This window comes from Enoplosus armatus, chromosome 5 (genome assembly GCF_043641665.1).
Source record: "Enoplosus armatus isolate fEnoArm2 chromosome 5, fEnoArm2.hap1, whole genome shotgun sequence".
Classification (NCBI taxonomy): Eukaryota; Metazoa; Chordata; class Actinopteri; order Centrarchiformes; family Enoplosidae; genus Enoplosus; species Enoplosus armatus.
In genome coordinates, this window is record NC_092184.1 from 24381124 (window position 1) to 24453212 (window position 72089).

General features: G+C 46.1%; 1 protein-coding gene across 5 annotated transcripts; it reads right to left on the minus strand.

Annotated features, from left to right (window-relative positions):
* Window positions 1-5844: 5844 nt before the first annotated feature.
* On the minus strand, window positions 5845-53268 carry epha4l (eph receptor A4, like). 5 transcript variants are annotated; one of them, XM_070905407.1, is made up of 17 exons: window positions 53157-53268; window positions 51436-51503; window positions 48558-49221; window positions 31039-31194; window positions 24732-25067; window positions 18952-19076; window positions 18666-18825; window positions 17397-17508; window positions 15248-15306; window positions 14626-14739; window positions 13808-14002; window positions 10334-10395; window positions 9476-9685; window positions 9245-9394; window positions 8645-8841; window positions 6966-7124; window positions 5845-5959 (listed from the first exon to the last, which is right to left on the minus strand). In XM_070905407.1, exons 1-17 carry the CDS (start codon window positions 53251-53253, stop codon window positions 5845-5847), a joined length of 2979 nt encoding a protein of 992 aa, XP_070761508.1. In that variant the 5' UTR covers window positions 53254-53268. The 5 variants fall into 5 exon arrangements, with proteins under 5 accessions (XP_070761508.1, XP_070761507.1, XP_070761506.1 ...); XM_070905406.1 differs by having other exon boundaries at window positions 13817-14002; window positions 53157-53253; XM_070905405.1 differs by having other exon boundaries at window positions 9245-9412; window positions 13817-14002; window positions 53157-53253.
* Window positions 53269-72089: the final 18821 nt, after the last annotated feature.

The window sequence follows — 72089 nt, forward strand, 5'->3', positions numbered from 1 at the left end:
TGTGATTGGCTTAGAGGACGGGCCAGGAGGGGTTTTATCTTTGGAATCAGGAAATTGAATTATGAAACAAAGTGACCCGATGAAAAGGGTCGCAGTGACAGTATGGAGCTGCCGGGGTTAAGCCAGTTTGAAGGGCTGGCACTTCACCTAAAGGTTTCTTAATTAGATTGGTCGACAAAAGCATTGGAGCTTCTAGCAGTCTGTGTGTGTGTGTCTGTGTGTGTGTGTGTGTGTGTGTAAAAGAGGATATGAAGTGGTGGGATTGTTGTCTCTTGACCTGGTCTTCATTTTAGCCCCTTTGTGCTGCTGTAAGTGTGAGAGGGTTCACTGAATCGAGGCTTGATTGAGATATCAAAGTTAGTTCATTCCTTTGAATAACGTGCACAAAGCGTCAATATTGGATCATTCTGCAAAAAACTTCAATGCCAATCTTTTTCAAATTCACGCTCTCTAGTGGTACATGGCAACTATGGAAGGGTTAAGACTATGGAAAGATTAAACTATGGTTGAGTTCTAGTACTGGCAGGGGGGCAGACTGGGAGGTCATTTCATTGAAGATCTGAAGCTGAATCAGTCGTAGATAAACTCAGCAATTATCCAAATACTGGATGGTCTTTTTTTCCACCATCTGTGCTGTATTTCTACCCGTGAAAAGGACCATGGAGTGGAATACCTGGGAGACCATTTTCTTGGGCCAGCTCCCTTCTCTTTCGGTAATTTGGTACAGCCATTCATGGTCCCCAGATGATAGATGATGATCCCCTGACCTTTCTTTTAGCACCAGTTCTTGCTGTGAACTTTGATCCAGATATTCACGGTCCCTTGAGGATAAATTATGATGACTTTGGTGATCCAGACAAGATTCTTGTTTTGTTACATGCTTAAAACTACCCGCGTATACAAGCATGCTTTATTATTATACAAGCATTATTATTTTACTTTTTGAACATTCAAATAACACGCCAAGCTGTCAAAAATCAAAAAAGACAAACGTTTGGAGCAAATATATCAAACAGAGCCTCGCTAATCTTCTTTCGTCCTCGCCTCTACGCTTGCCAACAATCTGTGAAGGAGGCACACTCTCCCTCCGAGGCCGATAAACATCTCTCACTGCAAACTTCAGAGCTTTAATGCATGCATGCCTTGTGCTGGTGATTTCTCAGGAAATGTGTAAAACGCCATTTGGCTCCACATTCTGAGCCTGAGCTCCGTTTCTAAAACTGTCCCCCCCCCCCCTCTCCTGGGCCCTTATCAAAGACTCAGGACAATCAGCGGTTTATCGCTGCTGGAAATGAGTGCAGGAAGCAGATGTTGTTCTGATTAAACACACACACACACACCCACACATGCATCAAGCGAGTGGTGCGCGCCGCTGCTTCAAGGCCTGACGGCAGTTGAGGGCCAAGTCTTGGAGTCCAGCGTCATGATATCTGCTGAGCATGTGCTGCAGAGGGGACAAACTGCCAACAGGCCGGCCACTTTTTTAATTTTGAGTGCGTGTTCCAGGGAGCGACAGTGAAAAATAGAAAGCAAAACCCGAGGCCAAGGAACCGCTTGATGTGCTACCTTGGCCTCTTCCTTCTGTTACGTAACCCCTCCATTATATGCAATCATATAATGCAGTAATCAATGCATGATAATTAAGTAATCAGCTCTCCTTGACAGACATAATAACTGATGCAAACACTCCAGTGTATGTGTGTGTGTGTGTGAATGAGAGACAGGCAGAGCGTCATATGGTTTCTACTTTATTAAGAATGCACTTTGGCACCCCTTTATTTTCTTCACTTTAGGCTATTATTTTACAAACTAGATATAAAAGGACATAAATAAATGACATAAGTTACATGTACCTAGAGCTCCTTGACAAAAACAAAATGTAACAAAACAAAACAACAAAAAAAAACAAGACCAAAGACAAAAAAATCAAAACATGATCATGTGAAAACAAAAAGTACAAAAGAAGACTGAGAGAATGTTAGATCTACATGGCTAGATCATATGGCATCGGAAGGCATACAATGACAAACATTAACTCTTGTGTTTTGTTAATTTTTTTCTCTTTTTTTCAAATCGTCCAACATTTAAGTAAAGGAAAAAAGTATTTTACAGTACATTCTGGTTTCCTTCTCCTTCCCAACATGTCTTGCATATTTCCAAACAGGTCCTTTTTCCCCCCGATAGATAAAACCCAAAAGAACAACGCATTGCCAAACAAAAAAAGGAAAGAGCAGTAGAACTGTATTAAGGACGGAGGTGTTTTTGTATTATATGAAGCGTCACTTACGAGTCCAGAAACATTCACATAAGTATAGTTTAAAGAGAGAAAGGAACAAAAAGAATATAGTCCATTGGGTTAAACCTGTAGCTGTATGATGTGCTCTGGAAAAAAATAAACTTAACCAACAGTTTTCCCTTCTTTCCTCACTTCACCCATCCTTTGTCGTGTACAGGCGCTCGGCCGTTCAGAGCCGCTCCCGTTCCCGACACGTCCTCCTTGTCTCGAGCTCCGGTGTGTTTCTGTGCACGGGGGGGGGGCTTCTGGTCGCACTTGTCCATTTGCAAGCCGCCGCTACTGCCGAAGCAGAGATGAGTTGCACTCCAGAAAGCAGTTTTAATAGAAGCTGTTGGCACGACGGGGGCGACACACCTCACACCGCTTTTTAGACACGTAAGCAAAAAAGTTTTTCTTTTTTTTATGTCAAAAAGAAAAACAATACATCTCTGTTATCTCCTCTTCCTCCACAGTGGCATGAAAACAGACACAATTACTGATAGTACTTCAAACACGTTGTCACTCTCTCACACACTCACACACACACACACACACACACACACACACACTCGTGCACACACGTCATCACATCCGCACGCTCAAATCAAACGCTTGTTACTTTACATGCAAACAGAACAAAACGATAAAAAAACAAAAACAAAAAAAAGAAAAATCACAAAATCAAATGAAACTTTCAAATCAAAAGTACATTATCCGCCGGAGCAGGGCTTCTCGATTATATTACATTCTTCTTATTGTCTCTTTTTTTATGCTGTTAAATCATTCATAGTAATTCCAGTACGTTGCCGGGCGGCCACGAGCACGGGGGTGGCTGGTCTGTCAGGTTGGACGTCCCGGACGCTGGGGGATGGATTTGTCATCAGAGGAGAGGGAAAAGCAGGGGGAGGAAGACCAAGAGGAAGAGGAGGAAGAATTCTGGTCGTGGCGAGCGAGGCCGGGATCCTGCTTATGATGGACGGCAGCAGCTGGGGAGAAAGGAAAAGGAGGGGGGGGTGGTGGAGGAAAAGAGAGGCTGCATCAGTCATGGTGGTTTTGAATATAAACAATTTCTGCTTGGCATCCAGTCCGGCCAACACTGCTGCTCTCCAGCTCCGGCCGACGGAACATTCGACTCATCTGCTGAACTACATCGGATGCCAAAGCCAGAGCATCCAGAGACTGCGAGCGGCCGCTCTACGGGGGTGGGGGGGGTGGATTTCGTGGCAACGACGTATTAACTTGTGTGCACCACATGCTGCTGCGTGTACATAATGTATGAAACATGCCCTTGACTTACTGGCACACACCAACAGACATTTAAGTCGCTGCTGTATTAGATGTATGGACTCAACAGCCAACTGAAATAAATCCTTTAGAAAGTAAAGTCCTCGACATTCCTCCAGTAAGAATACTGATTAATTGTCGCACATTAACTTTTACATGACGTCTTGTACAGGAGTAAATGTGTTTATACTTAAAATTGTTTTTGTATGCTCTATACACATTAATATAAACGTTAGAAACACCTCTCAGTATGATGAAACACAGTTCACCAGTAGAGCCACTGATGACTAACAAATGAATCAATCGACAGATAATTCATCCGCAACTATTTTGATAATCGATTAATCGTGTCGGGCAAAAATTTTATTAGACATTTTATAGACAAAAGTATGAATCGAGAAAATCATTAATAAGGCAGGCTAATGTTCACGTCAAACTCAACAGCATCACAAACTGCAGCCTCCAAAACGGCCATGAAATTAAATTTGAACCTCTAAAGAACAAAATATGAACATTATATTTCCTGCAGGGCTGCACGAGTTGTAGCTAGTTTTATAGAATGAAATAAATGAAATAATTCAATGCTGCCACAGAACTTAAAACTAATTATGTCAGTGGGTGAGACCAGTCTTGAACTTGCTGAGTAAGCTGAATCCATGCGTTACTGTGGGCTTCATTGTGTTCGTTTGTGTGCATAAATTATGACCTTCTCCCCAGAAATAAGCAGGACGAGAGAAGGATATCCAGCATCTGAGACATGAAACAAAGCGGGAGCGGGACTTCTGTCCGAGACTTTCCTGGTACCATGACAACATGGTTCCCTGGAAAGTGTTCCCGAGCTGTGGAGGGCTCTGTTTGGCTGACTTGGAGACAACGGCTGATTAATTTTTCTCATTAACATGCAAGTGGCATCGGGCCCGCAGTCTGATCACAGACCAGTGGCTATTGATCTGCTCTGGATGCCTGAGGTGGCGCGACCGGCTTGTTAATTAACACAGTTTCTGGAGCTGAGGGGCCAGTGATGAGGGGGGGGGGGGGGCACTCTGTAGCTAGACATAGTTGTTATTAGAAGCATACTGCAATAATAAAGGGAGGTGTAATCCAACATCTTTCTCTGTTTTATTTAATGGGGCTTTTTTGTACTGAGTCAAGTGTCGATCCTCACCTTGATGAAGGTTCGAGTGATCCTCTGTATTTTCCTGGCGATGATGATGCTGATGATTCTGACTCATTCTGCATCCATATCGCCTCTGTTGCATCCTTTTGTCCGAATAAATCCCGCCAACAAATTCCTTCAGTCTTGCGTCCAATTTATTAAGCCAATTCGACTGGTCCGCGCAGCTGTCCATCAAAAGTGGTGAGGAAGAGTCGGTGGGTCCCGCAGTAGTGGGGGTGGGGGGGTGGGGGGGGGCTGGGGCTCTGATTCAGATGGGGAGATGAATGGAAGAATCCAAATTGTGTGTTTATCTGAGGTGTCGGAGGGCATTTTTGGGAAGACAGGGGAGCGGGAAGGCTCCTCTGGAAGATCAAAGACATTCTCAGCAACGTCCTGAGGGCAACACAATACAGCGTTCTGGGAGAAAAACAAGGCCAGAACAGAGCAAAACACACAGAAAGCTCCTCAAAATAAGCCCTCCCTGCACTGCCCCTCGGAGTCCAACCCTCACCCTCTCAGAGATCCACTGTTTACATGTGACGGTCAGGATCCTCCATTTTGAGATAGCAAACAGATCCAGCTGAGAGAGAACAATGGTGGCCGGGGCAGCCTGCGAGTCCCACAGAAACAATTCAATGTACAATAAACACAGTCACAGGAAATCAAAAAAATCTGCTCCGCGGATTATTCCAGAAAGAAAGTTCCAGAAACAACACTCTGCCCAAGAGGAGGGAGAAAGGTACGATTCCCCCCTCCCTCGCTTTTCCTTCCAGACCATTAAAGGCACTCCAGATTGGCCTCTCGGAAGCACTTTTCCAGCCGTCCCTCCATCTATCCATAAATGCTGCAGACAGAAGCGTCCCATTCTCCAAAACAACAAAAAAAAGGGCAAGGTAAAGGTCTGATTTTTAAAAAAAGTGCCATTTTCACCACTTTTTTTTCTTCTTCATCAACATCTTCTTTTCTTTTAGATCCAATTTAAAGTGCATGGATGAGGTAAACTATTTCTTCATAGTTTATTTGTCTCTTTTTTTTTTTTTAATATTTAATCTTTTTTGTTATTTATTTATTTTTTTCATAAGAAACGAAGTCGCCTTGCTTCCTTTTCCTTTCTCTTTGTTTAAATCTCTCAGACGGGAACCATTCTGCCTTGCATCTGTTGCATTTGGGACAGCATTCCCTGGACGCTGGTCAGGATCTTGTTCTGGTGCGCTGCCGAGGAGATGCCTATGCGAGCCATGTCCCTGAAACGGATGGGGGAAAAGAGGCCTTTTAGGACCGGGGACAACAATAACAAACACACGTAGGCCTGATCCACATGATGGAGCCACATGATGATATTCACAGACTTTCAGTGGAAACTGAGTTTAACTGCTGAATAAGGAATTCCACTTGTCAACACAGCAATCCTAATCCTGTAATCTTAATTGGTAAAGAAAAATAAAATATTACAGACAACTGACAGAGACTGAGAAACATTTAACACACTTTGCAAAAGATGTCACAGGTCGATTCTGCTCTAATCATAAAGGAATAGTTTGACACTTGATACCACGCTCATATCTGCACAATAAATATGAAGCTAGAGCTAACAGGCTCATAGCTTAGCTTGGCTAAAGATCTGAAGCAGGGAGAAGCAGCTAGCTACATATATAACACTGAACTTAAACCACTACTTGTCATTTTTACATTTCTGTTGAATTAGAGGTGTTCCTAGGCAGATTATTTACAGTTGTATGGAGCCAGGCTAGCTGTTTCCCCCCGTTTCCAGTCTTTATGCTAAGCTAAGCTAACCGGCTGCTGAATATAGCTTCATATTAGCGTACAGACATGAGAGAGTCGTATAAACTAATTTTTCTATTTATTTCAAAACAAATGATCAAAGTCTTCAAAAAAAAAAGTCTTGTTTAAAGGTTTAATTTCTTACTAATTTCTTAATATTTTCAAATAATTAAGTGAGTAAAATGTTCTTGTAATTCCTCCTTCACTGCTAGAATAACTTTCTTTTGAGACGTATTCTTCATCTTTATTCTTCTTCAAACAACTTTTAATTTTCTGGAAATATATACAGTCATTTTCTCAAAAGTAACTACTTCTTTTTTCTTTTTTTTTTACTGAAACTTCTGAAAGTTTGAAGTGAGTCTACAGTGAAGAAAATGTCTCACGTTCGCAGGTTTCACTCGCTATAAGAAAAGTGTCATTGCTGTGTTGACCGCCTCCACCTTCCTCTCTCGTGTTCTCTGTACTCACTCCTGTGTCATGTGGACCACAGCCTCTGGAGTGGTGTAGCCGGCGGCCGTGAAGTTGTCGTTGTATCTCTCCATGCCGATGGCCTGCAGCCAGTCCTCCACCGTGCCCACGGCCGAGGACGCCTCGGGGCTCCCCGGCTCCAGCAGGGTGGTGTTGGGCCTGGCGGGTGGAGGAGACAAAAAGTGGAGAATTAATTTCAGTGAGTGTTTGACGCTCCTGTACTTCAGTCCAGCACATCGCAGCCATGACGTGTGCAACTGTCTGTGCAAATAGACAATAAAAGTTACATTCTGTTTAACTGCTTTTGACTTGGAAGGTAATGATCCACTTTCTTTCACAGTGTGGAACGCCACTGACTCATGACCACGGCATTATGGGAATTGAAGTTTCCCTGATTCCTGACTATGATGCCATGCTGTAGTATCAGAAGGGCATGACACATACACAGACAGCTACCCACAAGCTGTGAAAAGCACCACGCTACATTCCTCTCTAGCTCAAACACGGTTCCCTCCTGGGTGTGACCGACACAGTTAGTTAATCCTTATTTTACAGAGAACACACAACCCGGGCACACCTCGGTGGATTTTACCGCGCTGTGGAGTTCCTCCTCACATTCAGATATTCATCTGCAGAATTTCCTCCCTCTTTTATCACTGCTTACTTTCCCTTCCTTTCTGTTGAGAGTTGCAGCAGCGCCGTCGGCCATGAAACATTTACATGGGGCCGGCGAGTCTGAGCCGCTCCGGTGACTCTCTCACTCTCTCTCTCTTTATCTCTCTCTCTTTTTTTAAAAAGAGGATGTCGAGTTGAACGGTGAGAACAGGAAGTCAGCCTCTTTAATAAGTCATCTTTACTCCGTAGGTGGAAAGGACTACGCACAGGGATCCTTTTTCACACACACGTAACTGTAAAAGCTGCATTTACAGGATTCAGTTCTGCTAATTACTCCACGAGGACTCTACTCTTCCTCTTACTGTGTCCCATTAGGTAAGTGTGTGTTTGTGTGTGTGTGTGTGTGCATGCGCTCACACACTCGTTAAACTCAAACAGACTCCCACTGGCCTGCGTCGAGTCTGTAAACACACGTAGGTCATTCTTAACACGTTTAGCCGCTCGAGAGTAATGGTGTCGGAGCTGTGGGGTCATGTTTGTTTTGAGCTCGGTGTTACATCGTAATTCGCCCCCGCCCCCCCCCCCCCCCCCCCCCTCCCTGTTAGAGCGGCTACATTCCTAAATGTACAGCGCCATTAAAGCTAGTTTGCAGAGAAATCCATTATGGAGGGTGTTTGTGCTGAAACGAGCCACACGTTGCTGGTAGATAATGTTTAATGGTGAATGTAAACACCAGCGAGAGAGTGTGTGTGTGTGTGTGTGTGTGTGTGTGTGTGTGTGTGTGTGAGAGGCAGGATATTGTGTAAGTAGGCTGCATATATTTGCAGGTTTCCACTGTGATGTGGAAGTCTGAAAGAGTTTTTCCAGGGACTATTTCTTCAGTCAAAAAAGTAATGAAAACTGTGTTCTGTGGATCATCCAGAGTAACTAGGGAGGGGGGCTAGAACTCGGCACTGGGACGGGACAAATGGAAAACTTTCTGCATGGCTAGACGGTAAGAGGTAAGTGAGAAAATATATAACATCATTTCTGTGTCTGTGTGTATTCTGCCCTCCTGCCCCTACCTGACGGTGGTCTCTCCCCCAGTCCTCTTCAGAGTGTTGGGGTTGCGGATCAGCTTGTCCAGCATGTTGACGATCTGTCCAAACTTTGGCCGGTCGGCCCTCTCTCTCTGCCAGCAGTCCAGCATGAGCTGGTGGAGCGCCACGGGGCAGTCCATGGGCGGGGGCAGCCGATAGCCCTCATCAATGGCCTTGATCACCTGGAGAATAGATCAAAGCTGCTGTGAGTCACTTTGTGTCTGAGTTTGTTTGTCAGATATAAAAACTGTAGGCAGTTTGATGACAGCTATGTCATTTTCCCGCTTTAATTTTATACCCATAGCTTCATTTTTAATCACCTTACTTTAGGCGCCTACGCAAGACATTTGGTTACGCATAAATTAAATTCTTTATCATCATTAGTGGCACTAGAAATGTGAATTCAATGTGTTTTATCACCCCTGCAGGTAATTTGATTATATAACCAAGTTAAGATGATGAAGTATCTTTTAAAAATGTTTGGCAGGACACATGCAGCTGGGAATCATTGTTTGGGCTCTAATATTCCACCTTAATTCAAGCTGTGTATTATTTATGATTGTCTGCTTATAAATAAACACTTACGTCTTGGTTACTCATGTCCCAGTATGGTCGCTCGCCGTATGACATCACCTCCCACATGACGATGCCGTAGCTCCACACGTCGCTGGCCGAGGTGAACTTCCTGTAAGCGATGGCCTCCGGGGCCGTCCAGCGGATGGGGATCTTCCCTCCCTGTAATTGAAAGATGGGCTGATAAACGAAAGCTGACAAAGCCGACAGGGAAGGTGACACGCAGACAGACCACTGACTCACCCTGGTGGTGTACGCGGCCTCGGGGTCGTCCTCCAGCACCCGGGACATGCCGAAGTCGGACACCTTGCACACCAGGTTGCTGTTGACCAGGATGTTGCGAGCCGCCAGGTCGCGGTGGACGTAGCTCATGTCTGACAGGTACTTCATGCCAGATGCAATCCCGCGCAGGATGCCGACCAGCTGGATCACCGTGAAGCGACCGTCGTTCTTCTGCAGAAAAAAAGGGGGAAAATCACATCATCTTACTGGCAATTCTTTGGAATGTGTTTAACATTTAACTGCAAATATTTCACCTCACTATCACACATGATAATGTAGCTGTGAGAAAGTACAGGGACAACGTATATACTTCAATTGTTTTGTTTCACACATGTTTATTATTGCCAATAATTATAACTCCTCTTGTATAAACAGTTAACATAGCTGTATGAATACACACATATATATAAATACATATAAATCCGAATAACATAACATTGATATACAAACGTCCTTATATCTGCTCACAGCTGCCACTGTGCAACAAGTTGTTATTAATGCAACATCATTTCTGCCAACACAACTTTTAAAGTACTGCGTGTTCTTTGCTACCTCTGATACGTGTATTCACTGGATCATCTAAAACCCTCTAAAAGTGCAGTGAACCCTGGAAACACAGAGGTGAAACCTTGTCGGGAAAACAGTAAGTCGATCAAGGGGAGGATAAAGATTAGGGCGGCTGTTTATGAGAGAACGCTTGTAATTTTCGGGGGTGGGGGGGGGTGACATTACAGAGATAAGATGGGATCAGCACGCTGCAGTCGTGTTGCACACTCACACACATGCACACATGTGTGCAGACAGAAACGCATGACTGACCCTCAGGAATGCATCCAGCGATCCGTTTTCCATGTACTCTGTGATAATCATCACTGGCTTACCTAGAGAGAGAGAGAGAGAGAGAAAGGCAGACGATTATAGAGGTAAACGATGCACATCACAGCCCGACACAGCGGGGGGGTTCTCGAGGGGAATGTGTGTATGTGTGTGTGTGTGTTGGGCCATCCATCTCTGTCCCGTAGTGATTTAATTAGCTCAGTGTTACGGTTGCCCTGACGTCCCCCTTGTTTCCCTGCACATGCAACGGCATCTCCACTGAAACAAAACACCACTTCACACACACACACACCATCTTGTGTTTATGCAAATATGAACTGACGTTGGAAGCATTATCCAAAGTCTCATCGCAGTCACCCACCCAGAATCCCTCGGACTCGCTATTTGTGTCACTCACTGTCCCTTTGCCCTCTTTCTCCTCTGGCAACTCTCGACGCATCTGTCACTCTCCTGCTAGCTCCTCTCTGCTGCTCTCTTTCTTTCTTTCCTCCCTCTCTCGCTCTCTTTTTCCCCGACCGATCCCTGCCACTCCTCTCTGGCCTTTTTCACCCCATCCCTCTGTCTTCCTCTCGCCGTCTCTGTTGGGGGAGCGTCTGTGTCTTTATCTGAGCTGGGGCAGGCGGTGGGGAGGGTGGACGTTCCCTGGTGGGTCTCTGTCTGTCTTTGTCCCCTCAGGATGAGGGGGGATAGCGGGCATGAGCGGAGGAGGAGAGAGAAAGAGGGAGAGGGAAAAAGGAAAAGAAGGGAGGGTGGCTTGTTTTTGTCCCAAAATGGCAGCAAGCTGGTGCCTAACCAGCCATGGCAACAACACATGCTGAAAAGTGCTGCCACAAATTCCTCTTAGACCTGCGCCGTTCTTTGCGTTCCATTTCAAGTGGCACAGTTAAGGTGGACTTAAAAGCTTATTGCGTTGAAGAGAAGTGCTGACTTAAACCTCACGCCTCGAGGGGAGGTTGCATGAAAACTCTCGTGCACTCCAGCAGAATGCCTAAAGCAGCGGAGAGCCGGCCGAGCGGTTGGCAGCTGAGGTCTCGAAGGTGAAGTTCCTCCGCTCCGCAGCAGGCCTCTCGCCGTGCCAAGAGGCCGTCAGTCACCGCCTTACCCGCCGCGTGATTGGCACTCCATTAATTACGGGGCGCTCTAGCGATGCCCCAAAAAGAGGAAGTGGAGTTAAAGTTGGGGGAGAGCGGGGGCCCTCTTTGTCAGCCATCTTTGTTCCCTTTGTTGCGCGCCTCTGCCCCGGGGCCGCCGGTGATTGACAGCTCCCCAATCAAGTCTGAGGAGCGTCTGACCTGCGACCTTAAACTCTCGCCTTCCCAGCCCCGCCCTCTTCCTCCCTTCCCATTTGCATGCTAATTCCTTGTTTACTGAATACGCCCTGCCGCCTTTGGCAATGAACTCTGGGCAAGGGCCCCGCCAGTGGGCCGATTATCACCTGCCAACAAAATAGGGGCAGTGGAGAAACGCAACAGCGGGACAACATTGGGGGAACATTGGGGGAACGTTGGGCAAACGCTCTGTGTTTGCAGCGAACAAAGATCTGGCTTTTAAAAGCAGATCTTTTTTTTTTTTAATTAGCACGCTCTTACTTTATGTAAATCAGCTGTTAAACATATCACGTCTGATTTCGAGCTCTAATGGAGGCTAGATTTTAATTACACGCTAGTGTGATAAAAACATTAAGTATATACAGGCTTCAAGATGGTGGACTACAGCCAGCAGTCCTCAGTGAGAGATTTTTGCACATTTATGTATTTTAGTGCCTATTTGGAGTTCCTCCATAATTAATAAGGCTTAATTGGCTCTGTTGGACATGCCAGCAAACTGAGGCCAGATTGAGAATTCCTTTTAACTTGATTGTAATGGAGAGGGGGGTGCAATTCAAATAATGGATTTTTAATAGATTCCACTGACACACTCAAGTGTGAAGGACTAATTTGCCCAAAACCTTGTGTCAAGCTCTCAAAAGTAAAAGTGGAAGGAGGTGGAGTCGGAGTTATCGGATGATCTTCTCGCTTTGGCTCGCCATCCTTTCATGTCGGCTCCTGTCACTGCTGCGTAGCTCATCGGCTTCTCCTCCATCTCTCTCCCTCCGTCTCCCTCCGTCTCTTTCTTTTTCAGCCTCCGGTTCAGTAGTTCCTCCACCCCTCTGCTTTCTCTCTCTCTCTCTCTGCAGTTCCCGCTGTTGTTCTCTGTCTTTCCTCTAATCCATCAGCTCCTAACCGCCTTCCTGTCTCTTTCTCCCCGCGTCTCTATTTGCACCTTCCCTGTCTGCCACTCGTCTCCGATTTCCTTTCCTTCCTCGTGTCCATCTGTCCGCCTTTTCTCTGTCTTTCTCACTCCGTCTCTGCGAGGTCTGAGAGGTCATTCCCCGCGGTGAGAGGTGTGATAGGTGATAAGCAATTCTGCCAGTGCTGCTGTTCACTTTCAGCTCCGGCCGGGCTAACTGTGAGTGTGTGTGTGTGTGTACAGTGTGTACAGGAGTGAGAGAGACAGTGTTATCTCGCACAGATAGGGCCAGACGGTTGTGTCACGACACATTAAGGCACTTCATCCATCTAACCCGAGCCGAGGCCGGCCATCAGCTATGGTAACGGTCGCGCACACATGCGCGCAATCAAAGGTGCACAAACGCCTACATGTGCTGACAAGACATTCGCACAAGCACACACACACACACACACACACACACACACACCTCTAGTCTAACAAATAGCATCGGGGGAAGGTGTAAAAGGTAGGGAGAAACAGAGAGGCGGGGAGAGTGCCAAGGGCAGAGGGAGGGAGATTTGGCCGGTATTTTGTGGCCATGCAGCAGCAGATAGAGGAGGGATAGGGTATCACTCCCTAACCCCAAACACATTTACAGCTGACACCATGATTAATGAGCCTGGTGCCACGCTACAGGGCCTGTTCCTAGACCCATTAGACCCCCTCCCAATTGCCCAGCTACCTCTAACTCCACCTCCCCCTCCCCTCCAATGCTGGACCCCTTCCATCTGGACAAAGCCCACCTGGGGATACCCCGGATGGGACGTCTGTGCAACGCACATATGCACAAACACGTATATGTGCGAATACAGGTAGAACACATGCGACATGAGTGGTCGTAGATGTTTAGACACTGTGGGTGTTTAAAACACACACAAACACACACCTTTGGCTAGTAAAGTGGTTTGTCCCTGCACTCCACCTTCCCCAAAGTCACCCAAAACCGCAGACGTAGTTTGTAATGATTTATTGTTAAGTATTTTTAAGGGAGAAAGGGGACAGCAGAAATGAATGTCCTTTCTGTGTTACTATAATGTAATAGTCAATGTGTGTGTAAATGGGTTTGTGTGTGTGTGTGAGTTGGGTATCATTGCAATTTCATTTGCAATTTTAAATAGTTTAACAGAATCATGCACCAAATGGAAAGATTCTCATCCTACACCTTTCTGTACGTAAAAAGTAAACACGACGTACATTTGGTGACCACGCCCTCCAGGTGGATGATGTTCGGGTGGTCGAACTGGCCCATGATGCTGGCCTCGGACAGGAAGTCCCTCCTCTGCTTGTCCGTGTAGCCGGCCTTCAGCGTCTTGATGGCCACGCAGATCTCTCTCTTGCCCGGCATCTTCAGGCGGCCGCTGCAGACCTCGCCGAACTCCCCTGAAAACACACGAGCCGGGTCTCAAAATGTGGAACGGTGATACACAAGCACTCTGATACAACAGTGCACGACTATAAATCACATCAAGAGGGGAGTAGGTGATGGTGTGTGTTTGTGTGTGTGTGCAGGTTAGAAGGGGTCCACTTTAAACATTGATCAGGGTCTCTAATCCCTCGCTCCCCTCCTCCCCTCAGCCACTGGAGCAGAGAGAGAGGGGAAATGGATATTGATTCTTTCTCTTTATTATTTTGTCATTGGATGACTTTTCTCTGGCCACAGGAATAGCACGGACAACATATTTAGCCTCCACTGGGGTTTTTTTCCCCACTCGTTGACCGCTCTAGAGGCAGTCAAACGTTATTGTCTGAAAAAACAATGTCTTTTATTCTGAAGGACTGCTTACACAGACACAAACATGAGTCACTGAGAAAGATATGCTGGCAGTAGAGTAATTGCATGAAATGAATACCAAATATACTATTATCCCATTAGGTGGATGCTTTTATCCAAAGTATGTTTGTTACTGCAAAGGCTCCCCATAACACTGTATTCATAATAATTGATGATAAAAAAAGAAAAAATGGCTGAAAGAACTGAGTCAAATCAAAACACAGCTCCTCACCAATGCCAATAACTTTCTCAATCTTGATGCAGGAAGCGTCGATCTCTTTGGCAAACTCGCGGACGGCTTGGTTTGGGTCCTCGTAGGTAAAGGGGTCAACGTATATCCTCACTCCTGAGGACAGAAGTTTGGAAAGAAAGGAAGGAAGGAAGGAAGGAAGGAAGGAAGGAAGGAAGCAAAAGGAAGAAAGAAGGGAGCGAAAAGTGAAGGTTAATTCATTCCAGCAGCTACACTCCATCTGTTCTTTATTTCCATCATGCTGCAGGCGACACCGCCTTCCTCTGTGGAACCTCTCCTCCTCCTCCTCCTTTCTTCCTCCCATGCCTCGCTTTACACTCTAACCCCATTGCTTTTCATGTCACTATGGCTGACTCCAACGAAGACGGAGCTCATTAACTTGAAATGTTTGTGGGACGCAAATAACAATGCTGATGACTTGATAATGAGGTGTTTGGAGCATGTTAGGATGCGTGTACATTAACTTCAAAATAGTTTTTTTTTTTCCACCCAATTTCACAGGCTTCATTTGCAGTTTAGAGTGCATGCACATGAGCACACCTGTCAGCTAAACGTTTTACAATTATAGTGTGAGTGTGTAGGTGGCGCGTTAACTATGAGTTACCTTGATGTAAGTGCTTCTCTTCGTCCGAGTCCTGCTTGGCCTTGCTGTACTTACTCCTTCTGGGGGCAAAAACAGCAGGACGGTCAGTCACAGGGACAGCAGCACGCGTTGAATTTCAAGTTTCAAAGGTCAGCGCGAAGCATCTGCATCTCACGGACGCAATGATGAAAGTGTCAACTCAGGAAAAGCTAATTAAAACCAAGACTCCAAACTCACTTATACATCAATTAACTTATGTGAAGTGGCGACACAATCACTGATTACTGATGAGACATTGATATTCTTGTTTGATATTAATTATTTATTAAAGGGAGCTCATTAGAAGGACAGAAGCTGCTTTCGAATGCTGACCTAATGTGATGATCAGTTACCGTCTGTGGCACTTCTTCTTTCTTAGTTGGGGGGGTAAAAAGCTTTAAAAGAATGGTTCAACATTTTGGGAAATACTCTCAGGTCTGTCCATTAAACATCAAGCTACAGCCAGGGGAGGGTTAGCTTAGCTTAGCATAGCATAAGGACTGGAAACAGCTAGACTAGCTCTGTCAAAGGATTTTAAAAATCCTCCTACCAGCACCTCTAAAGATCACTAATTAACATGTTGTATCTCAGCTGCACAAAAACTGAAATGTAAAAAGCGTATTTGTGTTTTTCCCAACATGTTGAACTATTATATATGTATTATTTAAATTAGCTCCTTGTTAACCAGCTCCAACATTTGCATGTTAACGCATCAGTATTAACAATCCAAAGATATAATATAAAATAGCATAGAGAACTTTTGCTTTCAAGTATATTTTGCTAATAATAATTCTGTACTTTCATTGAACCAAATTACTTTTACGTGTATTTTTACATTGTGGTTTTACTACTTACTACAAACGCACCCTTCAGCACTGAAGGTTTCTGAAGGGCACTGAGCATACAGCAGCAAATCAATCCCAGAGAAGATGCACTTAAATCCCTCTGAATCCCTCAGGCAGCCTGACACCTGTGCTTATATTGATGTGTTGGGTCAGTGGTGGAAATGACCAGATGTGCGAGACATTGTCCTCCTCTACGGTTGTGTAATGATGGTAAACGGCTACGTGATTACAGTCCCTCCCCACAATCACAGGATGGCCGCAGCAGCACAATGACAGTGGCCGTCACATGCATATAAAAAAGGCAGCGGCAACCACCTGCTTGGCCGGGGAGAGAGGCAATCACATGGAAAAGAGAGGACACACACACACACACACACACACAAGAGCTCCCTTCACTCCCCATCAGTCTCAACACCAGTACACACATGCAAACAATGATTTGGTTTCCATATAAAGAGGCGCACACACACACACACACACACATAAAGGGATCAACGAATGCCCATAAAAGGTACACACACATGCAGGAATCAACACACAAACCATTAACACCCCCCCCCACCAGCCACCACACACAGGAAAACAATACTATTTTTCACGTAAGGATGTGCACACACACACACACACACACACACACACACACACACGTAAGGGGAGTGTGGTTAACACCCTGAGGTGAGGCAGCCCCATCTGCATGTAATCCCATCTGTGTGACGGTGCTTTGTCCTGCTCGCTGGTTAACACCCTGAGATTGGGTCACTGCAAATCCACCTGATGCCTCTCTGTCTCGCTCTCTCTCTCTGTATTCTATCTCCTACTTTTCATTGCCCGCTTATCTCATTGTCCACCCGCCTATCCCCCTCCCTCTTTCCCTCTTTTTTTTTTTTTTTCTCATCCTCTTCACGGCGGTCAGCAAGGCGCAGCGGGTAGAAATAGCTAGCGGCCCGGGCTTACAGCCGCTAGCAGAGAGATAGAGGGGTGGAGGGACGGGAGGAGCGGGGATGGATGCAGAGGACAGGGAGCGAGGGGTCGCTGATTGCATCTCTTCAGCTGTCGGAGCTGTCAATCACGTCTCCGGTGTGGCGAGTCATCACTCATCCGACGTGAGCGAGTTTGCACTAGCTGTCTGGCTCAGTGTGTGTGTGTGTGTGTGTGTGTGTGTGTGTTTTCGGGTGACATCCATCTCCTGACAGCTACTTTTCCCGGCGCTAAGCAAGACATCCCTCGTCTGGGAGGAAAGAGGGAGAGACAGAAAGCAGAAGGGACAGAAGAGGGATGAAGCTCACCTTCGGCTGATGACGAAAGCGCTGATGAGGATGATGAGGAGGACCACGCTGCCCACCACCGACACCAGTAACACTGTGGAGTTGGCCCCGTCACCTATAATGGGAGCTGGGACTGAGGAAAAAGGGAGGACAGATGGGGGGGAAGGAAAATGAGAGGGAGGAAGGTTGGACAGAGAGACAAAGAGCAAAGTCAATATCGTCGCGCTCGATCGAGTCGCCGCACATGAAAGAGCCAGTGTGCATTCTGTGTTTGTCAGAGTCACTGCCCCCCCCCCCTCCCACTTCCTCCCCGTGTCTCTCTTCCTATACCGTGGAGACAATGGAGGCTCATTAGGATGTGTGCTTGACCGTGTCATTATCATGCGCTGCTGTCTCTATCTGCATTACAAAGGGGGACACCTGCGTTTACAGTGCATCTCTGCAGCCCTCCATGTCATCATCTCCCATAGACAGTTGATATCATACGGCGTAAGTATATGATATTTACTGGAGGAAATTCGATATGTTAAGAAAAGGTTAAGAGTTAAGCATAGGTATCTGATCTGATCTGATTCTGACATGTAATTATTAAACTGGCCTCCAGTGTCTCCTTCTATCCCCCCTTGAGTTGCTTTAAGGTTGTTAACATCATGTTATTCCCTGCTGGCTGACAGTATTTTGTGTTTTTTTATCAGAAATAATGTGTTTTTTTGCGGCTGCAACGCTGCATCAAATTGAAATATCTGTAAACTGCACTAGAATTTAAAATAAAGTTCTGTGGGTTTTAAGAATATTCGGCTGCAGTGCACGAGTCAGTCTGTCAGTGGGGTTTCAGAGGCTAATTTAAAACTTTGTCCGCCCACGTAGGGGGCTGTTACTATCATGTTGGACTTATGTTAGAGTTTTAGAGTCTGGTGGACACACAGAATATTTAATTTTTAGCTTTAAAATGATAACATTTAAGGCTACTTACGAGAAGCAAAAAGTAGCTATCAGCAGCTTCCAAGTTGTGTCATTCTTCAAAAACCCATTTAGGTTGAACCCTCGCTGGCACATCCACTGAGACTCATTGCAACTTGAATAATGGAATACTCAAGTTGCCAGTCAGGTGCTGGAGCACAGTATCATATATCTTTTATAGACGACAGCTATTTTGATTAACGACTCTACAATGAGAGAGACAAACTCGTAAAAGATGCTATCAGTGCAGGATTGTGCATCGAGCCTCTCCAGCTCTGCACTGACGCACTGATGTCATCGAGGCAGCAGAAGTGGAGTGGCTGAACTCACCGGAGTTGGTCATGAACTCAAACGGCCCGCTGAATTCCCCGTAGCCGGCCGCTGTGCGAGCGCGCACGTGGAAGACGTAGGAAGTGAGGGGGGTGAGACCCTTGATGTCAGTGTTCCTTGACGAGGTTTTTATGATCCTGTAGCTTCTTTCGTTTTGGTCCTGATGACAGAAAAAGAAACAAAGAGAAAACAGTCACACATGGTTTTCTTGCAGTCTGTTGAAACGTGTTGCTATTTTGCAGAACTTGTCTTCAGCAGAAACTACATCTCCCGCGGGACCCCTCACCTTCTCATAGTACTTGACCTCATACTCCAGGATGACCCCGTTGGCTCTATCCGGTGGCTGCCAGGCTAGCGAGATGGTGTGTCTTGTGATATCCTTCGCCTGGATGGAAGTCACGGGCGAGGGAGCTAGTGAGATGATCAAAGAAAGAACAGTTTTAGCCCACTTTCTCCTCTGTTGTGTTGCTCTCCTAAAGCCCCCTCTCTTTGCGCCTGCTGAGAAAGTCAAACATTAACCAGGCCACAAGGAAATCACTTCCATTTGTCTTTAAACTTGGCTTCCATTCAACATCAGCAACACAGCTGAATTGCCAAAGCTAGAGTGTATGGCAATACTCTATTTCTCAACTAATGGTTGGCATCAATAAAAGTGATCCAATTTCCCCTCGGCTGACGCTAGTGTCTCGGCCACTATTCCTACGAGCTGGCAAAATAATGTCTAATGTAATTTTCTGCAGATACCCAGGTCACCCTGGGAAACCTTCGCTGCCACAAAGTCCGCCCTGGAAAGCTGGAAATGAGCTCAACGCCTTTGCTTTTTTTTTTTTTTTTTGTCTTCAAGAGAGCAAATCAATTGGTTTTCATTAAAGCTCCAGTGAGCGATCTTATCTCAAGCCCTTTCTGCTGCAGCTGATAATGAGGCCATATTTCAAGCAGCCGTGCTATCTGCGTTCAGACGCCTTTAACATGTGAAGGTTAAAGCACAGATAATGGCTTACACTCGTCCCCTCCCTCCAGTGTGTCGCCGCTGCACAAATCAAACCTCTATCTTCAGGGAGTGTGACAACACTAAAATTGGGTCATACACACTCTTGACGCCACAAAGAGAAATCCATAGACGTAGGAGAGATAGTGTTGTAAACAGAGAAACACTCCCGTACAGATTGAGTCTTGAGCAGACGAGAAGATATATGGTGGGACAGGTGGAGTTATAGACCAGAAAATAAGAGGTTACATGGATGAACACACAACTCAGGCACAAAAAGACCTAGGACACACACACACACACACATCTGCAGCACTTTGGGGGTTCCAGCTTTGGCAAAGTTCCCATAGCAGCTTAAACCCCCTCAAACATTCAGACTAGAACAAAGCACCACACAAAAAAACATTTCCACTGATGCCCAGGTAGCGTTTCATTGTGGCGTCTGACTCTTTGACCTCTGGTCCTCAGTGATACTGTAACCTTACTCGTTCCAGACCATCTGCCTTTTAAAAAATTACAGTGGGATGATTAATGAGGGGTCCGCGGTCCGCCGATTATGATTGGATTATCTATGACATTATATACATTCTCATCACTTTGACCAGGGACTCCAGGGAGCCTAGCCTTCAAGCTAATGCTAACAAAACCCTGCTTTTAGCTGGGGATTGAGTTCAAACGGGCCTGGAATTCAAGCACCAGCCACGGATTGAGTTTCAGCGGGGTAGGGGGAGGGGGCGCGGGGTTTGTGACTGGTGGGGGCTGAGATGGAGATGGAGAGGGATGGGATTGCAGACATCTCTTGGTAAATAGATTAACCCAAGGTTGTGTAATCCTGTTGGCCTAATGTGTTGCGTCTCCGTTAAACAATTAGATGGCGGCCATTTGTATCCCTCCGATCAATCTTACCCGGCAGCGAAAGCCAATTTGAAGGCCCTCCTGGGGCTGACCGAGGACGCTCCAGCTCAGAAAGAAAACCCCTGAGGGGTCACAGGCCTTCATTCCCCCAAGGTAACCCACACATCCATCTTTCCTCCAAAGATGACAGATATGGCAATTTAATCGTGTTGGCCTCCTCTTGTTGCGTTTTTATTTTTCCCTCGACTAATGTGAGGATAAAGATGAGTGATTTTCTGAGTGGTCCCTTCTGAGGTTCCATACGCGAGACGGCAAGGTTAAAAACAGCCCAGACACGAAATAGATGATCCACCAAGGCCAAGTTTTATGACTTGTTAAAGATAAATTAGTCAGAGGAATACCCAAAAGTCAAACTGATACTCAGACAAATCTAAAATATTGTCAAACCATGTGTGCTCAAAGTGTTCAGAGCTGATGCAAGACTAAACCTGACACGTCTAGCCTGAATAGAGAGAAGTTTAACCCGAGGCTGCGACTTGGGCAGACCATCCTAGACAAGCTGGCACCTCTGTGGATGAATTTAAATATGTGGGGCAGATCTGTAATTTCTTACTGCCTCCTGAACGCGTGGGCTAAAAACGCTGGTGGAATAATAAGTGTTAGATGCAATGAATATTCAGATCTCATTTTAGAATTGTGCGCTCCAAAAAAGAAAAAACTCTTTCACAGCCTGCAACACACACACACACACACACACATATACCCAGCAACAAAAAGGACCTCATTACGCAAATAGAGAGATAGAAATTCACATAGAAAAACATACACCCTGTCCCATTATCTCACACAGACAGCAAAAAACTCAATCATAGCACCTATGCATACATTATAATGAGTAAAAACCTGGCAGAGGCAAATAGACTTCTGGGCTTGATTTGGTTTGAAAAATCACCCTCCCAGGACAATAGTGGCGGTTGTGCGTTAGCTTTTTTTTGCAGACGTTTGTGGGGTTTGGTCCCAGCATGCAACACACTTTGTGAAGTGAGCAAGTTTGTCTTTGTGAGCGTGTTCATCACAAAGCATTTGCGTTTGCGAGGAGCATCTGTGGTCGGAGCGAATGTAGTCGATTACAGTTTGACATTAAAAGAGACGGGGGCCCGGGCGCACATGTGGTTGCCAGATTGGAGCCTGGTTGCCAGATTGGAGTCACTCGATTTTGCTGCCGCCAAGGAAAAATAGCAGAGGAGGGAGCCGTTTTTCAGGGTGTCGAGAAAATGGCTCCTGCATACAAGATACCCCCCCGCCCCCTCCCCCCGCCGCTGCCTGCTTCCAGCTCCCCGAACACATTTCCACATGTACATCTGTCCGGTTTGCCAGAGCAATGGAAACTCACACACATGTGCGCTGACAGACGTGCCCACACACACACTCTCTCATGCACTAATTCACTTTTAGTCACCTCAGCCTGCCAAGTATTTTGTATCAAGACATAAACGCCTCTCTCTCTCTGACTCTCTCTTTCCCTCTTTCTCACACACACACACACACACACACACACACACACACACAAAGTGCTTGATCCCATAAAGGGGGAAAAACATCCATTTACAGCCAGGGGTCAGTTCAAAGCTTGGACATCCCCCCTCTCTCCCCTCCCTTTCCCCATGCAGTCCGGGTGAAAGGGTTACACCCCGGCGGATTTACGACAGTGGAATTGTTCGTGGCGAGACGTGCAATCTGACCTCTTCGTACACACACACACACACACACACACAAATGCATGCACGTACAATCAACAACATTCATGTCCTAATTTTTGTCTCCCAGCATATTTCTCCGCTGCACCTTCATCAACTTTCCTCTCACGCAAAAAATGCATAAGCGCTCCTCCCTTCCAACCTGCCACCCTCACTTCTTCCTCTCTAGCCGAAATTTGAACTTTTATGGAAAGGCGGTGGCGGGGGTGTCTTTTCCACAGCACTTATAAATCCTAATAAATCTATCATAATAAATGTGTAATCCGCGGTGTCTGGATGAGGGGAGGCGATACAGAGAGAGGGACAGCCACAGATGACTGCCTGGATTACCAGCGGCTGAAACCAGAGCTTCCAAAGCCCCTACCGAGCATTAGCAGGAAGAAATCCAATCAGTCTGGAGCTATTCTCTTTATAACACACACACACGCACACACATGCACACAAATTAGAAGAGACATGCACGGCCGGAGACACATAGAGGACATTGTTTGAGAGGCAAATGTAGATCATCTCCACCCATGAGCGTACAAACATTCTGTGTAACACATTTTCTCACTTTTAGCCAAGCATGCAGTCAGTTCTGCACATGTGCAAACACACACACGCACCTTAATAGAGCTTCCAGCTGCAGGCTTCATATAACTAATCCTGAGGAACAGTTGTGAAACATGCACCAGTGACGAGCCAAAGGCAACATCATCTATATCTTACAACTTGAAGTCAGCAGATTAGCCTCCAGCGACCTCAGGGGGACGTCACTGTGTGTGTGTGTCACTACGTCTTCGTATGAATCCACGCGCGAGAGTGTGCACTTTGGAGTTTTTGGACAACTGTGCATCCTTGTGACCGTACTGACATGCTGTTACGAGCCCTCGGCCCGGACTCCAGGGTGCGCTCCATTACAGCTCCCACACATGCCTGTCTGGCAGGCCTCGCCGCTCTCCCACAGGCAGCACGTCCATTCATCTCTAGCTTCCCGACCCCAGCTGATAAATCAAGTCACTGTGCCCTTATATTGCCAGTCCTCGCCCTATTCAAGACATTCTCTTTTCCCAGGGATGGAAATTAGTGATAAAAAAAAAAAAGAAGAACACAAAAAGGCACTTAGCTTGCCACCCAAGAGCAGAGCAGTAAAGAAGGCCGAGGTAATGATCGGCTATAAGTGGAGGAGAGCAGGGAGGGATGAAGAGAAAAGGCCAGGGTCGTAAAATCCATTTGCACAACAACCGGTTACAAAATGGCTAAATGACAAAACAACAGGAGGCTTTGAACGCACCCACGAGCAAGAGGGCTCTTCTCCAGCTCTGGAGGAGAGGCTGTATTCATGGGTGTATTCTACTAGAATAAACACACACACACACACACACACACACATACACAGCATTTGTAATGATGCCTCCACAGATCAATACAGCTCATCTAATTCATTAGCTTGAGAGCTAAATATAGCACGTTGCCCCTATCTTCAGCCTAGGCTTCTCATGCCTAATTATGCAAAACTCAAGTGAAATATTGCAGAAAATCATTTCCCACTGCAGAGAATCCATCATCCTCCTCAGCAATCATCCAGCCTTCACCCAAATTATTTGCAGCTTTAATAAACATGTTTTGACACGAAGATTGCCCCCCCCCAAAAAAGTACTTCAAGCACTCAGTGTAACAAACTTGTGCTCTGCATCAAATATAAGCCCCCACACACACAACTACAAAGCTTCTCTGCCATCGTACACAGACAAGAATCTGTCCTAAATTTGGTAAACTAATTGATGAGGAAGATCATTTGATACAATCAATAGCTGAATGGACTTTGAGGTGAGATTTGTCAACTAGGGTTTTGTTGATTAGTAACCATAGCTTTAGTTACCATGGTTACTTATAGTTTAATATACCGTGTGCACTAATGTGTAACTGTTGACTGAAAAGATGTTAATGTGTCCTGCTAGCCAATCAGAAACGGCTATTTTCTGTGACCATTTTAAAAAGGGGGTTATGTTGAGTTACTCCTGTTTCCTTATCGTTTTCTCTGTAACAGTTATTGTAGTTATTGGCCCGGCATTAAAGCCAAATACATAAATCTTGCGTAAAAACATGTCATTTGTCTCATTGGGATCCACCACGACATGTTTAATAGTTAAAAAACATATTGCTATGTCAATATATCGGGCCAATCAGTGTTGCCCACTTCCAGTCAGATTGACATAACACTTATTTGTTCTTGAACTAATCAATGCAACACGGGTCACTTAAAGGAAGCATTTAACCCTCTATGATGTAACACTGAGAAGCTCTTTGATTCTCGCCAAACATTAAGTAACTAAAGCTGCAGTTCAGGCAAAATATGTCCAAATCAGTATTTGGTCCTGATGGCTACTGGGAGGTCGTCACTTCCTTTAACTGCTGGAGCTAAACACACCCCCCTTTCCCTGTCTAGCACCCACTCACTCAGACCATCACTGGCAGTCTTACCGGCCTGGTTGGTGGTGACGGTCACGGACACGGCCTGCTCCGGCCCGGGGCTCTGAGGCGAGACCCCGTTCACCGCCCACACCTCGAAGGTGTAGTTGGTGTGGGCCTGCAGCTCGTTGATGGACACCCTGGTTCCCTTCAGGCTCAGCTGCTGGGGGCTGAAGTGGATGCCGTTACCGCAGGGCTGACAGCGCCGGCCGTCGGGCCCGCAGCGCTTACACACCACATTGTATGTCAAATCCTGCCGTCCTCCCGGGCTCCGGGGCGGGCTCCACTCCAGATTCACAGAGGTCTCGTTCACATTGGAGATGAGGTGGACAGGCGCTGACGGAGGACCTACGGAGGAGGACGGAGGAGGAAGGAGTTGATTTTATTACCAGCAGTGGTTAGAAGCCAAATGCTAAGCAGGTACAGAGTTACATTAATATCTGTCACCGCTACTGTTGACAAATGGAGCAGAAAGAGAGACATTATTTCTGTTATCCAACCAAAAAAGTAGAATACAACAAACTAGTGATGAATATTAGCAATAAGCTATTGATGAATAGTGGAAAGAAAGTCTCCAATGTGTCAGGTAATTGATTCTTTCCATACGTTCACATAACAAAGACGTAAATGGTTGTCCCTTTATTGAGAGCTGCGGATTCTTGAATTCCCTTTTAATGTCCTGTCCATTACAGCGAGGGAGGATCCAATTTCGCCTCAGTTAATTCAGCACGTTAACTGAAATCCAATAGGCCAGCAGATTTCTTTCCCATTCACATGTCGAATCAGCTGGAGGTGGCAGAGCGCCCGACTCCGCTGTTAACTGCGGGGCTTTATGGCACCCACTCAATAACTTTAGACAAAGTTTGCTTTGGACCCTGTTATTAAGTTCCTGCTTTGATGTGAGGCCTGACTGCCTGCTGTAGTTTTATATGAGGAGGGTATGTGACACAAACCCCCCTGCTCATCAATCCCAATTTACATGTCAGCTCTATTCTAATTAATGTGTTTTTTTGCGTTGCTTTCAAACATAAGCGACGGTAATTGACTTAACTCTCCCTCTCTCTCTCTCTCTCTCTCCTTGTCTGTTTTCCCTGTCTCGCTCGCTCGCTCGCTCTCTGACTAATGAAGTGCACGCGAGCGGGCTGGGGGGATCGATGCAGGGTGAAATATGAAAGCTAGTCCATCCACAGACGAATCATTTCACAACGGAAATTAATTATCAGTGTTATTTTTGGAGGAGCGGAGTGGCAATGAGTGATTTCACAGAGACACAGGGAGCAGCAGAGGGGACGGTGTGTAGGAGTGTGTGCACACGGTCACCCGAGGAGGAATAAGTGCGCTTTTGTGCACAGAGTGTCGCCGCATTAATGGAGACGTGGAAGTTTTTACCAGCGGTGCATGCGTCTTCACAAGACGCTCATACTGTAATGTGTGCGGACCGGACTCGCGCATGCCAGCGTTAGTCTGGCAGATTGAATGAGCAAATGCGAAGGGGAAGCTAAAGCTGTGAGGGAGGAGATGGAGAAGGACAGAAGGAGAAGACAAACACCGTCTGTTCATCCAGGAAGCAGAAAGCCACTGATTAGTATGGAAGGAGCAGGTCTGGGTGGACGGATGGAGGGAGGGAGGGAGGGAGGGAGGGGGATGACAGAAATGGACGGTGCCGGGTGAGGAGGGGTGTCTGTCTGACGGAAAATGACCAACAGGGTCAACAGCACACGACACAAGCAGTGAGATGAAAGGATGCAGAGTACACGGAGTTAATATGAGCATCACTGAACTTCCCCGCACGAACCGCAGCCTTCGATGAAAATCTATTAATAAATTCTCATTAAAAATTGTGATAAAGCACTGCCCCACCCCCCCACCCCCCCCTCATGCACTCTTCCTCCCTCACTCTTTCACCTCATTCTCTCTGTTCGCTTCTCAGACAATGGGAACAAGTTATAGATGGGGTTTCTAAATTAAGGTGCCTGCACCCGACCGTCATCATAATCGCGCCTTTGTCTGCGTGCTACGTTCAACTAACCTCGTCTCCCTTTCAATACTCCCTAATGTGCTGTCTGAGGTACACTATAAAGCTATTACTCGGCTGTTATCTGGACATGCGGCGTCATAAACTTAACAGCAGGACAAAGGTAATATCAATGTCTGAGGACGTGTGTGCTCTATAAGGACAGTCCTTAAAAACATACTACGATGCCTGAGTCTGCGTGTGTGTGTGTGTGTGTGTGTGTAATCACCTCAGGAGGATTATTTTGTTTGTTTGTTGCTATGGCAAGAGTTGCAGCAGCGCTATATAACTTTATGACTGTAAAGTCTTAAATACATTCCACCATATGTTCCCTCCTGCATTCCACACTCATGCACATACATACAAACTACCTTTGGCTGTACCTGTCGCTCTCCCAGAATGCACCGGTGGGAGCAAGGGAGCGTGGGAGAGCCGTCGGCTGTGACTGACACCCGGTAATTAATCCTGGGAGAGCGGCGGGAGGAGGAGGAGGAGGGGGGGGGGGTGTATACGGGAACGCAACCTTCGTACAACGTTAGCTCAACATGGCCTTGAAATTCAGACTCCTTACGGGTGGAATCCAGAGGGAGACTTAGAAAGTTTCTCCTGAAGAAAGTTGGCGATTTCCTTTTCCCTCCTCTCCTTTTCCGTTCATTTATGACCTCGCAATTTGTTCAGACCCTTGTTTCTTTCTTTGCTGTGGCTCCTTTGCTTCCATCTCCCCCTTGCTTTAATCTGTCTTTCTCATTTTAACTCCACTCCCGTTCTCCTCCTTCCCCCTCCTTCCCCCTCTGCCTGCTCCCGCCTCCTCCTCCTCCTCTGCCCTGTACTCCTTCTTTCATCCCTCTCTCCCTCTGTCTCTTTCTATCAGTAATTGTTAGCCAAGTGTTGCGCAGGGCCGAGGTAGAGAGCAGGCTAAATTGGCCAGAACATCGACCCCGCTATTACCATCCGGCTGGGATTCATTCAATGCCCCCCTCGAGTCCCTACCCCTAACTCCCCCCCCCCGATCTGCGTTCATTCCTCACTCCATCCCTCCCTCTTCCTGTACCAAACCGCCACTAAGAAAACTGGGGAAAATCTGAGATACACATCAAGGGCCAACAGAAACCCCAAAATGGGGAACACCCCCTCCTTATAACCTGAGCACAGTGGAGCAACCAGCTCCCACGGGTGTCTGTCCCTGGTCCTCATTACCGCCCTGTGCTGTATGAGTGTGTCTTTATACTCACATTTATTCATGTGTGTTGCCTATTTTTCCCCGAACATGTTTTAGTTTTGTATACCATATGCTTATGAACTGACTGAGTTGCAAATTGTGTTTAAGGGATTTAAGGGTTTTTCTACCTGGTGACTTGGTCAGAAATATCATTTAATGTTGTATGTTATTTAAATATCGGCCTATAAACTCTGTGGACTAAACGCTAAAAGAGCATTTCAGTACAGTTGCCTTTCAATTTAAGGAGGCGAAACAAAAATGAAAGTGAATGATAAAAAAATCTTCAACAGAAATAAGATCAAATAGACGGCGAGACAAGAAACATCAAAATAAACCACAAATCTCCAGAAAGTAATGCGGCTCATTTATCCTGCCAGGTTTCTCAGGCAGGTTGATCCAAAGTGTGGGAGGCAAAACGATCAGATTGTCTCTCGTTTCTAATCTGGAATGTTTTGATCAAATGTAGAACACATTAATCGCCCATCAGAACAACTATTGCTGCAACAGAGGAAAGATGCAAGCAAGGCGCTGACAGACAGAACAGCAGGCCTGCACACAAACAGCCACACAGTGACGGAATTACATCCACATCCAGTTTTAATCATCATCTTGCATCGCTAGACTCGGAGCTATGAGAGGGGAAAAGCGTTTTCAATTACCCATACACTGACACACACACACACACTCGCACACCCCAATTACCAGAGATGCTGGCGCTCTCCCAGGCTGACCTTCAGCAAGGCAAACTGGGAAATGACTTTAAGAGGATTTTTTTTTTTTACCTTCATCTGCTCTGTTCATGACTCTGAGTGGGTTTCGAGTGAAAACAAAACGTGGACGAGGAGGGACGTGTGAGTGACAGCTGTAATTACAGAACTCTGACATGTGGGTGAGGAGTAAAAGAAAAAACTGCACGTGGAAGGAAAACAGCAGACGACAGACAGGGTGAGAGTTCAAAGATCAAATGTTGACCGGCTGACGAGGCGGGGCAAAGGTCGGCGAGAGAGTCCTGCTGATGTTCAGTTCCGAGTTAGGAGCGTAGTAGAGATGGCATAGCAGGGTCTGATAAAATAAGCCAAGTAATGAGCTTTGACAGCTGTTGCTTGCAGCAGCCGCACTCAAATACCACACTGACTAACAGGACAACAGGGATGAGCTCCAAGCTCATTCATTAAAAAAGGGGTAGTAACTCAATATGTGTGATGTGACAAACACTAAGGGGGTAAGGCCTGCGACAATATCCATATCAATGTTTATTAATGTTCCTGTTCAGTTTGGGGTCTATGTTTCATGTCCTTTTGATCTGCTGCTGTAAAATAAAAATCCTGGCTAATAAATAAATTATATCATAAAAGAATCAACAAGCTTTAAGTTTTGAAAATATAATTTGCAGCACAGATGCACGAAACAGCTTTTCATTTGAACTGATTTAAAAAGTGGTTAATAATGAGGAGACCATGAACTCTCACATTGCTTTAGAGCAAGGCGTTATTATAGGGCCGCAACTAACAATCATTTTAATGACTTATTTTCTCAATTAATCGATTAAACGTTTGGTCTATAAAACATCAGAAAACTGGTGATTACTTACAGTCTAAAACCCCAAAATATTCAAAACTTTTCTTATAAAAGACAAGAAAAAGCAGTTGAAAAGCCAGAACCATTAAATATTTGGTGTTCTTGCCTTAAATGATTCATCAGCTATCAAAATAGTTGCCAATTAATCAACTAATCATTGGACATTTTCACATAAACAAATACCCATTTTGCTACTTTCTACTGCCAGCTTTTCTACTTGCTGGTCCAAGTAAACTCTTTCAGTGTTTAGTGGCGCCTGGAAAAGAGGAACAATCAAGGATGTTGGAGATCGTCGTGATCAAGTATAACATTTACTCATATTGTTGATCGTGAAAAGGTTCCACAATACAGTCTTGTTTATGATCCTGCATAGATACCGTACGGCGGGGGAATAATTAGAGGCCGTTTTGCAGGAGGGGTCCGGCTGCTGGTCTGATTCAATAAACTGTTTTGCTGAGTGATGAATCCACAGGAACTTGACAGATCATTTGGGCCAAATGGCGAGCCAACTATGAGCTAAGCAACTTAGCAGATGTTTTGACTGTTAAAATTGTTTTATGACACATACTCACTCATACAAACGTCCGTCACGTGTATGAATGCTGTTATTTTCCTGGGAAAGGAGAGCGTATGGCTTTGTATGGCTATTTTGTTTGCGTATATTTTCGACCGGTATGAACTCCCAGTTCCATGACTCAGAGAGGGAATGAGGTCTAAAAAAGGAAGAGGTATCATTAGGCAGCAGGATTGTTAACAATATTTGTTATCGCAGTCATGATGAGTCAGGGGGGGAGGATGGGAAGATCCAGATTCACCAGTGGTTGACTCATACAGGCAGAGTGGAGACAAACACTGAACAGCTTCCATCAGCTCGATGCTTTCCTGTATTTTCTTTCTCCTTGGCACTTCACCCCCCCCCCCTCTCTCTCTACCGCAACATCTTATTCATTCCCTGCATACATCTCCAGCTTTCCATCTGCCCTTGTTTTTCCACCTTTTTCATCGCCTCCCTGCGTCTCCGCTAACATTTTATCTCTATTTGTCTTTCTCTAGCGTTCTCACCCTCCTCTGCTGTTTTGCAGTCTCTCTGTGGAAGACCGAATCTGGGATGCAGCGGTTTATACCCTCATTAGTTCTCTGTCACCATGACTGATCACTAAGTACCACCTGGAATCAAAAGACAGCTATTAAACCAGCAGCCGCCTGCTTTATGTGTGTGTGGAAAGACTATCTGATCTGTGTGTGTGAGGGGGTGGGGGGGTAATTCAGGTTGACATTGCATGAGAGCGAGAGATACAGAATCTGAGACCATGTTTAGGCAAAAGCAATCACTCTGTATATGTGTTAGGTGTTCTTTTCCATAACAGTGTTGTGTTACTAATACTTGCTTAGCAAGATATATTAAGCTGTTTACAAATCAGCGTAAATCACAGCCCGTTGTGGCTTACTGGTCAAATACTTCTTATGCATTACAATGTTCTGTATGTGGTACATGTGGGTCTACTTACGGGTGCAGGGCATGGATGCAGGGTCCGTCTCAGAACGGAAGTATCCCTTGTCGCAGACGCAGGAGGTGGATCCCTCCCTGACGGAGTAGCTGTGGAGCGGACACTTGGAACAGGAGCCATCAGTGGCCAGAGCGCGGTAGTAACCAATCTTACAGGCTGAAAGATAACAAGGACACAGAGGGGGGGGAGGTTTGGTTAGAAGTGACGTCAACATGCGTCATCGGCCGGTCGTTGCTTTAACCTTAAATACAAGTATACCATGTGTACTAGAGAGGGAGGTTCTAGAGACAAGACTGAGTCTACAGCTATCCTAGTGGCTCTGCAAGGCTATACTTAGGCATAGGGGTGCTTTTAGCTAAATGCTAACATCAACAAGCTGGCATGCTCACAAAATACAGTTGAGACTGATGGGACTGCCATCAGTCATTTGGTCATAAAGCAAAGTAGTGGACAAATTAAAAGTTTGACCTGATGATGGCGCCGGATGAAAAGTCTGAAAAGCATGAACATATGTACATGTGCAGTCCAAGGAATAGAAATTACACTAAAAACCCAAAATGTCAGGGGATTACCAAACCCATTAGGACACGTCATCTCAGAATCATGAATGTCTTTACAAAACGTGGCGCCAAGCCATCTACAGATGTTCCAATATTTCACCAGGGAAGTGAAACCTGTGCAGACCTGCTGGTGGTGCCAGGTGAGAAGTCAAACAAAGCCATTAGGACGCATCCTCTGAGAACCACGAATGTACAATACTGCATGGCAATCCATCCAAAAGAGGTCTCTGATAAAAATCCACAAATGAAGCTGATGTTAGTGGCTGTCTAAGGTTTTGGTAAGAAGGGGATGTTGCCATAGCATTGCACTTGACATCAAATAGTTGTTTTCCAATGAAAGAGAAGGAGAGAACTTTCCCATTTTCCCCCAATTAGCAACAAGAAAACAATATGTTGCCCAGAGGCTTCTACTCCTCTCCCCGATCCTGCCTCCCTTTGTCTTCATTTTCCATCTTCGGTGCTTTCTCCCCTTTCTCCGTTCTCACGAACCTTCATTCTATTATCAAAAACAACAGAGCAGGAGTAAAGGGCGCTATTTCCTCCGACAAAAAGAGAAGATCAAATAACTACCTCCTGTCTTTCTCACAAATTTAAGCTATGCTCTATTGGCAAGACTTGGAGCCACAACGAAACCAGAGCCATTGGCATTTCAGACCATTTAACAAACAAATGCCACCACTCTTGGCACACCAGGAGCTCTGTCACTCTCACAAGGCGGGTTTAGCTCTGCGGGGCCTAACGTACACACACACACACACACACACACACACCCCAGTCTGAAGTGGTAACCCAAGTGACACTTTCCTACTTTTGGCGACAGTGCTCGCCTTTCTTTTGAGTGACAGTTTGATTGGAGGGCTCGCGTTTCAAGGAGTTTCTCCCCCATCTATCTGTTTCTATAATGGCCGGGGAAACCTAGCGGGGTTATATTTCACCCTCTGAGCGCTGAACCAGAAGAGGAGGACAAAAGAACAATTCTCCGAGAGGTGCGGCGCAGACAGTCGCGACACCGATTGGACCAAGTAACCTGTCAATCAATGAGGGTGCCGTGCGCTTGGCAGTGGGCGGCGAATGGTATTGAGGCCGGAGGGTCGGTGGTTTGGGTTTTGGTAGAGTGGGCGGTGTGTGTGAATGTGTGTGTGTCTGTCTGTCTTGTTATGATGTAAAAAGACCCATTGGAGACAGATGGGTAAATTCATACCCAACATAAATCAGATAATTACACGCTTATAGTCTGCAGGGGTAAAGTACCCCCCCCACACACACACACACACACACACACACATTGTCTTGCTGTCTTCATAAGCACATACACAACCCAGATCTAAAAGTGAAGTTGAAAGGCATGGATTCCAATGCCACAGTCATAAAAACATCAGGGGATCCTACATACAAAAGAACAGTCACGTAAACAAACTCCCACATGTGTTCACCACACTAGAAATCAAATCAATGCCTATCCACATACACCGCAGTGAGGAGGAAGTCCGTCCTCCAGCAAAAACTCACATTCCACCAACCACCGACAGGCTCACACATACAAACAGAAAAGGAAGTCCACAAACCCCCCAAAATACCGGGAAATCCCTTTCTTGGAGGCGTAATAAAGTCAGGCTCTTTGCCCCGCAGCCTCGCTCCTCCAGCAGCTGGATTAGCGTGGCGTGGCGTTAACCGAGCCGGGCTAGCTGCTACCTGCTGAGCCATTCTTTGCCCGTTCCCACTCAGTCAATCACGGCTAAATCCCTGCCGCTTCACTCGCTAACGCTAAGCTAAGAGTCCCTTTGATTGTAGCCTGCAGGGGTGCGTGAAGCCTCCGTTTCTTTTCTTGAAAAGAAAAAGGAGAGATTAGTCGGGAGGCGCTTTGTGTTATCTCTCTATCTTTAAAGCAATCCTTCAACGGCCAGTCTCACCGCTAGAGACAGAAGGACCCTGGGATTTGTGGGTATTGTTTAAGAGGTTGTGACCGCTTCAGGTCACAAAACACAAAGTTGCTGTTAGGGTTTGTACATGTGCGCTGACCAGGAAAGTGTCCAGAGTTGAGAGTGGGGTCAACCAGCTGTTTGAGATGATGCCCCCTTTGCTAAAAGCTGGAGGGAGAGTTAATTGAGCCCAGTGCTTCACAGCCTTTGGGCCTGAGCCTCTTTAAAGAGACACAGTCTACGAGCAGGCTACCTCAAACTGTGCACGGTTGATGAGTTTTTCACTCATCAATTATTAAGCTGTCCCAGGCTGACCCCTGAGCCCCCACAGGCCGTCCCAGAATTCTTTGCCCAACTCCAAATCCCTGTTTGCCATAGAGACATCCTCAACTGCGGTTTGAAACTCTGCATTTCAGAAATTGTGTTTGAAAATGTGATGTCAACATACGAGGGCTTGTTTATAGCAGCGACTGCCCTGCAGAAAGGAACAGTCGAGGGAAGAGAGAGGTCGATATCCAAGTAAAGCTGGGGAATTTGCTTCCTATTAGGAGTGTGTGTGCGTGAGGGAAGAGACCGCAGTAGTGGGTGGTCCAAGAGACCGTGGCTTCAGAGAGGAATCTCCCTTAAGACTCGCTGGATTTATCACTGTCCGGGCCAGCCCTGGCAAACCCACACACAGGCGCAAATACGGACACACATGAACACACATGTATTTAGTTTTTATGGGATCTGAGCTGAGAAGCCCTCATCATATCCTCTCATACAGCTCTCAAAAGTCTAACCCAATTTTTCCACACCACCTTTTTTATGCTGTCTCCTTCTTCGCCCCGTTGCTCTCTAACTCTCCTATATTATTTTTTCTCACTCTCATTCGCCCTCTCTCTCTCTCTCTCTCTCCTAGGCTTTCTCTCGGCAGGCCTCCTTTCAGACAGAGAGGGGTTTGTCAGGTGCCAAATCCCTGAGCTGAGAGATCAAAGGCAGACAAAGAGACTGGTGACTTACTGTTCTATTCTGGAAAGGCAAAAAATGGAATCCCTCATAGACTGGGACATCACATTCTTCCCCCTTTTCTCCCTTTCACTCATTCAATCCTCCTCTCTAGCTTTAGTCTTTTTCCCTTTTGTCAGTCCCCCCCCCCCCGCCCCATCCCCATCCCTATCCCTATCCCTGTTGTCTCTAAGCTTAAGCACGTTTGGAGGAAAGGGGGCATCGAGGGTGGAGGGAGAGGGATGTGGGAGTTAATGAGTAGTTTTGTCCGTGTGGTGGGGATTCTGCCGGCTGAATTGGTCGCACCGCGTGAGGGGAGGGGGGAAAAACGGCAACTTCTGTTCAAGACAAAACCGTCGACGCAGCCATCTGCAAAAAAATAGGAGTGCACAAAAGCTAATGATACAATGATAGCTACCCACACGCGAGGCAACTCAAACCCAGCTAAGTTTTCCTCTGAGTGGCAACAACCTACACACCAGGCTTTGAACAGCCATTGATGCTCCCTACACTGCAGCCAAATAAAGCCACATCTACCCACACACCCACCCACTGCAGCCCACCTTGAGTGACCCGCATGCAACGCCTGATAGGCGAGCTATTCTGCAGCCTACACAACAAAGTAACCATTCCACTGGGGACTGAAAGCATGAGAGCCAACTTGCACTACAATAGCCGTCCAAAAACCCCAGGAATACAACACCCAGCACACGGCACACAATAACTAGGCCTGCCCAGGCGGAACAATTGCCTCTCTTATAATCAAAAAAAGAGAATTAAGTTCAAACTGCATCATTTTCCCTCCTTTCAAGGCTACGCTTTATCTTCTTTGGGTGATGAAAACTCGGCCACTCTTTTTTAGTCATAACAGACAGTGATCGCTCTTCAGAGGAGCAGTCAGAGGCGTCCTCACAAAGAGGCTCTTTCAAAAAACGAAGCGATCAGCTTTCAGGACCTGAGGGCAAGGAGAGTCTCTCCTTCTCCTGCACCTTGAGGAGCCAGCGATCTCTATTCAACCTGCCTCTGACATATCCCTCTGCCTTTGTGTCTCTTCTATCTCTTCTTTTTTTCTGCCTGTGGAAAGCAGTTCGTTGCTCAGGTGAGACTCCTGCTATAAAGGATTACTATTCCAAGAGCGCTTTGTTTACCCCCTGGCTGCAGTCCCGAGCTGCAGGGGGGAAAAAAAAGTCTTGGATGTATATATTGTCTATTCCCACCCAGACACGCATATAGATAATAAAAGACCATCCACATCAATACACCTGGGCCACTGGCACATTATCAGGGATAACTAGCTGCTGACCGTTAGCATCTGTCACTGGGACAGCAGGAGAGTGGAGCAGGTTAACTCATTAATTCTGTCACTGGGGGTTATTAATTACCTCCGGCCCTGACAGCGACTCGCAGCCACACGGCCAGCGAAGCCCATCAGCATGATGGATGAGGGACACACGGCCACCGAAACTGATCATCATGATTGATGACATACACTAGTCACACATCTTGACCTTGACCTAGGGGGAAAAGGTCCCACACTAGTGGTACCATCACTTAAAATGCACAAGCAAAAAAGTCGGCTAGTGACATCTGGGTTGACATCCTTACTGGTGTTAATGAAGGCTAAGAACAAAAGCCAGCGAGGCTAACGATGTTAATAACACACAAGCCACCCTTGCTGACAATCACTGCGGCTTTGCTGACGGTGGCCAGAGGCAGGGGGTGCCAGAGTTCCCAGCAGTTTGTCTGTCAAACGCTGGATGATTTATAACTGTATTTTCAGCAGCACCGATCCATCACGCGAGAGCCACCCAAGACACTGCCCTAATTAAAATGTCTGTACCTGACACATACGAGCACCAGCCGAAGAAGCACGTTGTGAAAATGAAAATTACCACAAAAGTCGACCCTGAGAGCAAAAAAATGTTCAGTAACATCAAAAATACCATCAAAAATACTTCAGGGCACCCAACTGGTCCCGACACCAGAGTGCCACCTGAAATGTGCTAATTTACAGCATGTTCATGACTGATTTCTTGCCATGTACGTCGTCACATTGTATAAAACCTTTCTGAAAGCATTTTCTAGCATAATAACAAGGTTACACAAGCCTAACAAACCATTTCCTGCTCTAATATAGAGCCACCGTGGTGCCACCTATATTGTTACTGTTTGGATTGCATAACTGAAAAATTGGAATATTGTTCTGAAGGCTTCCTGCGGACCAAGGTCTCTGCGTTCTTATTGACACGTAGGCCTCAACTTCCTCCCTAATTCCTCTAGCCTGCCTTAAGAAGGAATATTAGTACAATGGTTATATCGCCAAAATCTAAAGTATTCCACCCCGCCACTTCAGAATGGACAAGACCACTCCTTAAAGAATGATCCAGGGTACTGAAGGTGAACGCAAGGAAAAGAAGCTAAAAAGCTAAAGGGATGGGTAGAAGAGGGAGAGGTACAGGAGTCCAACAGATCCATCTTTGTTTGGTGAAACACTGTTTGATTTGGCTATGTTGGGTGGGGGCTACTCAGATTCCACTTTTGCACCCGTGCCAGGTTGGCAAGGGTGGCACCACCCACAATTGGGCTTAGCGCCAACCCACTAAGGACCTTTTGTGACATAAGATTTGCACAGCAGGTGGGTAATAGACTATAATTCAAGGCAAACAAGACAGAGACATATACACAAACCTCTGCACACCTGCACGCTCTCAGGTATGCAAAGTCCTTCAAAGGCCCTCTGGACTACACAGATGCACTTTGCAATACCATGCATGCAAACGCACACACACACACACTCATCCACCAAACAGGCTTTGTGTACGCAAGGTAAGCACGGGGACATGAGCACAGCAGGGACGATGGGAGGTAAACAAACTCGGTCAAGGTATTGTCTTGGTCCAATTTCCCCAAGGTCTCCAGGGGCTCGAGTCTCATGTTGGACATGTCTGTGCCTCTGCATGTGTGTGTGAGCAGGCAGTGTACCTAGCATGCTTTCCTGACTTTGTTTACAATGACAAAGAGCTGCATTTCTATTAAATTATGAAAAAAGAGGCAGAGAGGTGGGAGGTGGGGGAGTATGCTAATGTTGTTGTGCGAGGGGACACTCACATCGCTAAACAATCAGGAGAGCTAAACTATTCTACTCGCTGCGAGTCGAGGAGAATGGGGCAGGAAAAGGGAGGATGTGTGAGGAAAACACACACAAACACACACTAAGAATAGGTGAAGAGGAAGAGGAAGCGATAGGGAAGCAGTCTCAATGGGACCTCATATCCAATTCTGTAAACAAGTGTAAACCACGTGTCGCGCTGTAGCACAAATACATAACAAATCACTGAAATCCCCCACAATGCAACACTTACAATACAATAGATTTGTCACGTTAATATGTGTTAATTGGACTTTTATTCATGCTTGCGTAGCATGTGTCGTACACACTCCAGAGCTGGGCGATGAATCAATATCACATTGATTTTTCGATACAAGATTCAGTATCATGTGAGACACGTTGGGACATTGAGAGATCCCGTATCTTAAACGTCGTCAGGTTTTTAAAGCTGCGTCACAACAAAAGGTAGAATGTTTTGAGCTCATTTGAATGTTGCAGCTCAGTAAAATGAACAGAGAATCATTCACAAAGTATAAAAGATACCCACATTATATCATTAATAATTCCATATAATATAATAATAATTTCTCAATTCAGTATCCGGAAAAAACACATTCACGTTCCATGTCTAAAATGTGTGTTTAGTCTTTTTTAAACAAGACAAATATTCATGATAATGCCAGTAAACATCGAATATATCACAGTGACATTTTACCTGCAAGGACCAACAATGGACCAACTAACCATAAAGCTAAAAGTAGGGCTGGACGATATGACCTAAAGTCATATATTTAAATATAATATCACGGCATAAAAGTCAATACAGGGCGATTCATAATGTCACAGTATGACTAATACCACAGGAAACCACATGATCACATACGCCTCAGAGTGAAAATAAACCTCTACTTCCATGTCACACAGCCTGCTATCAGGTACACATGGAAACAAAAACAAACAACCCAAAATGAGAAGAGAGTAAGCTTTATTTCATCTTTAGCTTAGAGGAAAAGGGGGACTGGTGGATGGATGACCACTACTACGTCTCCTGTAGCAAATCAATTCAAACACACAATTACAAGTGACGTAATCAGAGTTCACACACGTGCCCACGCTTAACGTTTGCAGAAACACGCATACAAAACCTTTAATTACCCAGTTGTCTGTGCTCTCGGGGGGCGAGCTTGTCGGTTTCTTGGTGGGTCCGAGCCGCTTCTGAGAAACCGACAAGGTTGACGAGGAGGGGTTGGAAAGGGTCGCCTTATGGGTGAAAAGAAAGGTATTTTTAGGTTGTTTGTTTAGGTAATCTACTTGTAGCTCCCAGACGACAGCCTGTCTGGGGCCTCGAAGCACCTTCCATTGTGTGTGTGTGTGTGTGTGTGTGCGTGAGGGTGTGTGTCCCTGAGAACACTGTGCACAGCATTGTGTCTCTGCATTGTGTGTGTGTGAACACATGCAGTCATATTCACTGTGTGTGTGTGTGTGTGTATGTGTGTGCTCAGTCAGGGTACATAAAAACTTCCCTGGGTCACTAGCTCTTCAACAGCTCATGTCAGCCCAATGACGGTCTGCTGGTCTCCACTGTGGCTGTCACTGCTTTAACCTTTGACCTCTCCTGGTGTCACTCAGGCCTCACTCTCTCCAGACCACTTTCCCCTCCCCTCTCTCTCTCTCTCTCTCTCTCTCTCTCTCTCAAAACAGCAACGAGGTCATCACTGTCGTGGAAGTGATACCCCCCTCCAACTTGAAACTGTGTCGGCTCCTGTTCGCACGGTATGGCTTTGCATGATGTGACTGTGCATTCCTAAGTTAATAGCATATATGTGTGTCCACAAACGTCGCCGTTGGGTGTATGCGTTGCCCTCCCTAACCCCAGGCTAGTTGAACCTGGCCTTGCAGGGGGGCTACAGGGGTGTGTAACAGGAGCCTGGGGTTAATGGCTGCTGCTTGGACAGGGTTATTCTGCTAATGTGTAACGTTTTAGCCTTTAGCTTTGATGTGAGGACAGACACACAGGCACAGCGATGACGGGAAGAAGCAAACAAAGGGCCGTGAGATTCAGATGCACGGCGAGCTTTGAAGCGAGTGTGTGGGCACCGCTGGAAGAGCGCCAGAGTCAAGTTTTGTATTTCTTGGACTCCTCGCCTTCTTTCACTCCAAGTATGTCTACCGCTGTCTTCCTGCCTTTTCTGTTATCTCTCCTTATCAGTATGGTTTCTTTCACCACTTAAGGTGAAGCGCAGAACTTGGCAGCTTTGATTCGAGCAGCCCCCGGTGCCCTGCAGAGCTGCCAAAAATGTGTTCTTGACTTCCTTGAGTCTCTTGTTTAACACTGCCAATATCGTATCTTTACACACCAAACACAAACAATCTATACCACACCAACACATCGCTCTTTTTGTTGTTTCACAGGGTTTATTTTATCCAGCAGAAAGTAGTTCCAATGAAAACAGTCCAAAGTCAGTTGAAACAACCCCACAACACACACAGGTACTGATATTGACAGTGACATCAACCGCAGCTGCCAGAGGTCGTGACACGACCACATTAGGCTTGTTCAAAGAGCGATCACCGTCTGTACCCGTAACCCCCCACTTCACCTCTCACATCTCCAGCCGTTTATCAGGGCCACTAGACAGGAGTCAATTCATCTTTCTCTCTCCTTTACTCTGTACACACACTCCTTCTGTCACACACATTCACGCTCCGCTTGGATTTTCTATGTGTCCTTTCTGTCTGTCTCTGTCCTTTCTGTCTGTCTCTGTCCTTTCTGTCTGTCTCTGTTTTCTCTCTCCTGCTCTTTCTTCTTCCCCTTACATTCCTCCATGGTGTGAGCCTTCAAGAGATCGCATCTTTTTTTCTTTTTTCTTCCTCCCCTTCCAGCAGTATTTGACAGCTCGCAGGGGATCAGGGGGGGGGATCAAGGTTTCTAATCCCAGAGACGTGCCCTAGCATGGACACCACCTCTGCCTTTGGCTGAAGATCTGCGGCTTCGGATCCCGAGGGCTGCCAGACCTCCACATCCCCAAATTACATTTCAGCTCTCCCACAGGGAGGTTACACCTCACAGGCTACCCCATGGTGTGTTTGATACACATGTAGTTTGCATGCCGGTGTGCATACACATGTATTCGTAGCAAGAGGTCAGCCACCTGATCGCAAAGTTCTGGGCTGAAACCAAGGAGCGGTGCATGTACGTGTGTTGGAGTTTATGTAAAATGGCAAAGCAGGTCCCACTTTAAATTCCCATTTCAAAGATTTCATTCAAGGAAATAGTTCAGCATCTATGAATTCACTCTCATGTCTGTATGCTAAATATGAAGCCAGCAGCCGGTTTAGCTTAGCTTCGCATACAGAGCTGGCAGAAACAAGTAGTCTGGCTCTGTCCAAAGGTAATAAAATCTGCCTAGCAGCACCTCCAACGCTCATTAATTAACATGTTATATCTCTTTTTTTGATCCGTCCAAAACTGTGAAATCACCAGGTTGTGTTTTTTTACGGGGAGTCATGTACTAGACAGTGATCTCCTGGAGGAACACAGCTACAGACAAACATAATATTCTCTACGTTCCTCAACACAGAAACATGATAATTGATTAAAGGTACTATAGGTTTATGATATGGCCTTTAATTTGTCATTGCGGATAGGTCTAAATATTACAATTCCCATGAGCCTCAGCCATTATTGCTACAGTTGCAGGATTCATTTAAAATTGACCCAGAAACCAAAAATGAACTAATTCAAACTGCTGAATATATTATTACTTTAGCTTCAGCTCACCATTAGCAGCACACGTAACTGTGGCGGGATGTTTCTTACCTAAACGCACATTGGAAGTCGTAGTTGACTTCATGTGCACAGGCTTCAACTCTAAATCAGCTATTTTCTAACGCAGTTGTTCATCTTCTGCGGTGATGATTCATCCAGGAGAGTTTTGTGGCCATTCAAGCCTTGGGAGTGCTCCAAACTACGTGGGTATCTATGTAGATAATGAACAGGACTTGGATATCCAAAATACCTCCACAAAACCATGTTTCCTCGCCTGTGGTCCTTCATGCAAATCACACATTCGAAGTGTGTGTGTGTTTTTCGAGGGAGAGTGAGCCAGTGTGCCATTTCCTCCACCACCGTGATTAGAAAAGGGGGATCTCAGCTCATTAAAATGGGCACTGTGTCCAGTCTCAGGGCACATCAGATTACACAGCGGCCCTTTATTGCAAGGCTTTTTGTCATAACCCCTAACTGATTGCCACGGAGCAGCCTTTGATTTGGCCACTGAACTCTGCGCCCCCCTGAGAAAAAGGATGACGACGAAAGAGAAGAAAAGACCACCTACTATCGCCCCGGCAGGATGGAGGGAGCTTAAGATAGAAATCAGCAGGAGAAAGAGAGAGGGAGAGATAAAACATTTTCAAGGTGTTTGCAATCAGCCTCCCATTGTCAGACACTGAGGGAGCGCTGGCCGTCCGTCTGAAGAGCTGCTGGGCTGCTTTGTCTCCGGGCTCAGATCACACAACGCGATTGGAACGTTAATAGAGGTCTATGATACGGCACGTGATACGCCTGCTGCAACAGATGCACAGAATAAATATGGGACAGATAATGGTTCAGACACACACATACTCTCTCTCTGTCCACACACACACACACACACACCCAGTCCTCACTATCAGTAACACATTGCCCCGGATCAAAGGGATTTCCGTGCAATGGTGAACCGACGGATGAAGTGTAGAAAAAGCACGGTTGCCAGACTGGAACTAAATCTCTTTCCACTTCACTTCCCCCCGTGTTTTTTGTCTCTTTTTCTCTCTCTACCTCCCTCCCTGCCTCCTCATCTCCATCTCCCTCGCTCTCCTTGGCGAGAGAGGTCTGTTCTCCCTCTCTTTCAGCACAAAGACGGTGGCAGAGGCCCTCTTTCTCTTTCATAACCTCTCCCTCCGAAACAGTCCACCCATGCCCACTTGATCGCTGTCCACTTCTCCCTTTATCTGTCTTTCTCCTGCCTATACATCCGTCCATCTCTCCTTACAAACTCTGCCTCTTCTCTTCGTCCGTCAGCTGAGGGAGAAGAGGAGGAAGAGGGGGGAGGAAAAATTTAAAGTGAGCGAGAGAGAAAGAGAGGGGCAAGGGAGCAAGAGGGAGAGTGTGCAGGAGTGCGGGAGAAAATGGAGGGAGAAGAAGGGAAACAGCCGGAGGAATGGGGGAACGGCAGGGATGGATAGAGGGAGAGGGGGGTGAAAGGACTGCAGGGTTGTGTTGGTAGAGAGCTGGGGTATTGATTCAGGGCCTTTTGACATGCTAATTTGCTTGCTGACTGCTTTAATCGCTCCCTCTTCCCATCGTGGGCTTCAAAGAGAGGATGCTTTTCAAAAAGGCAAGAGAGGAGAGGAGAGAAGGAGAAATTTTATCATTCTTTTAAAGCCCTTTTGGACAATTCCACAGCTACATGTTCCTAAAGCCAGCTGACAACCACATGACCTAATCATAGCAGGCTATTAAATACGCACTTTGTAGTATACTGTTTAGAAGGTATCCTCCTCCTTTGTGAGTGGATATTATTATTATTATTATTATTATTTAAAAACCCAGTGGATTGTCTGAAAAATACATCGTCACAAAGCCAAAAACGTCCTAATGTTTATCAGCCTATTTGAAGAATTTAAATGACACTTCTGGCCATTTAATTTAAACCAGTGATGTCACGTCACTGACAAAACATAATTCAAAGAAGAACACGTTTGTCCTTGTTTTACACAACATATGCTATCATTTTTGTGGGCAGTTTATAAAAAGGTTTCATCTTCACATATATATGCAGTACTGAAATCTTATTTTCCACCCAACAATTGAGGCTGGGATAATTCTACTTATTTCTAAATGAAGTTTGACATGTTTCTGCCACTTTCTTGAAATCAGTGTCAGTTCCTTGAAAGGACGCAAAATAAAGCCTTTATTCCTTAATTTGATTTTCATGGGGGAAAAAAATTGCCTTTAAAACTCAAAAGCAGATAAATGACTTAAAGCTGGATATTCATGGCAGCATGTTCCTAAACACTGCAGCGTAGCTGGCGCTGTGGGAGCACTATGGCCACCAGCCCCGGGTCATGCTCGATCACCGGTAGCTTCCTGCCCTGAACAGGGCACCGTGGAGAAAGAGAGAGGGGTGGTGAGTGCCGAGAACTGCGAAGGGAACAAACGCAGAGGCAGGACGGCAGCCCGAGCAGGAAAAACATTTCAGCACCTCAGCTAATGACGGCTGAATTACCGCTGGCCCCCCTCACCTCCCTCCTACATCCAGTCAAGGGAGGATTTGTGTGTGTTGAAGGGACTTTTGCTTTTTTTTTTCATCATTTGAGGAACCAAACAAGGAGAAAATAATAATAAAAAAATGCTTTAAGCAATTATTTCAGCAGGGAGGGGAGGGTGCTCATGAGACATTTTGTCCTCTCTTTCTGTATCTGTTGTTCTTTCCTGCTCTCCGTTGGTAATAGATTCCTCGTCTCTATTCAGCAGCACAAAATGAGGCTCTCTGGTGGCAGGCAGAGTGATGAGTACATTCACCTCCATTCTGCTGCGCTCTGCTCAGCTCTGAGTGTGTGTGTGTGTGTGTGTGTGTGCATCTGCTACGCATATTTATGACTGTGTCTGTGTACTTGAGTCCATTACTTAACATGTCCTTTTTTACATGTGTGTGTGTGTGTGTGCATGGATTATTGTGTTAGTTTGTAGAAGTGTGTATGGCTGTACATGAGGGGGTGTACATGCCCATATTGGTTCCTGTCACCTAAGACATCCTTCCCTGCAAGTGTCTGGATTTTTATTATTCAGAAGGTGCCCTCACTCACACACATGTGCATGTGTCGGTGTGTGTGTGTGTGCACGCCTGCATGTGTGTTTGCGGGAACAATGACGGGTGATGATGTTCCTAGCTGCCTCCCTCCCAACGGTGAAGGTAATCTCATTATTCAGCCCACTTCCTGCTGCTGCCACCAGAGACAGGCTGACGAACACTAACCACCTCGACGGCCGGGAGCAGAGAGAGGGAGAGAAAAAAGACAGAGTGTGAACGGGTGAAAATTGCAAACAGAAACTCGGGAGAAAAATAGAGGGAGATAAAAAGGAGAAAGAGACGTATGAAAAGAGGAGGGGGGAAAAAAGTCCCTTGAAGAGCCATTAAAGCAACAGGAAATTTGAAGAGACAGAAGACATGGACAGAAAAAACAAGCAAGCAACCGAGTCGGACAAGAAGAAGATGCAAATACTTAATTTGTGTTTATGCAGAAAAGAGGAAGCAGGAGGATGAAAATAGGGGAGAGAGAGGAAGAGCAAGGGACTGAGTCTGTGTACTTAAAGCCATCGGGGACCGGCGGGCTAAATAGAATTACGTGGTGAATTTAGAATGATGCTCCCAAGCGCATATTTAACACTGTCAACAGAGGGAGAGAGGGAACGAGACACACACACACACACACACACACAATGAGTGCAGCACAGGAGGGAAACTTCATCCCTAAAACCTCTTAATCCAATATGAATGAGAGTTTCCAGCTCAGCGTAGACTGCTGGGAATGGAGAGGGTGGAGGGAGACGGGGGGGGGGTCTCAGGTGAGAAAATACTACGATCACACACTGACATCACAAGCGACTCCATACACACATGCAAACAGGTTGGGGGAAAAGGGAATTGTAAATTATTGTTGCCTTAATACAGCAAAAACATTTTGCACATTTAATACAAAATTAAATAAACTGCAGAAGAACAAAGAGGAAAAGATCAAATGAGCAAACGTCCATAGGCAAAAAATTGGGCAATGTTAGCTACCATTAAGTGTGTGTGTGTGTGTGTGTGTGTGTGTGTGTGTGTGTGTGTGTTTATTGGGGGTGATGATAGGCTGTGGGGTGCCGGTTAACAGCTCAACCATGAACTAGCATTCTGCAGTGTCAAAAGCGTCTGTCACCTTCACGCCTCAACCGAGCTCTAGCCTGAACAAACACACACACACGGCAACACAACACAACACAACTTGAAGGCAAATACACACACACACACACACACAACTTGCTGATGCACGCACACATCATTGTTCTGCAGAGGCACAGCTGCTGCCAGAGCACATCGTCGCTCAAAAGTTTCTCTCACTCCACAGAGAAAGAAACAGTTAAGGTAATTATCATTTCCCCATAATGACATAGGTAGTTCTCACTAATCTCTCCCTCCCACCCCTCCAACAGTAGTGACCCCCTCACCAGATGAAGAGCGAGGGGACTCCCTGACCCCCACCCTTCCCCATCAGAGTGCATGGGGGGGGGGGTTAACAGGGAAAGGGATCCCAAACGCAAACAGACAAGAGTCCCCTCTCCTTAGATCAGGGGGCCCCTTGGCCCTCAGTGCCCTGGTTGCCCCTCTCGCCTTGGCCCTGGGTGTACACCCTGGCCACCCTTAGCCCACCTCAAGCACAGACACACACACACACACACACCCCCGCCACAGCTGTCAAAACCCTGACGTCTTAATCAACCCTGGATCCACGACCCTGTCAGCCGCAGCAGTAAGATGGATGCAGAAGGGGATGACCCCTGACCTCTGCCAGGGGTGGAGAATACAACTCCTACGTGCCCTGTCAGCCCCCCCCTTTACCTCTCCCCCCCCCCCAAACATCACCAGCCTCAGTCGGCTCCGCTGCTGCCCCAAACAATGATGGAGGAGAGCCCATTCATCCTGGGCTGGGAACCAGGGGCCAAGGTGCCCTTGTAACCCCGCACGAACACAAGACAAGCACTGACACACAAGCATGCGAACACACACACACACACACACACACACACACACACACAATTGGGCTTGTGTGCACCATAGAAAACCTTTAAAAAGAAAGGATTTACACCAAATCAAGCCACATAGTGTGAGCGTAGGCTCACACACTCTCATACACTTGTTAAAACTTTTTACTATTAACAGACACACACGACTCGCCTGTGATATCCACCCTCCCTCCCCCCAAAACCAGCTCCTGTCTAAGTTCCTTGGTCAACTTGGTCACACAGGAGAGGGGCTCCTCTCCCATAGAGCGTGTCACATTGGGGAATATTAACCGGCTCATCGGTGCACTTGAAGGCTGACGGTGGCCAGCACCCTTTAACCCTTCAGTCACTGGAGCCGACCCACGCCGACGCCTCTCGGCAGCCACGCAGCTTCAAACCCAATGCGTGTTCTCCAGTTTCCAATTGGAAGTGAAATGTTAAGAAACTTTCTCAAACAGTGCAATTAAAGCTAAAAGTGAATTGAGTGGATGCGTTGGCACTGTAAAGTTAAACACACTGAAGCAGATGCAGTGATATGTGAACTAAATGGATATATTGGCTTGAAAAGCTCCGAACTGGCAGACAGAACGAGACTGCATTAGTCATTGAAAATCAAGGTTTCCAACTCCTTTCTTGCCTTCTTTGGAGGGTAACAGCTATTTATCCCAACTGAAATGAAAGAGGAGAGATAAGGAGTCTGTTTCAATGAAAGTTATGATGTACAGTATGAGATCAGGGTTCTCGCTCTGATTTGAAACATGAGAGGGTATAACTGCATGATCGAGAGCCAATCCAGTCTGTAACTAACTAACTTTCTGGTCTCCTGTCCCTCAAACCTCCAGCTCACTGGTACCCCCCTTTGCCTTCCCACCCCCAAGCAGCCAGCAGTACCCCTAAATCACCGGACCTGCTTGGCAAGCAATTAGTCCTCCAAGATAAAGGCCCCCTCATAAATTAAGAGAGGTGTAGTGGTCCGTCCCCCTGTTAATCACCCATGCCCAGCCTCTGACCCCTCACTGCTGTGGCTCACTGCTTTTTGTGTGTGATGGTGGTGGGTGGCGGGTGGGATATACCAATAAACCATAGTGGCAGAACTGGCATCCCCTCGACTGGCCAGCTGACAACTGTGCCTCGGCTTGGCAAAATGCTGCATGTGATCCGCAAAACAGCTGCTGAATGCTACTAGATGCTATCCACAATACACTGCTGCAAAACACGCAAACTACAATCTACGACGTGCAGGCAAGTTCAATTAGGGTGGAGCCCATCAGATGTGCTATTCATCACAAGAGCCTGAGCTCGAAACACCTCAAAGCAAAAACGCTGAAAGATCTATCGGCAGGTCTTTTCTAACATTTAATGGCCATTTCTAGGCAACGTTTTGAATTCACCAACATGCTGAGGGCTCAATCGTGCTCCTGATTTTAAAAAAAAAATCTGGAGGGAGGCACTCTGCAGTGACCTTAAAACCTCATCAAACAGCCTGGTATAGGATCACGGCGAGCTGAGACGAGAATAATCGCCCACGAAGGGCTATTCCCCCCCTACCAAATAGCACTATTTCAACCCCATCTCACAGCTGTGTATTTTCACTCTTCTCATACCTGCTTGGAATGATAAACAATTTCTCTCTCTTTCCCTTCCTCTAAAGCTGTCTATCTCTTTTTCCCAGATTCGGGCTCCATTGGGAAAAAGAGAAAGAGCGAGCGGAGGTGAAAGACACAGCAGTGGTGCGAACCAGTTGGAGCTCTACCCTCCTCTCCCAGTATCACCAATTCTCCTGGGATGCATCCTATTGCACGACACCTCCCAGTGGGCCCGCTAATTACTCCATTTACAATCATCATTGCTTCTATCACCCAACCAGACACTGAAAAGGAGACTGTAAAGAGTGGGAGAGGAGGAGGAGGAAAAAATATCCAACAGAGTGCGAGGTGGGTGAGTCGAGGGAGGGAGGAGAGTGAAGGACAAAGGGAGTGAAACGTGGGGGATAAAGACAAAGAGACAGAGCAAGAGGGCTGGGAGAAATTAAAGAGGTAGGATACTGTAGGGACTGGCAGGGTTTGAAGGGAGAGAGTGATCTATAAACGGAGCAAAAGTCAGCCCCAAATAACACAAGACAAATGTCAGTTCTTTACCTTGGCATTCTGCATTGCGCTCCTCGTATCCAGGGTTACAGAGGCAATTCCCAATGGGCACCAGCCACTCTCCGTCAGCCCCGCAGTACATCTTGGGAACCTCCTTTTCCTCTGAATTATCCACGCATGAGCCACGAACTTCCACAAGCGAGGAGGTATCGGCTCCAGTGATGGTATCGGGAAACTGGGCCAAGTTACGCACCGCTAAGGGACATTTCTTGTAGAAGACCCTGACGGACACCAGCGCAATGCACGCTCCCACATCCTGGAAGGCCAAATAGAAGCCCTTCCGGGTCAAGGCGCCCACATCTCGCACCTCTGTGTTCAGCTTCATGATGCGATCGCCGATGTCCACCTGAGTGAAGCTCTCGTCCGCGGCGATGGTGTCGATCTTTCCGAACTGGTTCTCTCGGATGTAGCGCTCCTTGTCGTTGTTGGACTCGTAGTAGTAAAGATTGAAGGTTTCCTTGCAGGTCCCCATGACCCCCGGGAGGCTGTTGCAGTCTCGGAGGGTGAACTTGATCTCAATGTAGACGCGCTGGGCGCCGCCTCGGGGGATCCAGTCGGTGCGGAGCCAGTTGTTCTGGTTTGGCTCCATGACGTTACACACCTGGTACGTCCGGATGGGGATGTTCTTTTCATCCATGATGCTCACTTCCTCCCACTGGGGAAAGGACACAACATTAAATAGGTTACGACGATATTTCAATCTGCTCTCTGCAAGTGAATAACCTATGTTGAAGAAAACACTGTAACAGTGTCACGGCAGGATTGTTAAAGGTCAAGACAATCGGAGAAATCTCAAAAGGAAACGCTCTCCTAATTAAAATGGACCGTGTAAGTAAACACACATGTCTGTGCCCAGAGTGAGAGAAACTGTGCAGAAGAACAGTCAATAGTTGAGCCTCAGCAGAGCAATTAATTGATGGCTAAACTTAATGCATATTTTATGGATGGCACCTAATAGACGTGTTAGGTCCTAATATAGAATCATAAAGATATTAATATTCATAGCTTCTCCTCAACTGCGACAACGGAAATTTGTAATTAGTTCTGTGCCTCAGTATTTGCCTACAGTTCAATTACTTGGGGAGTGGTATGTACACACACACACACACACACACACACACACACACACACTGGGATACCTGTACGGCTCAGGGAGGAGAAAAAAAGGACAGACTGAAAACGGGACAACCCAAAAACTAAAGGTCTCTGAATCTGCTTTACATCCGCAAACCTGACGGGGACCGGGACGCGCTGTTGGTGTGAACCCACAGGAGAGGGGGGGGGGGGGGGGGGGGGGACGCTGACGTGGGGCGCATGGATTACGTTATCCGGGGAGGGAGTGTTTGTTTTACTTATGCTAAAGTTCCCCTCTCTGCAGATCGCTGTTGAGCAAATACGAGCACGTCTTGAGAGGCTCAGAGCGGTGTGCCCCCCCCCCCCCCTAAGTTTTTCACCGTGTGTTTTAAATAGAGTCTTTGACTGAGCTGGCCTGTAAACACGCAGACAGGCCTTTGGAATAAAGAGAAGTCAGAACGGGACAGTGGAAGATGTGGTTATACTGCCAGATTTGACTTGACGCCTTATCATAAACAATCTGGTTTAAAGCCTTATATCCCTGGAGGGGGGGGGGGGGGGGGGGGTAATGCTAAACATAGCTGCGGCTGTATGATTTGAGAAAATGTCTATCATTCCCTGCTGTTCCATCCACTCTCTCTCTTCCTTCAGCCCCCCTTTTGTTGCGGAAACCAAGCGGCGCTGAGATACGGCTGCACCTTCCCCCGGCAGCAGGGACGATTGGTCGTAATGAGAGGGCGAATGCAGGCGTGCCGGGGCTGCCAGGACCCTGTCCGTCACTTGTTGGTGATAAAATGGCCGGGGGGGGGCCCTGAACGCCGCACCGGGCTCGCGAGCGGAGCCGGCAACAGCTGCACGAGGTGGAGTTGTGTTCCCCTGGGCTCGTGTTCATTAGTTGACATGATTGTTGCTAATTTGTATTAATTTTCATAAAACATTAAGAGGCTCGCTCGCGCTCATCGTCAGAAGAAACGGAGGAGTGACAGCACGCGCTGTCTTCCGTGAGGTCTTTCAGACACATTTTGAGACTTGGGGAAGGCGTGCCCCCCCCCCCCCCCCCTCCCCACACCACGGCCCCTCTTCTCTCTTGTCAGAGCCACTGTAGATTATTAGACTGAGGTATCACGCGACCCTGCTCGCCGCTGCTGTATGTGAGATCCGAACCCCACTGCACTTTCCCCCTTATTCATCCATTCCGGAGGACCCTCTCTCAGCTGCCAAGCTCCTCTCCCTCTCCCTCTCTTCCACTCAATGGTGGAAAGGGATATAAAGTTTCCCCACAAAGACCGATTCAATCCGACGTCTATTCAGGAAACCTGACGCCCGCTGCAGTATCGGCCCCTGCATCTGACCAGTACAGAGTGGTTAGAGAGAGGGGGAGCGAGGAGAAAGGGGAGCAGGGAGGTTGGGGGCTAGGGAGGGGTGCCTATAGACCGATGGTTCTCAAAGTGGATTCCGGGGACCCCATGGGGCCCTGGAGGGTGTTCCAGAGTGTCTCTGTATACAACAAAATGGCAAATTCTAATTTACCCATATTTTAGTGTAAGATAGAGGAAATCGTGCCTTGATCCCACCCTGAGCCTAATATCCCTACAGTGCAGACAGCTGCACAATAAATCATCAACAAAGACATTCCCATAAAGGGCTCACCAGGACGAACCCTTATCAAAGAGGGCTGTGTATCTGTTTGGCGGTCCACTCCAGAGCTCCTGCCAATAATGGATATTATCTCTCCATTTTTGCTCAATAGGGGACCATGCGTCCTAACAAGGGGACACTTCTTTGCAGTACTTACCCCTCCTTCTGTCGGGTTGGCGACCCATCCAAGCTCCCCCTGTACAGATCTGGAGTCCAATAACGTGACTGGAAAACAAGAATGGGAGACGTGAGCATGCAGCCTCCGTCCATCCACACAACATCAGCATTGGCATTATAATCCACACTGAGGAAGAAAAATAGGTTCCTAGTTTTTGCGCACACAAAAAAAAGGCTTAATGAATAGAAATAACTGTTTTATCAAGTTGATAAATCTCGTGATGGATTTCAGCACAGAGAGGATGAAGACTGGAGGCCAGTGAGTCTCACAGACGTTAAACGTGTGCATGTTTTGTTGTGCGTGATTCCCTGCTGTGTTAACGCACGTCGTTTTGATTGATTTTCGTTGAGAAAAAGATTTTCTACAAATGACAAATCTATTTCCCCGCAGTGTCTTTAAAAATATCAATTTTTCGTTGAGCTCAGTCTCGGCTTTGAACATGTTTGATGTGATCAGAATCAATTAGGGAGCCGTCTGCGTAAACTTGGTCGTTGAAGAACAAAACGCATTTAAAATGCCGCTCACGCAACATTTCCTCCAGAAAAAGTAAAACATTACGTCTGTGAAGAATTAATTAAGACATTTTCGATCGAACTAAATGGCATGTAGTATACATATATCTATTTTAAGGTTATTTTGAATTCGGTGTGATCAAAATGCTTAATCAACTGCTCAGTATAAATTAATAAATAAAGCCGTTATGTAAGTCCTCGGTATAAATTATTAGCTACAACACAGACTGATCCGTTTTAAATCTGAAACATTTCTTTCATTTTTAACTTCGCTGAGCCTGTGATGCATCGAGAAGGGCAGAAATAGAAACAGAATTCTGCAGGAGACGGATTGCATGCATCCGATGTTTTAAATACAATAAACTTCATCAATAGTGTTTGCACTGGAAGGGAGGCTATAAGCCGTACTGGGCCTAACATTTTGAGACTGGATCCACTGCGCCCCGGGACCCCGAGCAGGCACCTCTAGTCCCGAAACCTTCCGAGCTCGTGTTTTTGTGCACACCGTGCTCAATTTAAACCTCTTGCAGTTTAATGTCTGCTCGCTTTCCAGTGAACGTGTATCTGGTGGAGAACAACCGAACACGTTTTATTCATCGCCGGGAAGCATTCTTCAATCCGGCGTCATTTTACTTTTAGAACTGGTTTTTCTTTCATTCCCACAGTCACCTTCCACCCAAACACACCGTGACAGCGGGAGCGATCCCCGTCAACAATTCTTGATAAATAACGAGCTGCTTGGGCAGTCGCCTCATGTGTGCCGGACTTGCGAAGCCCCCCCCCACGACTCGTGAATGTACTTCAGACATGTCCGCTTAGGTAGATGCTACGCAACATTAAACTTCTATTGGAGCAGAGATCGGCTTGACCTTCTATCTTAGCAGAGAGATCAGCACGCATCGGGGCTACAAGTATCCCCGCTCCCCGCCAGCAGGCACGATCCAAGCCCCCAGCCGAGACCAAAACCAGCCGATGCGCATTTGGACAACCACTTCTCGTGAGAAAAAAACACGCAAAAGTCGCTGCGTAAAGGTGACCGTCGGTGTTGTCCACCATTAGACTCATCGCGGCTCCTCGCACTCGCAACTAGGGGCCACGAAGTGAGGCTCCGCGGCGCAAACACACACAGAGACGGAGCGGGGATGAAGTCAGAAGTCCGCGGCAGTTCTTTTCTCCCAAAAACCTTACCTTCATTCGGGGGGTATATCCGAGCCGGCGAAACGAGCGTAAAAATCCCAAAAACAAGAAAGGTGGCCGTGAACAGAATCCCTGCCATGAGTGCCATTTGTGTCGTTGTTCCGTTTTTCTCTCCTCTTTTTCCTTCGTTGCTCTTCTCCCAGCTCCTGGTCTCTCTCTCTCTCTCTCTCTCGCTCCCTCTCTCTCCCTCTCTCTCTCTCTCCCAGTGGAATATGGATTTGAAGCGGACAGGGGGAGAGAGACGCAGCGAGCGCACCAGAGCCAGGGGGCGGGTCTACTCTGTGCGCTCTGACGCGGACCCCTTCAATCCATAAAGGAAACATAGTGGAGGGAGGGGGGGGGGTGGCAAATAATCATTAATTAGTCTCTGATTTACCAGTGGACGCTGTGGTCGCAGAGTCTCCGAGGTGGTGGTAGTATTGGTATTTGCCATGCAGGTACCAAGGCGATGTCAAACTCTCCATGACTGTGTGAGTCACCGATTGACATTACACGAATAAACTGCGGGGGGGGGGGGGGGGTCCTGTTAGTCAACTTGTCAACAGTGAAAACGAATGGGAAGTGTGTGTGTGTGTGTGTGTGTGTGTGTGTGTGTTTGGGAAACGAAGTCTGCTGCTTCCTTAACTTGAAATGAAAAATAGAAAGTGCTCCTCGACTGTGTGTCTATAAGCGTAAAATGCAATGCGTCAGTTTTTGTCCTCTGTGTTCCTCAGCAGTCGCACTGTGCTGATCCTGCATGTAGTCTGGCTCCAGCCAAGCGCAGCGCTGTCCAAGGTGAGCCGCATCAGACCAAGGTCGCCACCTAGCGGAGATATTGACGCCTGTTCTGCCTCCAAAATTGGATTAAAGAACAAGCACGGGCATGACCTCCCTAACATTACATGGTATTGCACTTTGTGAAATCGACAATGCCCGTTTCGTGATGGGTGGCGAGCTTGTGTTGGATTATTGTCACCTGCTGTTATTCTGATATTATCAAAGGGTATTTCTGATGAAATCCACGAGTACAGGTAACGGAGCAGGCCTGGTGTTGAGGAGCTGCGAAGGTGAATGACGGGCAGGAATTGATGTTGCTTCTGCAGTTTTTCTCGAAACAAAGGCTGCATTGTTCACGTTTGAGAAAAGCCAGCTGTGTCCAGGTTTGAGGTCTTTGCCCAGGGCGCTCTCACTCTTTTATGTCCTCCTACACAGGTCTTCTACTGCTCCCATGGGATGTGCCCATTGCAGCGACTGGCAGGCAACCTTTCAATGATCTGCAGAGGAGATTGTCACCGTGTGGGCAGGTCAGGCCGCTCTGCATCACCGCGCACTGCTGCCAGTGACTACAGAAAGGTTTCCACAACCACAACCAGCACCTTTATAATATTGTGTCTCCTTTGGAGTGGAATGCGGCCATTCACAGATTACAGAGACAGCGACTGAGCTGGAAAACATGCACCGCTCTGAGGCGTCCTTGGCCAAGTGGTTGGATCCCTATCAGCTGGAGGGCTGCTGATCATTTCCAAAGGTGGGAAGTCAAAACAGAATTCCATCACGTGAACCAAAAAGGCATCTGAAAATTGTTATTTCTGTTGTGGGAAGTCTGGTATCTTTAAAATATATGAAGCAGCATGTATTTTGGATTTAGGCTGCTTCATTTGGCTTTGTCTCGTGATGGTGAGACAGTGCAGGCTGTAAAACATTTTCCTCACTCTCAGCAGGTGCCTGAATGCCCCTTTTTCCTCTCATCTCAATACAGCGTCATACATATGAATGTGTCTTTGTGTGGAAATATTGTCTGAAGCCTCTAGCATCCACGTTTGGCAGATCCCAAGCGCTCTCGTTCCCATGCCTTTTTGTAGCTGTCACACCAACCTCAGGCTTCCAAGACTTGGCCACGATATATTTATTGCTGCCCATACAAGGAAACATCTAGGAGGTTTCTCATCGGGGTGTTCTCGCTGTGAATAGACCTGCCTTTGTCTCAAATACTTCTGCAGACATAGTGTGGCTTTGTTTCCCCCCTCGCAGATGCCACACTAAGAAAGAGAGAATATGGTGTTTTTATGTATAATTAGTCTGAGAGGGCAGCTTTGTGTCCTGTGCAGTCCTGGTCTTAGATTGCTCAAACAAATTATGTCCGGTCAAGAAGAATGAGGCTGATTTAGAAATAGATGGAGAGGTGTGTGTGTGGGTTTATGAGAGTCTCCTGGGACGTGATACTGTGCCTTTGTGGGGTCAGGGTCTCCCCTGTGGAAGTATCTCGACCGGCGTAATGAAGCAGACAAAGCACCTGGTGCTCTCCCGAAATTGGCCAATTTACCCCCGAACATTGATTGTCCAAAACTACATCCCCAGATGAAGGGCACTTTCCCCTGTTTTCTCCCCTGACGACAAGCCTGGCAACCCTAAAAAGCCACAGGGGGACCTGGAGGGCCGCTTTTGATCTTTTTCAACCAATAGCAAAAAAGTTTTGTGGACCAGAGATGACGGGCCGTGATGGTGGTCGGTCGAGTGGGTGGGTTGCGTCTTGTCTTCCTTTATTTTTGTCACAGTGTTTTTGATTGATTACACTCCCATCGTTTCCTTTATCTTCCTGTCAAACCACCAGCTTTTTTTCGGGGGGGAACCCCCCCCCCCTCCCATTCCCTTCCTCTACCAGCCCACTTCGCTTTCCCCAGATGGCATCTGCTGCCCACACATCTGCATTGTGTGCCAATCATGCACACCGACTCCAAATCCTTTGTTTGAGCAGACACACACACACACACACACAAGCTCACTGAAATAAACTCACACAAACTTGTGTTAAAGACTGCAGATGATTTGCTGATAATTGGGTCTCCTATCGCCTTTGAACAAAACTGGATATCAGTCAGTTATGTCCCACTCTGACAAAGTGGACGTTCCAAATGATTTCACTCGGGGTGTCCGTCTCAGTCACATCTGAAACGTTTTATTTCTTCAGAGCCTTTTCAGGCCTAATTAGGAAAAAAGTTTTTGGGAAGACACTGAAATAAAACATACACAAAATATGAACCTTATGTTATCCAGCAACAAGGAACCACTCGGCAATAGTTTGTCTTTTAACGCCACGTCTTCCCCCGGAAGTGAGGATGTGTGGCTGGTTGACTTTTGCTGCTTTTGATCACCTTGCGAGAGGCTTTCCTCCACAGCAGCCTCACAAACATCAGCTGCCATTAGTGGTGGCCGACTATGACACCAAGAGGACTAATTCAAGAATATGAAATAAAACACTTATTGTAAACTGAGATTTTGTAAATTTATCATGAGTTTTTCTTTTTAAATAATCTTTTTTTAATGCTTTTAATGATGTGCAATACTTGCATATATTTGATGCATCATTGTATCTGCACATTTTTGGGGATTGATGTAATTGTTTTTCAACCTATTGGTATATATATATATATATATATATATATATATATATATATATGGGTGTGCTAACCATTTTGAAACATTTTGACCTGACCAGGATCCTACTGGGATCAAAACGTTGTCTTCTTAAATAAATCATTTGGTGGTTTGGAGTCAGTGTTCAGGCGTTTCACCCTTTTCATTCATGCTGATTTCCAAAAGCCGTGCACCTACTTGCTCAGTCTTTCAGGTCTTCAGGAAGCGCACCACACATTCATTGTCAACAAAGCAAAACCCTCCCTCCGCCCTCTCATCTTCTCCCACCTTGCTTCATACAGTTTGGGCCATTGTTTCAACTAAAGCCCCTAAAGTCCCTCCTGCTGTCCCGTGACCCCCAGGCTGTGGGCCCTGCCCACCGCCTTCGGATCCCCAGCTTCACATGGTGCTCCTCGGGCCCGCAGTGGGGAAGACAGTCCCCGGAGGTCAGAGCGAGTGGGAGTCGGAGGAGAGCGGAGCAGAAAGGGAAGAGGAGATCAAAGGAGCAGCAGGAGAGCAGCTCCGAACCAGAATGTCAGAGATGAGATCAAATCTACTGGACTGGAAATATTGCTCACACAATCACACACGTGTGTCACAACATGGTGGGACATGTTTTTTAGCTTTGCCTGTAATCATCCAAATCTCCTGAGGACATTCACATAAATCTCCCGTTAATTCTGCCAACTCATTTAAAGTCTATTTTTATTACATGAATTGCCGATGATCCATTTCAAACTTCTGCCATCAGTCTCACTATATTGTCTCCAGAGCTCTCCATTAATGGCCTTCCTATATCCTTTATTAAAGTCTCCTCTTCAACACACGGGCTACCTTATATCTATTTTCAGCATTTCTTTAAGCCCGTCCACTTGTTTACTCTTTATCTCCTCGGGACGGCGTTTGGAAATGTTTACGAAACATAATGTCTGTGTTTATCTGCCACGCTGCTGCTTGGCCAGTCACTGTCCTTTTCTTTTTTTTACATTTACATTTAAATGTAAGGCATTTGGCGGACGCTGTCATCCAGAGCAATTTACAAACCCGCCCAGTATTCAGGATTAGTAAAACACCGTCAGTTTGACTGAAGGGAGATATTTGGTGCCAATCAGATGAACCGCTCTCCTTGTATTCCCTGTGGTGTTTGGACTTGAAGAGATAAAAAAAAGAAATATGTCACAATTTTTCTTTTGCAGCAGTCTGAAGTCTCTTCCTGTGACATTTCTAAACAAACTGATGGAGGCATGGCTGTCCGAGCAGGTGGACCACCGCCCGCTAAGCCGACACCACGCCACATAATGATGCAATGATAATGTTGGCACATTTACCATATACCATTCAACATATGCTGTCATTTTGAAACAGAGGGTCCTGATTCTTGTCAGCTGAATTGACAACTGTCAGCTGTAGCTAGCTAGCTAGCTTAAGGTAATGCTAAAACTCTGTGAGTTTGTTTGTTTTCATGTTTGTTTTCAAATGAAAAGATTGTGAAAGGGTCTCAGATGTGTACGGTTAATACTAAAAAGAAAAATGAAGCTGAAGCTACATGCCCGAGGCAAAAAGCCAGCATTCTGCCCAGCTGAAGATCCACGAAGGCCCGAACATAAAGAAGCAGCATTGTTCGGGTATTGCAGGGTACAGCGTGTTATAATATAGGTAAAGTACTGGTTTGGATGCTAGCAACACAGTAGTTAGATTTATGCTTTAATATTCATATTTTCAGCATGCTTTACTTTTATAAAAGAAAAGGAGAACGTAACCGATGAGTTTGGCAAATGTAACACTAACAAAAGTTTGGCTGGATTTGCTTCAGTGTGAACTTCCAGGGCCTCTGTCTTCACTTTAAACTCTGATATTCACCCCACATAATATCGTTGGTTAGCCTGGCATGCTAATGTTTGCAGCTTAAGTCAGATAAACACACAGTTTAATTCATTCCTTATACGCTTCCTCTTGTGTTTTTGGCTTTTTTTGGTCCGTGCTCAGTGGACACCACTTCGACACGTAGAGAAGTAAAGCCTGACAGGCCTGCTGTGCTAAACCAATGACTGGACGCTGTTTGGGAGCCGGGTTTTCATTTACAGATACAGTGATAACGTTTTACATGAAGACACCACATAAGCAAATTGCCAGTGTGATATAATATGATATAACAAAGTGAAAAAAAGTTCACCACCACTCATAAAAAAAGAAAAAAAAGCATCCTCCACCATCCGTCCACCATGCAGCCTCCATCCCCATGCTGGTTGCTGGCTGTTATCTGACCTATTCGTGCCCCTGCCACCCAGCTCTACCCCCTGACGGCAGTGTGTCAGTCAATAAGCATCGCGGCAGGTCCGGCAGTCGAGCCCAGCAGGCGCAAGCTCTCTCTGTGGTTGTGGAAAAGCAACCGAGCGGCAAGAGACCCTTTGTGTCATTTCAGAATTACCGGAGGGTTTTCAAAGCGGGCCGTTGTTGTGTCTACGCTGTTGTTTACCACCCTTCATTTTCCAGTCCTGAGTTGTTGTTCTGGGAAATGCCACTGGTTTGAGACTTGACAGCAGGAGGTATGCGCTCACACAGAGAGGTTCTCTAATGCCACACTGTAATATAACTTACTCGATCAAGACATATCGAGGTTACATGCCTTTCTCTGGCGAGTCTGATAGAAATAAATAGAGAGTGCAACTGAAATGTGCATTGAATGGAAACCTTTATTTCTGAGGCTGTGACTAAAGTGTATGATTTACAAGTTGCTGTGTCTTGTTTTATGAGCCATAAAGGTTGCGAAAAGTATCAAAGTCACAAATTACTCTTTGTAACCCCATGAAAACTCGCTTATCCTACTGTTTTGTTCTAGAAGCATAATTTTTGGTTATTAGGGGGCTGAGTAACAATCCAGCAAACTCTCGTCTGGCTGCCAGATTAAGCTGCTGCCGTTAGATGCATTTAGATATCTGAGGCGGCGCAGTCACTCAACGCTTAAAGCATCAACACACGCTACAAATCAGCTCCAACTCCAGGCAGCTTTAGAATTTTTATGTAAAAGATTACACGCGAAAGACATTTGGCAGCAGAAAAAGGGAATAAGCACTCCAGGGGAGATGATTCAAGGTGTCTCAAAGTTATTTTATGGCGCAGTGTCAGACGCTTCGGAGCACCTCCTAATCATCATACTTAGAGAAAGACAAGGAGGTGGTGCAGCGACGGCAAGTGTATGTATGTGGAAGATATGGAGGACATCAAGCCTTGGTGTGTGTGTGTGTACAAATGCATGCGTACATTTCAGTCACATTGCATTAATAAAAGTCATGTACAGACCTTCTCTCTCTCTCTCTCTCTCAGGCTGAGATATTGTTTTAATTGTGAGCTCAGACTCAGAGCACAGATGTAGACACGAGCGTCACAGTCACACACAAACCGTCACTTGGCTGAACCGCCGAACTCGACGGTGTGAATTGGTGATGGAGTTTGCGTTCCGACTGATGTCATCAACTAACTTAGTGAGAATCAAGAGAAGGCACAGAAGGTAGTGGGAGTTTCCAAGCACACAATGAGCATTTGGCCCTTCAGCTGTTACTCTCAGACAAACTGGTACGAATAAAAGGTGCCTTGTAAAGAACTGTGGTTCCTTAATATGACTGCTGTGAACAAATCGAACCAGCGTTAGTCAGTAGATTCATCTCATTCCAGTGGTATTATTGATGTTAAACTAGTGGTTTACGAAATGAAGACCACATTTTGCTTACCACAAAGCTTCGGCTCCATTTGAAAACAGCCCCCTCTTCCTGTTATCAGCCATGAAACAATCAGACTTTACTGCCAAATGGAACCACAACAAGAAACATGCAAGACTGGCAAATTAATGTGGTATCGATTTACTGATGTTTAATGGCCACAAATACTGTGCTGTCTTTAACTGATTGGATTCATAAATCTGCTTATTCACTACATAGATTGATGCCAATGATGGAAAAAAAAATGTGAGGAGTAGAAACAACCTGAGACGATCAGGCAAGAGGATGGTGACAGTGAAAGCAACAACACTGTGAAGCGTAGTATGAAAAACAAGCCTTCCTTTGTCTTGTTGTGATGTTATGTTTGAGAGTCTTCTCCTTCAACAATGCCGTAATTGTAACACTCATCTCGATAATTCCTTCGGTATTTGCGGCGTCTGCCGAGCAGCTGTGTTTGGATTTACTGTAGCATTTGGTGTTTCTGCAAACCAAATGCCATGGCCAAAAAAGGAAATAAATATGCAATTCAGTCCTGATGGCTGCGTTACTGGTATCTGTAATGCTTTATGATTAATTAATAAATCACTCATATCCATGTGTGTGTGGTGGGGTATATACTATTACTGTAGATGATCTTTGACTGGTGCTGTCAGGCGGTCCCTGTCCTGGTTGACTGTAAAGCCTTCAAAACAGAGCCAGCACACCTGAAAGATGAAGCATAAGCCACGTAGCATCACGTTCTGCAAGTCGGGGCCTTTTCCAAGTTTTGCAAAGGATGATTCAGATGAAGGGCGTTCGGTCTCAGACATCAACCTGTTGCTGCTGCAAAGAGTGACACGGTGTGGAAAGTTAACAGAATTCAGTCCCTGGTGGGGATGCATCAATCTGGATTGCGTACCAGCCAGACGTGAATGATCCTAGGCATGGTGGGCCACCGGTCTCATGTTGCCTTACATCAAAGTGATCCCAATGACTTCCATGCAGTGAGGTATACAGATTTAAAATGCTCGCTCACTTTTAGATGTAATGTTTTGTTGTCTTTCTTTGTCGTCTTAGAGAACTTGGTCAGGCCGGGCCTTTAGTAATGTTTGTCATGGTTAGAGCACTGCATGATCAATGATACATAGTTAATTAGAAATAGCTACCTCTGGGCTCATATTCAACATATTAACACGCTCTGTTTTTCACCATAAGGTGCCTCCCTACAGCTTTTAATAACTCCTTTTTACAACAGTGAAATACGATTACAATGTTTTTATCGTCAACTATTCATAAAACCTTGTAACTCAGACGTTAGCAGCAACAGTAAAAACACAGTGTGCGTCAACATTACGACCTCTGTCTGTTATTCCCCGAGATCAGCTAAATGAACGTCAAATCTATCCGTGAGGCGGTAAAACATTTACAATAGAACGTTATTTACGCTCCCTATTCTCCAGCGAAAGCAGACAAGATACCAGCAAAAACCACAGAGTCTATCTAATCTTTGCAGAGATGCTAAAGTAAAATATTTTGTTCACACCAGCTATTCCTTTCCTCTCCTTCTCTCTCCCCGTCCTCCTCCTCCTCCTCCTCCTGCTCCTTCTCCCGGGGGCGGGCTGTATTTGCACCATGGGTGTTGATGGAGGAGGTGGGTGAGGTAGGGCTGAGCATGGTAATCACCTAAAGGTGGGCTGGTTGCTATGGCGTCCTGCCGCTGCACAGTGACAGCAGCGAGAGCTTATTGAGTTGCACAGAGGAGGAGAGAGCTGTCGAGCTGTCGGGAGCACTGAGGATTACACACACACACATACACACAACACAGTTTGACTTGCTGTACCTGTGAAGACCTTCTATTAGCTGCGTTAATCCGCTGACATGACTTATCCCCGGCCAAAATCTAAGCCTTAAATTAGTAGCGAGGGACAGAAAAATGACCTCGCAATATGTATCTTTTCTTAAAAATGTCTATTAATGGTTCTCATAAGGGTACAAGAACACACACATACACACACTCAGCGTGGACGCACTAAAATAGACACACAACTCGCACCAGTCCATGCTCAAAAAAAACACATGCAAAGGCAAAAACAAACTCATTCAAAATAAACATATTCACCGAGAAACAGAGTCATCCAGAGCAACTGACAGCTGCCCACATATTTGCTTGATATAAGCATATTCAAACACACACACAGATGGGGCGAGAGAGAGAGAGAACAAGCGAGGGAGGGAGCGAGATCCAGTCACACCAACCATCTAAAGCACACAGCAGCACACTTGCAGCATGGGACAATAACAAACTGTGCCAGCCTAACACCAAATATCAAGCTGAGGAGCTGCGGGCTGCAGATGCAGCCTGCTGCCGTCTCCCACCGGACACAAACTAACACAAACAGTCATCGAGACATGTGCTGCAAATAAAAAGAGAAGAAGAGGTTTATCATGTCAGAGCACAAACATGCACGCTTTCACACATGCACACACACACAAATCCCTAATAAATTCACCACTCTTACTTTGATTCTTATTCAGATGAACACACACACACACACACACACACACAGTCACACTTAAACACACACACAGGTAGCACCTCAGTGCCAAAATAGCAATTACCCATCCTGTGCTGTGAGATAGGAGCCGCTGGCCCCCGGAGCAGCCGCCTGTTATTACTTATGTAAATATCGTATGGCAGTGTCTCTATCCAATTTGGAAAAGAATGACAGTATGTATGTGTGTGTGTGTGTGTGTGTGTGTGTGTGTGTGTGTGTGTACCGGTGGGGTTTTTATCTGGATAAGGATGAAGGTAAGAGTGCGCACTCCTGACGACAGAAGGTGTTTCAAGTCATTTCAGTCTTGTGGAATTGGGAGGCAGAGCGATGAGATGGCGGAGATTGCGAAAAAAAGAGATCCATACATTTAGAATAGAAATAGGTTTTATTATAGAAATACAAAACATTCTGAAATGCCGCTTTTCACGCTGTCGGGGCAGGAATGATGATCTCCATCATGTGAATGAACAACCCCACACACTGATGATCACTTGTAGTCTTTTTGTTTACGGTACTCGGAGCTAAATAATCAATACAGCACAGGCACCATACACTGCACATGTGATTTTTAGGTTATTTTGCAGTCAGACGTTTTGATCTGATGCACCTGTGACTCAGGTGTGCAAAAACTCGTTACAGCTACGGTTTTAAAATGACAGAAAGTGCAAAATTAAAGCAGCAGTAAATGATGATTTGACAGATTCCGTCCTTTAGGAAACAACCCGAACTCAAGGTAGAGGCTTGTGGAAGGATAGATGCAATATAACAAGACTTTGAATCTGCTTAGACAATTCCCCCATCTAATATTTGCTAATTAGCACTAAACACCAAGTGCAGCTGAGATATTTGGTCATAAACCGCAGTACTGGACAAAATAACATTTTGTTTCTGGGGAATCACCAAAATGATTATAGTTCATCCCGAGAGGAACATGAATGTCTGTGCCAAGTTTCATAACAAGTCGTCCAATAGTTGACATTTCACACAAATCCACAAATGTCAACCTCGTGGCGCTAGAGGGAAAGTCAGCGGATCACCAAAGTCAGTAGGATTCATCCTCTTGCGGCCATGAACATGGAGCCGCGCTACTAAGGTTGCTAAAACCAAAAACAACTAAAAATCCATCCACTTTACAAACAACACAAAACTCCACATCGTGCACAGTTACAGCTCACAATATAATGATTTCCAGCACCTTCCACACTCATCTTTAATGGAAGAAAAGTCAACAGTAGCTGGCTAATAATCGACAGGCTCCTGGTTGTCTCAGCTCAGACAGGCGGATGATAAACAGACACCACCCTCCTCCTTTCACTCCAGCCTCGACCTCTCTCACATGACCACAGTCAGTCAGTGCTGCATTAACAAATCATGTGATCGCCGAGCAGGAAACTTACAAACTGGCTGTGTGTCCATCATTCTTAATTTTACAGTGATATTTTGGCAACAAGGTATATCAACCCATTGCTATTTTTAGCATCTTTGTATAGCCCCGCTGCACAGACCTGCAGTCCCTCTTTGTACAACAGTGAGGGAGCCCTGCATTAAGCCACTTGAGCCACACTGAATCCACTTACAGCTAAAAGCAGGTGGGCTTCCATCCATCCCTCCACTATATGTACGGATATACCTTTGGAGTGGAGTCCCATGTGTCCCCCTCGCAACCTAACCTCCGCAATAAAACCCCCTGTCCTCCTCTCCAGTTCCCCCTCAGAGGTTGCAGGTAAATGGGGTAATCTCCTGGCCCATCGCCCCCTCTCTCTGGATGGATGAAACTCAAGCCCCCCCACTGCAGCATTTAGCCCTCCATCCTGCTTACTCCCAACAAGGCCCACCTATTTCTCTCTCTCTCTCTTTCTCTCGCTCTCCTTCTCTCTCTCCCTCTCCTCCTATCTAATCACAGTCCATTAGCCGCCCCATTAAAATTCTTTTGTCCAATTTGGGAGGAATGCTACCCTCGTGGAAAAACAGAATGAAGCCACAATAGGGCCTTTTCAAATCGTGCTCGACTTTTATTACTGAGAGTCGCTGAGGAGTGCCACCCACCTCTAAGCACCACTATGTCTTCCAGTCCCCTCCTGTTTGCTCTTGATGTGTGTGTGTGTGTGTGTGTGTGTGTGTATTACTGTTTGGGTTTGAGAGAGAAGAGAGTCTAATGAAAATACAACCTGTGCTGTGAATTATATTCATGACAGGGAATGTAGTATGTTCAACAAAACAATATTATACAGTGCTCCACACACGATGTATGATGGTAGATGGTGCGTGATTAGTGACCATTGCCCTGTTGGATAATGTGACACGCTAGTGTACAAACAGTTCCAGGTACTAGGGAGCAAAAGGAAGCTTGGGAACTAAACTCGGGGACAAAAAGTCCCTTTTGTGCGTTTCTGTTTCGAATACGGATTAAAAAACATCTATGTTGTTAGAGGCAACACACGGAAGTAATCGTGTTTGAATGGATGAAATGAATGAAGGCAAAGAAGGTAATTTTCACACATGAACAACACAGAGTCATCGTGCTGTTCTTTGTATTTAGTGTTAGGCAACACTAATGTTTAAAGGAGGACATGTAGAGTTGCAAAGGTAGACTGGTTGTTTATTTCTGCCACATCGAATCAGAGAGCAAATAATGTTGTTCACTCGCTGGCTCTCTTGATCACCTCTCTAGTGCTCGCCCACTTGTTTTCTTTATCTTGCTTTTTCATTGGGAAGTTTCACTACGGTATAAATTTGTTTTTTTTTAAAGAGATGTCAGCCCCTCATCCTAATATCAATACTAGTGGCACCCAACCTGCCCCCTTCTATTCCACCCCAATGGCTCCTGGACCACCGCACTACCTCCAGAGCAGGGACTTTTTGGGTGGTGGAACAAAATTATAACCCTGGTTCCTTCAGTCGAAATGCAGGTAAGGCTCCTGAGCTCCTGAAATGGTTCCTGGTCTGAAGAGTGGAAAGATTCAGCCACTGCGTGTGCCCTTTTTCCAAAGCAGGAACCTACATCCAGTTTTGGATCCTGGGCCCTGGTTCTCGCCAGTCCTTGTTAAGGGTTGATTACCGCTCAAGCCTCCTGACTGCTCTTGTAGTGACTTTTAAACAAAGTAGTCGACTTTTCAACAAGTCAAATAAGAGAGATATACAGAGATAACTTCAACATCAGTGTCATTCAAATAACATATTTGCAAAATTACAATACAAAGAACAACATAGTGACTGTGTTGTTGTCCTGTCTCATGCAAAAACTGTGTCTCTTTAATCCTTTGCTAGTCAACTAGAACTTTTAGTTCCTGATATTGTTGAGTTGAGTTCTTTGGGCTCCTGAGTTCCTGGCACTGTCAACTGTATCTGATATATATATACATATATATATATATGCTATATGACCTTACATGCTGCTTACAACTGACTCCTCGTTGTGTTTCACTGAAATAGACCTGACATAAAAAAATCAGTCTACATCAGCTCTATAACAAGTCGCTGTTTGAATTTGTCGGGCCTTATTTCACGCTCACTTATGCCATCAAACACTGCACTGAATTTATGTCATGCTTTAGTGAGTGTCTTGTCTCACTGCTACAACTATTTCGGCAGTGTGACTTCTTACAGTAGCCCCCTTTTTGTACATGATTGTTGGGCCGTTATTACGCCTCGCCGTGTGGATAAAACATACAAACAGACGTCTACCGGCGTATATTTCGGCTTCATTTTTGTCGGTGGGAGAAAGTGGAGACCCGTCCATCTTTATATGCGGTCTATGAGCCGATATAACATGTTTCACGACATTTTTTTGCTTCCAGAACGCCGGCATTACTATCAAACACGGGGGCAGCGTTATCCACACCACAGTGGTACGGATGTCTGGATGTGCGCGTTTGTGGACGTGTTAGCGCCTATCACAGACGTCATTGGTGAGACTTTGTTCATGATAGGGCTCCGCTCGGTCTGACAGCCAACCAGTTGGCTGAACTACAGTGTGGGACCGTGATTAACCCAGCAGAACGTGGGAACCCCTTAAAAGTGGACGAGTGCGAGATCCAAAAAGCACACACTGATGCTTGACTGGCACACACACACACACACACACACTCAGGCTTATCTGAGCAGCATTCTGGGACACAGGCTGCAGACGACAGGCAGGTATGACAGGCCAAGACATGCTGATAGCAGATAGGACCGTCCATTCGACAGATGGTATATGTGTGTGTGTGTGTGTGTGTGTGTGTGTGTGTGTGTGTTTTGACAGACGGAGCAGCTAGAGGAAGAATCTTACCAGCCACACTGTGCATGTAACAGCGGAGATGAACAGGGGTAAATACAGAACGTACTTAAACGTGACTGTATGGCTGTTTGAATGTGTGTGTGAGTGTGTGTGCATGCATTGTCATTGTGTGTTGCTCAAGGGGGTAGGCTTCCATTACACCTTCCACACGGTAATTACTAAAATGAGGCCAGCACTCATAGGAGGGGGGCTTTCCATTACCAGTTCCCTAATATGTGTCGTGTGTGTGTGTCGTGTGTCTGTGTGTGTGTGTGTGTGTGTGTGTGTGTGTGTGTGAAGGCCTATCATAGCTGTTCTATCACCAATGTTTTAGATGTTTTTCTGTTTGTCCATTAACATAACACTCACAAACAATATTATAACAAGTACGTATTAAGTGGGATTGGAAATAGCTTGGATGTCATTTCATATGTGTGTGTGTGTGTGTGTGTTTGAATAACCCTGATGTGAATGTGAGTGGGTGGGAAAGGTGGAGGGGGGACGACATTGAGGAAAAAGTCTCAGCCTTTCTGTGTGTGTGTGTGTTATGTACTGTAAGCCTAGATGTAATCCAGAGCAGGAAGCAGGGCAGGGCGTTACAGTAGGTGTTAAAGCTCCACTGCTTCCCTGAAACACTGCTGTTGACTGTTTCACTCAGTGCCCGCTAATATGGAGCCCCTATTGGGTTTCAGCGCCGCAGCCCACAGAGCGCCTCCAACCGTCATCGCCGGCGCGGAAACCAACCAACCGTACACTCAAGGTCGCTCTGCGCCGAGACGCAGCAAATAAACGAGTCGGTTCGTTTAGAAGAATGTGAGATTGTGTGCAGCAGGGCAGAAACAGTTAAATGATAGAGCAATGTTTCTGCGAAGCGGCTGCCCTGTTGAAGAAATAATACCATTAAGAAGTATGTTAAGACACAGGCACTTGAGGTTTTAGCACATGTGCTGATTCTACTTGCCTCCTCCCTGACTTGAATTATTACAACATAAAAGGTTTCGCAGCAGATGTTTCAAGCTTGCATCCGAGATGAGAGTTTGAGCTCCATATGGTTGTGTTTTCCCGTGACATTTATCCCAGTTTTGTCCACTTTTGACAATCGGGAAATTGCATGTCATGTTTCTTCCCCGCTCTGAGCGCTGTATTGCCGAACAGGTCGGAAAGAAGACAATGTGATCCATCACGACACGTCAGGAACTTCCCGTAACACGACACGTGGCATCGCAACAGACGCTGGTTTACTTCCTACGCCGACCACCGCGACACGGGAACCCGGCCGTCTCTTCAAAGAACAAGACGCGTCAACACGAGTCCTCTGGCAGGCCTGTCGGACAGAGACCGGCCCATCGGGCAACTACCTGTCAACAAGATCTCAGGGCTTTATCACCCTCTCCTCCCTCTTCATTTGATGATAACGACAGCAGTGCAGTGTGTTCGTATGGGGGGGGGGTCCTGATGAGGGTGAAGAGTCCTTCTTGTTTTGGACAGTCGGTGTTACCTGCTATATTGTCTTCCTGTGGGCTCTGGTTAGCATCTCCCGGGGTTACGATCCAAACAGCTACACTTGACTAATTGGAGGATGTTTATTGAGTGAAATGAGGCTATTAAACTGACCTCAGTTCAGTTCCTCCATCCCCACTTTACTGAACCACAGACTGATGTATCAGCAACGGTGCAATGTAATTAATTACATTCAAACATACATAAAAGTACTGTACTTAAATACAGTTTTGTACTTTACTTGAGTATTTCCATTTTATGCTACTTTATACTTCTACTCCACTACATTTATCTCCACTGTACTTAGAATTTTAAGGTACTTGTACTTTACTTGACTATGTCAATTTTACGATTGAACTTTATACTATTACTTCAACAAGTACTTTTACTTTTGTTACTTTAAGATTATTACTTTGTAGTTTTACTTAAGTTTTGAATGCAGGCATTTTACTTGTAATGAAGTATTTTTACATTGTTGTACTAGCACGTTTACTTACTTAAAGGATCTGAATACTTCTTACCCCACTGTTGATCAGTTCGCCTTGGATATGATAAAGGCTGATAAAGTTTGCTTGTAGAATTGATCATTCTCCACTCGTGGATGACGTGACCAAATTAAAATATGTTGAAGCTCAGCCTTCCAAAACAAACAGACAGACAGAGCTAAAAGTAAAGCTAACCTGATCCTGGGTCAGTGGAGTGTTTATTGGAGGGTGAATGGAGGCTGTGGGTGGTAAAGATCAGTGAGGACTAACGGCTTGATAACGAGTCGAGCATTGGAGCTGGCGTGAGAGCAGCAGTGGGGGTGGGGGTGGGGGGGGGGGGGGGCGTTTAATCACTTGGGAACCAACTAACGTGAGGCTGTTGCTGGGGTTTAGTCCTGCTGTGATCCTGGTCCCGTCCACCCCCCAAGAGGATGCACCAGGAAAAAGGACAAAGGTCCTGCAGACCTGACATTAACATGCGTCTCTGGTGATCCGATCACTAGTGGACAGCTCTCAGTACGTCAGTTCACACCTGGCGTTAGAAAGCACCTCCAGTGACCACTTGTGATCCGATCTCACCTCCCTGCTCTATATGCAAATAAACACGTACATCATTTCCATTCGCAAGGACCAATCAGATCTCAACCTGGTATCAGAGCCGGCCACTTGTGATCGGCTCACCAGGTGTAACCAGGGCCAAAGTCTGCATTCCTGTAAATATTACGAAGGCTACTCTGTTTAGAATTTCACTAAAGTACTGCAATGCCCTACCAGAGTTGTAGGAACAATGGAAGTATGTATTTGTTCTCTTCTGGTAGACAGTATAACCTTCTCTTTGTTGCTGCAATGACCCACTTTCCCCAGAGGGATCATTAAAGTTTTATCTCATCTTAACTGTTGGAAAAGTTGCTTTAAAGGCATAATATAGAGCTCATTAATTTTCAAAGAAAATACACGCTATCTGTTCTGTAGAGAATAGTGTATTAAATCAGATTTTCCTCCGAGTTATGTACAGCCAAGTGGTATGTTGGTCATTTATATTTCTGTTTCCACTATGAAAATATCAGGCAGCATGACATCATTGCCATTTGTCTTAACTTTGGAAGTAAAAGCACATGAGGAAATGCAAAAAGCAGTTTAACAGCCCGACTTTATTCCACAGTTTGTGGAATTTGTTTCCTCTTTCCACCGTCACACTTCCTTCTCTTATTGTCTTTCTATTTATTCATGTGTTTGCCCGGTGAGAGCCGATCGTTTGAAGATGGTGGCCTCACTTTGGTGTCAGTACACACAGTCAGGCTGGCTGAAAGATGTCAGGATGGGGGAAGAACGCACAGACACGTCCTCTCCTTTAAATCTGTGTTTCTTGCCATCGTCATTTGACTATGTGACCTCAGTCAACAGCACATGCAAATGTTGGAGACATGCCTGAAACATGATTTCCCTTCGTTTGGTCTGTGTGACTATGCAGAAATCTGATCCACTGACAAACTGACAGAGAGAGAATGCTAGATACTTATTACAGATTATTGTACAGCTTTAAAGGAATAGTTCGACCTTCATCAGACAGTCTATAGAAAACAGGCAGACATGAAACAAGGGGAGAGATAAGACATGTGTGACATGGAGGTGGTCCTCGGGACACCGCGGCCATGTGGCACTCTCATGTCTGGTTAGCTTAGCTTAGCATATAGACTGGAAACAGGGGGAAACAGCTAGCCTATCTAGAGGTAAAGTCCGCCTACTGGCACCTCTAAAGCTCACTAATGAACACATTATATCCCTGTACAAAACACATTAGTGTAAAAATGACAATTCACCATTTGGATTTCTTGAGTTTTACATTTGTACATTTATGTACGAGTCACCTCTTCCACACTTTTCCCGTGCAGCTTTTACTCCACAAAAGAATACTGAATACTCCTGCATTAAAAACAGTATTCATAAGGTAACTTCAAGTTTCATTTTTAACCTTTGAAAAAGCAGTTAACAAAACAATCTCACCTCCATGTCCACTTCGATGCTGTTGTTGGACAAGAAGCTTTTAACCAGAAGTCTTTAAAAAAAAATTTTACATTTACATTTCCAAGATAACTGAGCAAATCTGTTGTTGAAGACCGCGTGGTATGAGTGAAAGGAAAGGCTACTAAATGGGCCTTGATGTGAGATTGTTTTGTCAGTGTTCTAGAAAGTTGTTAAATCAAGTTTCTTTTCTCAATGAAGCCTCTAGAAAGTTCAATTTCCCCACATTTATCACTGGCCTGTTGAACTTTTCAGCAGAGCAGTGGAGGCACGAGTTTGCAGCCAGGCGTTGGAAGCGTGAACGAGGTACAGGGCTCCTGCACGTCCAGCCACATATGAAGCAAGAGCCGCGGCCTTAGGCAGCGGATTTTCAAATCAGGCTTTGTTATTGCAGGAGGCCGGGAAGGAGAGCAGATGCTTCGCTCACTCAATCATGCACGTCACGGCCCGGACTGCTGTCTGTACTGCCGAGCTCAAGCTCTCTACTGCCACCCCACTTCCTGTAGCATGTCAGTGCTTACTGTGTGTGTGTGTGTGTGTGTGTGTGTGTGTGTGTGTGTGCTGCAGAGAACATACATCTGGCATCGGGTGCTAATCTAAACCAGGTGGTGGAAGACCCCATCACTGTTGCCACGAATGTGACAACAAACTGCCAGGCACCTCACACCCCACACTGACCCCACAACGAGGAGGAAATGTGTGTGTTGTTGTTCTTGTGTGTGTGTGTGTGTGTGTGTGTGTGTGTGTGTGTGTGTGTTTGTAATACACAGAATTGAAGGTTTGTTTTATTGCTCTTCCTGAATCTCTCTGTGCGTCTGAACGAGACAAACACCAAAGAACTAATAGAAAGAAAGATATTGAAGTTTTCTGTGTGTATGTTTGTGTGTGTGTGTGTGTGTGTGTGTGTGTGTGTGTGTGTGTGTGTGTCCTTGATCTTCCTATCCACAGAAGCCCACCCGTAACTTGGCACATTGAGGCGATCGGGGTCCCGGTGGAGTGTCAGCGGGTGACAGAGG

Excerpts from the sequence above, each read along its gene's own strand:
- epha4l (XM_070905404.1), bottom strand. The coding sequence starts at position 53,253 with ATGGCACTCATGGCAGGGATTCTGTTCACGGCCACCTTTCTTGTTTTT. Across the intron at positions 17,509-18,665 it reads TGAGTTCATGACCAACTCCG|TCCCAGCTCCCATTATAGGT; the intron begins GTGAGTTCAGCC and ends CTTTTTCCTCAG. Across the intron at positions 14,740-15,247 it reads AGAGAAGCACTTACATCAAG|GAGTGAGGATATACGTTGAC; the intron begins GTAACTCATAGT and ends TTCTGTCCTCAG.